The 60029-nt window shown below is 37.1% G+C and overlaps 1 protein-coding gene across 1 annotated transcript; it reads left to right on the forward strand.

Moving 5' to 3' along the window:
• The first annotated feature begins 8925 nt into the window (after window positions 1-8925).
• Window positions 8926-45085, forward strand: LYPLAL1 (lysophospholipase like 1). The gene is made up of 5 exons (XM_032318759.1): window positions 8926-9086; window positions 14066-14165; window positions 32194-32363; window positions 43847-43962; window positions 44745-45085. Exons 1-5 carry the CDS (start codon window positions 8993-8995, stop codon window positions 44982-44984), a joined length of 720 nt encoding a protein of 239 aa, XP_032174650.1. The 5' UTR covers window positions 8926-8992; the 3' UTR covers window positions 44985-45085.
• The last annotated feature ends 14944 nt before the right edge of the window (window positions 45086-60029 follow it).

Genomic DNA, 60029 nt, shown 5'->3' on the forward strand with positions numbered 1-60029 from the left:
TAGAAAAGGATATACATTCTTACAGTTCGTTAAGCTACAGCAAGCCCTTTTCATGTTTTATAAACTTCTAAGTAAAAATTTGCTGTTAAATTGTTCTCAGCTAAATTTGAACACTGATGCACTTTACATTTCTTTTGGCTGAAGGAAAATAAATAATTCACACTTTTGCATGTGAAGTATGTACTTTTTCTGGCTTTCTTGAAATTATATTGTTATTAGAAGCAAGTGCCAGCAGGCTTCATGGGTGGCATTTCTCACTGAGAAGCAAGACATGAATCAATATTTTTATTAGAGTCAACCCACTTGTCTTCATAAACAAAATATTGTTAATGTTTTTCCATTTAGACTTCAATGCTAGTAAGAAGAATATACAAATTGTTAGAAGAGAGAAGTAAACTACCCTGATAAACAGTTTTTCAAAGAACATCACTGGTGCAAACTGAAGCAAAAGTTGAGATTGTCATTTTAAAAGGTTTGAAAGCTGATGTTTAATTTAATGTTTTTTTTAATATAAATTGAGTAGATTGCTCATTCATCCCGTAGGTTCCCTATTAACACAGCTGTAGTTAATGAGATTTGTGAACATCCTCTACTATGCATTCTATAATAACCACATAAATATAAACTTGTAGAGAATATGGGGGAAAATTAAGTGAAAACTCTTTCTACACACACACACACACACACGCATCACTACAGCCAGCCTTCAAGTGAGAGAATCAGGGCAAAGAAAGAAACCTAGTGGCAACGTTAAACGGAAGCTCTTTGTTTTTGTTAATACTATTTTTTAGGGCCACAGTTTAGGAGTGGGAAGTTGGCAAAATAGAAAAGAAAAGGGTCATATGTGCAAATGCTGGGTTAATGGTGGCTGAGCTTACTCTAGGAGCTGGGATAAAGGGCACTTGCGCTCAATGAAGACAGTCAAAGGAAGTGAAGATAGTGGTGACTTGGCTACTTGGCCTTCAGTTTTGAAAAACAAGTAGCCAAGAAAAAGCACAGGGGAGAGCTGCTCTTTGCCAAGAGATCAGAATGGCCAAAGGCATAGGGACAAGAGGCAGCACCGCTGATCTGAAGAATCCTTCAAGTTCAACACGATGAAAGAATAGAATAGGACTAACGAACAAACAAACACAGAAACAAACATTAAAAACCAGACTCTTAAATACAGAAAAACAGGCTCGTGCTTGCCAGGGGGCAATGGGTGAAATAGAGACAGGGGATTGAGAATGCCCTGTCTTGATGAACACTGAAAAAGTCTAGAATTGTTGAATCATTATATCATATACCTAAAACTAATATAACACTATATGTTTATTATACTTCAATAAAAAAAAATTTTTTTAAAGCCCCCTTCCGCCCCCAAAAAGAGAACAGAATAGGAGACTGGCTGTCTCTGGAAATAGGAAACTTAAGAGTTTTTTTTTTTAAAACTAGTTTTGTAAGATCAGCCTTTTATTAGGTATTACAAAAAAATCTTTAAAAAAAAAAAACAACTCTGTGAAGAATCCTTTTATATAGTCTAGGTACAGGGAATATAAAGATGAAAAAAATCCAGTTGGCCTTCAAGAAGTTCAAAGAAATAGACACTCGGTGAAATAGAAATTATATCATATTTAGTTTATCTTGTAAATTTAGATTTTGACATGTGTATCATACTTTCTTAAAATGAGGCACTACTATAAAAATAATCCCATTTGCTCCTTGTTTCCATGTGTGGATTTGCAAGAACAAAACTAAAGAACTAAAACTAAAGAACAGTGTTTTCTAAATAGGTTAACTTTACCTCAAGAGTGTGTAAGATAAGACAATCCTCCGGAATGTGGAAAGAAAATATTAAAACTTCTTGATATCTTATTTTTATCCCATGCTTTTAAACTTCTACTTTTATTTGTTTTGTATGTACAGAATATATCACTAAATAGGACATTCATAAAACTTACAAACAAATAAATATGCACATATAAGAAATCTGGTAGAAATGTGTGACTGATGAGGCATCTAGTGGAAAAATTTTGGAGACAATCGCTACAGAAGTTAATTATTTTTCTTCTACCAGCTAAACGGGATGACACATAGTAGCTAAACCAGCTAAATGGCCTTGCTTTGGTTTGGTTGAGGGTTTAAGACAAGGGGCCTTTAAAAGCCTTCCTTGTTGGGAATTGGAATGAACCTGTGCCAGTAACTGTATGTGTTGTTGCTTTCAAAAATATAGAAGCCTGAAGCAGGGTCATGCCTGAGATTTACACATTTCCAGAGAGTCCTTTGGTGGGTTCACGATACCTTTAAAGTGTGTGTGTGTGTGTGTGTGTGTGTGTGTGTGTGTGTGTCTATGTGCTGATAACTGTCCCTTTCTTTTAAGATGGTCCATAACTTTAAGCTGAATCTTAAAGCGCACCACAAACATGCCCTCACCATCCTCACTACCGTCAAATCAACAGACTTGCTATAGAACAACAGCCTCTTCTCATGGGCTGCTTGACTTCAGTGCTCCAATCACACACGTCACATTTTAAGCAACTGATCTTCCTGGATTAAGGCTCTTTCTTTTCCTTGTCCTTTTTGACCTAGTTCTTTTCACTCAGCATCATGTCCTAGTTTTGTCTGATTCCCACCACAAGATTTCTTGATAATAGGCTCTGTGTTTTACAAAGAATTCTGCTTCCCAATAAAGGTGGCATCCAGTCCCAATACTGTGATCCTGACCCTGGCCCTGTCTGGTTTTCTCCAAGTCTCGGCCTGCCTACCTCTAGCTCCTGCCAATATAGCCAATAACAATCAGGTGCCTGAAAGAGTGCAGAGTTTCACTCTTCATACACTCTCTTTCTTCAAGATATAACTCAATTAAAAGCATACTTTAATTTCCAACAAGTAATGGTTATAATTCTGTTGTAGGTATTTCAAGAGATTACAGAGATAAATAAAATAGTTCTTGCCCTTAAGAAAGTGCAACTTATGAGATCACAGGACCAGCAGAATAAGGATTCACACTTAGGTTCCCTGTCTCCAATCCACTGCACCTGTCCTCTCAGAACACTGACCATTTTGTCTATAATTAGTTCAGTATTGTTTGTGGGATTTCAGGTTTTCAACACAGTTTAATAAAGATCCTTATTCTCACTCACATTCCTTTACTCTGTTAACCTCTGTAAAGGCAAATGAAACAAATGTATACAAATGAAAATGTACAAAGAATACTAAATTAACGTTCTGAATAATCCACTGTTTGAAACTCTTATTTTGTCACTTTCATCCATTTATCTGCTGGGATAGAAAGCATTTAACAACAGGATTTACCATCCTTCATGAGTGTACCATTCCAGGGTTAAGTATAGTCCGATTGTTGTAAAACAGAACCTTTTCATCTCTTAAATATGAAACTCTATCTGAAACCCTGCACCCATTAAATAACTCCTCCCCTTTCCCCTGGTAACCACTCTTCTGCTTTCTCTTTCTATAAACTTTACTACTGTAGATATATCATACAAGCAGAAACATACAGTATCTGTCCTTTTATGACTGGCTTATTTTACTTGGCATAATGGTCTCAAGGTTCATTCATGTTTTAGCACGTGACAAAATTTTCTTGCCTTTTTTTTTTTTTTTAAAGATTTTATTTATTTGACAGAGATCACAAGTAGGGAGAGAAGCAGGCAGAGAGAGGGGCGGAGGCAGGCTCCCTGCTGAGCAGAGAGCCCGATGCAGGAGTCAATCCCAGGACCCTGGGATCATGACCTGAGTGGAAGGCAGAGGCTTTAACCCATGGAGCATCCCAGGCGCCCCTCCCCACTTTTTAAAGCTGGATAATATTCCATTGTATGTATATACCATACTTTGTCTATCTGTCCACTCATCTCTTGATGGAATTTGGGTTGCTTCTATTACTTGGCTATTGTAAATAACACTACTATAAACAGGGATGTACAAATCTCTCTTCAAGACCCTGCTTTCAATTATTTTGTATATATACACTTGCATCTATTTTTAACCTATATAATGAAAATTTGCTCTTAAAACCTGACATTTTGCCAGCATTTTATAAGAAAGTAAATTCTCAGAAAGTATAATAATACAAAGGAATGCTATTTACTTTTAGAAAGTAAATTAAGGAGAATTTTACAAAGCTCTTTTATTTTCTTAATAAAGTACAGATATGACAATAGAAAATCCACTGTTGGTCAATGATATAGATAAAGAGACAGACAGATAGACACACTTGTGTTTACACGTACAAAGAATCCACTTTGGAATAAATTACACTTACTTTTTAAATTGCAGAGACTGATTTCTATCATATAGTTATCTTTTTAAAGAGCCCTTTCAACTCTTTTGCAGCCACTGGCTTTGACTCACCGACCGGGAAAGAGTAAAAAGAGAGAGTGAGCATGCTGGAGGCGGTCACACAAGGAAGGAGCACAGTCACACCGGCTGCTCTGGCTGGACTACCAAATGGAGTTTGTGAAGAACAATTAACAGTGCTGAGCCATAATTTTATGAGGAGAGTTAAATATCAGAGGTACATTTACAAAAATACCAAGTTTCCATATTTAGACTTTCGTGGATCCTAGAATCATCAGATCTGGAACCTGTAAGCTTATCAAGCCCTACCCCCTTATTTCACAGGTGAAGAAACACATTCAAGAGACCAATGGCCAGTCTAACGCCAGCCTCTAATTCCTGAAGTTGGAACAGGAACTCCCTAGTATCATTTCAAAATTCTTCTTATTACATACTATTATTATAAAGTATATATTTCATCTCCTCTTCACTGCACGTAGCAAGATATAGATGCTCAGACTATATTGATAGGGAAATTACTCTTTTTGCTTTTCTTCCTTTTCTTTGTAACAGATGTATGGAATGCAACAGAGTCCCCTCAGCAAATGGGAGGATTTGAAGATGTCACCTTCACTGCCCTCAAGGAAACAGGATCTGGGTAGGAGTTGCCAATAGTTGCTGTGTGACTTTGAAGAGCACTCCAACAAGGCCTATGGTAGAAGAGCAAGGAATGGACTGTAGAGTACCCAGGCAATATTAAGGTCTCTAGATGGACCCCAAGACGACTACAAGGACTTAGAGAAAAGAGAATAAAAGAGTAGCTTGGGGATATAAGAACTGGTCATGGGAGATGCTCAATAGGGAGACAATCCTTTTCCTATAGAAAAGTCATGTGACAATGTGGAGAGCACGGGCAGGCATCCCCGTATTGATGCTGACCACCCAGCCTATGCTCAAAGAAGGAACTTCTGCAGTCTTCATCCAGGGCCTGCACACTGTACTGGTGTGAATCCCTTTGTTAACAGTGCAGCTGGAGTGATAAATACCCAGGCTCCAAAACTGTATGTGGTCATTATCTGAGTCTCGAGTGCCCACCTCCCCAGTGCTGCCTTAGTCCAGCTCACAATGTCCCAGGTAACCTATCTGCTCTAAAAAGACCCCAACTATGCCTTGCATATCTAGTAGAAGTAGGGGGACTCCTCTTATCTGTACCTAGAAGGGCTGTGCCTAGAATAACAAATACAAGTTTAAGCTCCCTAGAACTGAAGCAATGGCTATATTAAAGTTTATAAACTCATACAACTGTTCCTTTCTAAACAGTTGAGTTTTACTGTTTTGTAAGAATTCAGGACCTTTCAGTTTTTTCCTAGTTTTTCTTTCATAAATGGGTAAAGGGAAGATACAAAGGACCTTTCTTTGTTAATTTATAAAATTTTTTAAATTACCTAATGCTGAGACATTGTGTCTAACGTGCACCTGTTATTTCCATCCATGTGTTTCTCTGTATTTTTAAGTAATTCAACAGATAAAAACCAACCAATGGAAAGGATACTGTTTGACGCTCAAGAACCAGGAAAACAAGATGCATAACTGTGCATTGTCTGTATAATAAATGAAACTTCACTTAACTGAAATCATTTGAAAGTACCAAACATACTACTATTGTCAATGACTGGTCTTTCAATCTTTTTTTTTTTTTTTTAAGTCAACAAGTGTGCCCTAAAGAGTTTCTAAACACAGAGTGGAAGAGCAAACTAGGTTCTGATCTTGTCTTTGTATCTTTAGATTCCAGTAGATATTAAAACCCTACAAAATGGGAGGTTTTTTTAAACTTTTCTTTTGTTTGCTAGCTTTTCTTAGGCACTGAAGTTACCAAAAGTGGAGTACATCAATGATGGGCAAATGACTGTCTAAAAAGCAAATGAGTAACAACAAAAATATTAAGAGATACACAAAGAGTAAAAGAATGCATGAATAAAAATCTACCAGGAAGAATTTCCCCCAGCTCAATAGGGCAAAAGATCCACTATAAAAGAAGCAAACAACCATTCTGAAACTTAATTACATTTCAAAGTAATGTAGTTACATGAAAGGAACAAAACATTTTTGTTCAATAGTTTGCCTACCAGATGGCACTTCTAAATATAGTAATCTAAAACCTTCTGTTTGTTCTATAAATAAAGATGAAAGGAACAGCAATAATAGCTAAGCATTTAAATCACTGGAAATAAAAGAGCACTTTGATTAGGTTTGGGAAAATCTGGTTTATCCTAATAAGGATCCTGAATCTGGGAAGACTCAAGTTCTAGGTGAAACTCAGAATCCCAGACTTCCAGGACTGCTCTTCTATCTGCCCAAAATGGTTTTCATTCAGGTAGAGAAATAAACCAGGAACTAATACCAGGAGACTTGGGGGATATCTCAAGTAACGTAAGAACTCCTAATCAGTAGAGACTCTAAAGGGCTACAGTCCAAATCCCAGAAGTATTTGGGGGTTTGGGTTTTATTGTTGTTGTTGTTTTGCTTTTGAAATGAAATAGCTGGGGCACGCCCTGTCTTATTTTTGTGAGGTCACATGTAAATGTGTAACAGTTAGGGACCTGGACTTCGGAGTCAGACCTAATATGTGAGCCCAGGTTCCACAAATGACTGGCAGGATGCTCTTGGGCCAAGTTCCTTACCCTTTTGAGCTTCACTGGCAAGAACAGAAACCGATAGTACAGAATTTTATGGAAACTTACTTATGACAACACTTGGCACTTATTAAGTCCCAATGATTTTCAGCTATGTAGTATCAGTATTAACAGTATGTATTAGGTATAGTATATTAGCAAATAGTTATGTATCTGATTTTCTGCTGTTTTTCAAAGCATGAGATGATGCGCTGCCAGGTTCTCTGGCAGTAATGGAGTTCTAAGAGCAGAACTTCAAGCCTTACCTGGCATAGCTCCAAGTGGTTTCTCCTAGTATGACACTGCCCTCCTCTCACCTGGCTCTTATAAGTGATCCAGAATTCATGTGTGGAAGCCAGGCCTACAGATAGAAGTATTTTTTAAGAATTGCTTATCAGAGGTCAGTCCTCCCCAGTCTGTCCTCTAGAATGACTTCATTCTCAGCACTCTCAGCTGAAGATCTAGAGGCTTTAGTGAAATGACTCAGAGCTCTTTTTGGATCTGGTGAACTAACAGGGTGTAGGACCATTCCCATAGACAGCAGTGGTCCAACACTGTGATAGAATAGACCTTATCTTGGCAACTGAGCCATGATGTTAAGCAACTTAGTCACTTGGGAGTAGGGTGAGTACCATCAACAAAGAAAAGATAAGTTGGAGTTGCTTAAACATGATGCATACTACAATGAACAGAAGACTGGTGTTTAATGGCACTTAAAGTTCTCTTGGTTGTCTGATAAATTTTACATGAGGAAAGAGCCATCTCCTGGGTCTACAGTCCTTCCCATTAAAAGATGTCTATGGTGAGGTCTTTATGTAGAAGGTAATTCCATTCATTTTTGGTAGTTTAAAAATTGTGATAAATTTTACATAACATAAAATGTATCATTTTAACGAGTTTCTAGTGTAGAGTCCAGTAACACTAAGTACATTCGCAATGTTGTACAATCATCATCACTATTTCCAGAAATTTTTTGTTACCCCAAACAGAAACCCTATGCCCGCGAAACATCTCATTTCCCCTTCCGTTTACTTTTGATAATTGCTAACTTTACTCTCTGTCTTTAGGAATATGTCTATCCTACGTATCTCATGTAAGTGGAATCATACAATATCTATCCTTCTGTGTCTGGTTTATTCCACTTGGCATACTGTTTTCAAGGTTCATCTGTGTATGAAATGTATCAGCATTTCATTCCTTTTTGAGGCTGAATAATACTCCATTGTAGGTGTTTACATTTGTTTTCCATCCATCCATTGGTGGCTGGTTGGGCTGCTTCTACCTTTTGGCTCTTGTGAATAGTGAACACTGCTGTACAAATGTCTGTCCGAGTTCCTGCTTTCATTTCTTCATACATAACTGAAAGTAGAACTGCTAAATCATATGGTAATCATCTGACTTTCTGAGGAACAACTAAGCTGTTTCCACAGCTGCTGCCCTATTTTTCATTCCCATCAGCAATGCACAGGGGTTCCAATTTCTCCACATCATCACCAACATTTATTTTGTTTTTCTAATAACAATCAACTTAATGGGTGTGAAACGGTACCTTCTTAGATTTGCTGTGTAAACTATTTTTTAAAACTATTTTTTAAAACTACAGTTATTATATAGTCACATAATATAGTTATATTATATAGTCTTATTTTGCATATAAAAAGCTACAAATATCCTGTTCAAGGCCCGAAGTGGAAGGATTTTAGCTGTTAAACTGTGAACATAATAACACCAATATTTCTCCAAATAAAAAGGCAATCCTGAATTTCACGGTGGCAGTTAAAAATCCTGCAGCAAATAAATGTACCCACTAGCCTTATCGAAGCTGACACCTGCACAAAACAACCCGCTGCAAAACCAGACTCTCAGGGAAGCAAGAGATAGCTCAGACCTGACCCAAAGGCAGGACCGTACCAGCCCCGTCGCGCATGCGCGTCTCCAGGCGCGCCCCCTGCGTGCCGACGTGCGCGGGCCCGCGGGGCGGCGGAGGGGCGGGGCCCGCGGGGCGGCGGAGGGGCGGGGCCCACGGAACTCCTCGGGCCGCCGCGATGGCGTCTGTGTCGGGCTCAGTGCGGTTGCAGCGTTGCATCGTGTCGCCGGCTGGGAGGCACAGCGCCTCTCTGATCTTCCTGCACGGCTCAGGTGGATTACAGTTTTACATCCTAGTTTTCTGCTTGGGAATCGTCTTCCCCTGGGGTCCCCTCGTGTTGCCCTAGTGGAGGAGTCGCTGGGCCTCGATAGGGCTCAGTGGACTCGGGGAGGGCGACCCTCGCCTCGCTCACCCCGCGGCTAAGGACACAGGGCCTTCTCCACCTTGTATTCCCTTTTTCGATCATGGGCCCATCGTGCTCCCTGATGGCCCTTGCGTCCCACCACTGGTCCATCCCTCCATCCGCAACACTCTCTCCATTTGCAACCCTTGCTACCGCCCCTCCCCCTCCCTATTCTCCCTCAAGTTTAAGAAGCAAGTTAGCAAGGTAAGTTGTCTACTAGACACCAAGGATTTAGTACTTAACAGCGTCAGCTGTTAGTGATCGGGATTTTCAACCGCTTTAGATAATTTGCCACTTTATTTTTCCAGTCTCTCGTACCACTGTGGACAGTTGAGACAGTTAACTTAATATTTATGTCCTTTCCGCGAGGCGCTGTGCCAGGCCTGGAGTACTTTCTCCCTTTCCTCTCTTTCTTGCTACTCCTTCCTTCTTTCTCTTTCCCGTTCCTGTCCTGAAGCCCCCGAGATACTAGCACAGAGTCCACTCTCAGTCCCCAGGGCAGATACCTTCCTTCCCCTGCCCGCCCTTAGTGGTGTGTGTGCTTCATTCTGTATAGCTTTCCTTACACTCCTCTGTAATGACTTAAGCCTGTCTTTCCCCCTTCACTTTCCCTTCCTCAAGAGGAAGGACCCTTATTTTAATCTCTGCATCCCTAGTGCTTGGCCTAGGGTAAGTTCTTGGGAAATATTTTTTTAAAGAAATGAGATGCAGCCGGTGTCCTCAGAGCGCCTACCTAAAGTTAAAAACAAAAACAATTCAATTAGTTTGAGTCAGCAGTGGATGGGAGATCACAAGATGGTACATGATTTACTGCCAAGAGAATTGTAAGGAAAAAAACTGTGGTTAGGCATATTAAGGCATTTGGAAGATGAAGAGCTGAGATTTTACCGATTTGACTTAAGAACATGGACTTTGAGCTGAGACTTGTAGTTGGATAGTGGAGGGGATTGTAAAGGTACAAGGTGGAGACCTGGAAATGGGCAGTTAGCCCTGATAAGTTGAACAGCTTGCTCAAGGTCACTTGGCTGTTGCTGTGAGTGGTAGTGGAGTTAGGATTCGCACCCAGATCTCCCTGACTCCGGAAGGGTAAGGTGGAAAAACTCTGAGCTAGGCTGTTTCATTTTGGAAATAGGCAAGAAATGGGCCAAAGATGTTTAACGGGAAGGACTTCGCTAATGAAATATATTTAGAATGGTGAAGTGAGGTGTCTAGGAGGACACCAAAGCCTTACAACTAAGAGACTGTTCCTGGTACTATTTGGGGCTCCATGGGGTTCATTTATAAGCATCCAGAAATTCCCAGATACTGTAGCCTTTGTAATAAATAAGTGTTTTGTAATATTGTTAGGAAATACTTCTAGACTTTTCTTTTTTCCCGTGGGCCACTTTGCTTCAAGTATCATCCTTACTCTTCAATTTCAAATTACTTACATTTTTATAAATTGTAAACCCTAAATATATATTTTTCCTTTTGTACTTTGGAACAGAGTTTATCCAAAGAATTCTTCTGCTAATTATGCAAATGAAATGCAATTTCCATATAGTTAGAGCTCCACTGCAGTAAATTAAAACTTGTACTAGGAGTATAATTTTACGTTAGACTTACTATATGTGGTTATATTATAGGTGTTTGGGTTCTGCCTAATCTAAATACAGGCAACCCGTTTTAATAGTTGTTACATGCTCTTAGAATAAAGTGCAGGCTTTTTAAAAAAGTGGGCCTTGTGAATGGATGAGTGGGTGTTACTTTGTAGCACTAAGTTTTGCTTTTCAAGGTTGGAAAAGTATATTCAGAGGCAGGTTTTTTTGGTTGCTTTTTTTGTTGTTTTTTCATCCTAAAAGGCTGAAGTTCTCTCCTAGGCTATGATAGTCATAGAAGAAGGTATGAGAATGTGAGTAATACATAGCCAACTTAATTTGAGCCATTCCTACACCTAAAATACCAAACAGGTACCTTCTTTCAGGATGATAAAAGCAAGTAATAGTTTAATTAGCTTCGTTCAGCTTCCCAGCTTAGATTAATTCACTCTGTTGTATGTTCCTTTGGAACATTACGGCACTTCTTTTAATGGTATCCATTATTTGTAATTCCCAGAATTAATTTGTAGTTCCCAAACTGCGCTATAAGGTTCACACAGACCCAAATTATGCATATCTTGCTTTTTCCTCATGCAGTAAATCAAAGCGAACTGAGTTGGCGCTTAGTGAAGTTACTAGTAACTTTACTAGTAACCGCTGTGTTGCTAAATGTGGGGAACATTTTTCAGTCATCTTCTTATTTGAACCATCTGCAACATTCGATGTTCTTGAAAGACTTTCTTGGTACTTACTAACCTGTTTTCTCCATATAATTGATTTTCCAGTCTCATCCTGTTCTGTCTGTTAATGTTGGGGCTTCTCAGAATTTGGTTCTGTGGTCTCTTTTCATTCTGCATTTTTCTCTGCTGGCTAATGTGCACGTATGGCCTAGGATTCTATGTTTTCCTCTATATAGTAACATACATTTGTGTCTCTATTTTAATTTAACTTTGAGTTCTGGACATGTTTATCCAACTGCCTCATAGTCGTTCATTTATTAATCCATTCATTCAGGAAATATCGATTATATGGCCCCTGTGCAGTGCACTGTTCCAGGCTCCAGGCATATATTAATGAACGAAACAAACGAAAAGTTCCGGCTCTTGTGGACCTTACATTCCATTGGAGGAAATACTGTATAGTGGATAGTAGTGAGTTCTGTGGAAAAAAGAGAAAGCAAGACAAGGAGGATGGGGGGTATTGGAGTGATAGTTTAGCTAAGGTGGTCAGAGTAGGCCTCACTCTGAAGGTGGTACTTCAGCAGCTAGACCTGAGTAAGTGAATCATGTGGGTGTTGGGTTAGACTGTTGCAGACAAGGGAGAAGGCAGGACAGAGGCCCTGAGGCAGGTTCCCTGACATTCACGGGAACAACAAGTCAGGCGTTTTCCCTGGTGGGAGAGGAGTAGGCCAGGATATCCAGAGGATCCTGGCGCAGGTGATAGGAGGCAGGGTCAGCAAACTTCCTGTAAAGGGTCAGGTAGCAACCATTTCAGATTTTGCGAACCAGATATGGATTCTTTCACATTTTTCTTTTCTGCCTCCCTTCCTTTTTCTCCTTTTTCTTTATTTTTTTAGCAACTCTTGAAAGATGTAAACACCATTCATAGCGTACGGCTTTTGGCTTTTGCCTTCCAGCTGGCTGTAGTTTGCTCAACCCCAGGTAGAGGACCTTGTAGGCAGGGTAGCGAGTGTAGCCCTGCTGATTCATGTGTTTCCTGTCTCAGTGTGTAGTTCCATTGTGCATTCAGTTATCCTGGCCAGAAACCTCGCTGTCATCCTTGAAGCCTTCCACCATTGCCCTTATAACCGATCTATTACCAATACCCATTTATTTTCTCTCCTGAGGATCCTTGCACCTATCCCCGTGCATGCCAGTGCTAGACCCCTAATTGAAGCATGTCCTCTGGACCGTCACCTCCTAACTGATCTCCCCACACCTACTTTTGTCCCTTCTGTCATCACACAGTTTCCAGAGTGACCCTTAGAGGACAGCCCCCTTTCTGCCAAAAAGTAACTTCCTGCCGTTAGGATTGGCCGCATCCCTACTGTTTCTCCAGCCTCGTCTCGTGCCCGCTGCTCTTGCCGTCAGTCTTAGATGTCCTCCCCCTCCATCCTGGAAAGGATCTTAGCGTTTGCCCTATTCTGTCCAAAATGGTCTTTTCTCGTTGGCCTCAACTTTTCACCATCCGGTAGGTCTTGAAAACTGGGTCAGTTTGTGTCATGTGTGATCTACGCATTAAATAAACAACTAACTCAGTGGCTAAAATACAAACTGAACTTTGCTTTGCAGAGCTGGTCTTCTGATGTTATCCCCGAACTCCTTAGCTGGGTCAGTTCTGAATGTAGTAAACCGTGGCAGCACCCAGTGTCTCATCTTCGCAGTGGTTCTGTTTGTCTCTCATGTTCATGTGTGATTGTTTGACTTGTGTGTGTTTCTCGCAGTTTAAACTGTGTCCTCCGTGAGAGGAGGGACTCTTTCTTCCTTGCCATCACCGCCTCTCTAACAGTGAGCACAGTGCCTGACTCAGTGATAGGTATTCAGTAGATAGACTCTGAGTTGATGTCTAATGAGCTGATCTAAAAAAATTAAAAGTTGTTACCTTTAAAATTTTCTCTTCAGGACTATATAACATGGACCTAATTTCCTTCCATTTTTTAATAGAAATATCCATACATTAATTCTTGCATGGATTTTGGTTATTTTTTAGCTTTGGGATGTATAATCGTTATTTTACATCACATAAACGTGTTATCAAAATTAAATTTAGATTTCTTCAAGTTAAAAATAAAGTTTGCTAAATACCCCTTTTGAAAGATCTTGTTATTTTAACCAAGAAAATCGTTTTAGATCGTTCCATCTACAAAAGTTTATATTTGCTTCAGAAATTTACTATTTTTACAGGTAAGATAAGAAATGACAGTGTTTAAAATCAGATACAGAATATTTTTAGGAAAATAATTTACTTCATCTATTTGTGCCTGTTTTACCGTTTAAACAAACAAGGAAACTTGAAACTCAAACTTGAACAAGGTCTTGAAAGTGATCACTGGTGAAGTTAGGAGTAAAACTTTCTAAATAATTTTTGGTTATTAATGCCTGATCAACTAATTCATGTTGATAAACTGGCTTCTGTGGAGTTATTTTTACATATGGAGATTTTTTTGTATTCCTTGTTCCAGCCTCTGTGTGATATGAAAGTTATAGAATGCTTTTAAATACACTGTGTTGTCAAAATGTTTTGTCTTAATCGATATTTTGTGATCCATCAGGAGATTCTGGACCAAGATTGAGAAAATGGATCCAGCAGGTTTTAAATCAAGAGTTAACATTCCAACACATAAAAATTATTTATCCAACAGCCCCTCCCAGGTATGTAGTAATTTCTCTCACTGCTCAGCATAACTGTGGCATAGAATGTATATAAACAGATACACCAGCTAAATGTTCTTGAGACTTCATTCTGTATTTAAAGTATTTTGAATTGCGGTACCTTTTTTTCTAGAACTTTTTTTTTTCTCCCCAGTTCCACAGTGGAGCCAAGTTTTGTGAGACAAGTCATTTCTTTCCTCTTTGTAAAACATTCCCTGAAGCTCTGAAACTTTGTCCTAAGCACTCTGGCCCTGCACATTGCTCATCTTTCAAATTCTCTTTTTTTCCCTTCGTTTACCCCAAAAAGAAACTAATAGCTCCCAACAAGTATAAGCTTTCTAATAATTTAGTTATGCCAGAGTTCATAATTTCAGGCAAAGTGTTTTGGAGCATTCTTTCTACACTTAAAAAGATTTAAAAACAATGTTAAGTTTTTTGAATCTGTAAGCCATAATAGGAATATGGAATTGACTACTTAATAAATATTTAGATTATATAACCCATAAATGTGTTTAATAAAATGCACAGTCATGAGATTGGTATAGTTTTGAAGTCATACTGCTTTTTATAGTTATTAAGTTAGCATCTGCATAGGCTTTTATCCTGAGCACATACTTTAAACTGGGGTTTGCAAATCCTTTTTTGGGTAACCAAAATTATATGCTGAGCTCTGCATCCCTCTCTGATTTCCCATTATCTGTTCTTGATTTTCCTTATTAATTATTCTGTGTGCTTATACACAAGCATTTTGTTCTTATTTTTCTGTTAACTTAATGTTAAGGAGAATCAGAACCAGAACTTCAAGGACTTTTTTTTTTTTTTTAAGATTTTATTTATTTATTTGACAGACAGAGATCACAAGTAAGCAGAGAAGCAGGCAGAGAGAAAGGAGGAAGCAGGCTTCCTGCTGAGCAGAGAGCCTGATGCGGGGATCAATCCCAGGACCCTGGGATCATGACCTGAGCCAAAGTCAGAGGCTTTAACCCACTGAGCCACCCAGGCACCCCTTCAAGGACCTTTTTAATGTGCAATTAAGATTTTACTTACTTATTAAGTAAGTAAGTAAGTAAGATTTTACTTACTTAGTTGATAGAATTGAAAGAGGTAGAACAATAAATAAAATAATGTCATAAAATTTAAGATTTTTAAAAAAGTTAATATATTTTTAAAGGAGTTTAGTAGTTTGGTGGTGCAAATAAAAGACCTACTGACCAAGGGGTTATTTTTGTATTGTTTCAGTTGAATGCCTTTGAAATGTCAAAAGAGCTTGTCATTTGCTATTCATTTTAGTGAAGTTTGGGAGGAGAAGGACAGTGGTATTCCTATGGAGATGGGAGAGAGAAGTTCATTTCAGCCTGAATATAAACATAATTGTCTAAATTGAATGGAAGATCATTGGAAACAGATTCTAGAATTAATGCTTTCAGCTTATGAATTTGATATTATCAGCAGTATTGATACATGTTCCAGACCAGTGGATTTCAAACTTTAGGCCCAAAATATTTCTGAGAATCCAAAAATCTCCATGGATACTCGGTATCATCTGTGGGTGCTGTTGTGTTTAAGTAAAATATAAAATCACTGAAATATTTTACTGAATTCATGGTAACTTTGGGGTATTATATATTTTCATCATCAGTATGTATTTGAACAGACCATGAAACATTTTGGACCATGCGAACCAATGCAATGTAATATGAGCTAACATGTAAAGTTAAGTGTTCTGACACCGCATTAAAAAAAGGAAAAACCAACAAGTAAATTCATTTTAAAATATGTGTTACTTAACCAATTATATCCCAAATATTTTCATTTCAACATGTAGTCAATATAAAATTATTAAAGTGATAAATTACATTCTTTTATTCATTCTAAATCTTTGAAATCTGGTATATATTTTACCTTTGCAACACTTCTCCATTTGGATGCTGGTCGAGCAATTAAATTTATATTAAATAAATAATTACTTCTTAAAGAAAGCAGAAACTCTTAATTTGAAAAGATAGATGCACTCCTGTGTTTATTATTGCAGCATTATTTACAGTAGCCAAGATATGGAAGCAACCCATGTGCCATCAATAAATGAACAGATAAAGATGTGGTGCATGTATGTGTGTACACTCGCACACACTGGAATATTACTCAGCCATAAAAAAGAATGAAATCTTGCCATTTGCAACAAGATGGATGGAACTAGAGGTATTATGCTAAGTGAAATAAGTCAGAGAAAGACAAATACCACGTGATCTCACTTAATATGGAATGTAATAAAACCAGCAAACAAAGAAACAAACCAAAAAACATTCTTTTTTTTTTTTTTAAGATTTTTTAACTGACTTATTTGAGAGAGAGAGACAGAGATAGCGAGAGAGAGCACAAGTGGGGAGGAAGGGAGAAGCAGGCTCCCCGCTGAGCAGGGAGCCCGCAGCAGGGCTCCATCCCAGGATCATGACCTAAGCCAAAGGCAGACACCCAAATGACTGAGCCACCCAGGCACCCCCCAAAAACAGATTCTTAAATACAGAGAACAAACTGATGGTTGCCAGAGGGGAAGTGGGTGGGGGATAGGTAAAGCAGGTAAATGGGATTAAGAGGTACAAATTTCCAATTATAAAATAAATAAGTCACAGAGATGAATAGGGAATATAGTCAATAATGTGATAACATTTGACAGGTGGTGACTACATATATCGGGTGAGCTCTGAGTAATGTATAGAATTGTTGAAGCATGTTGTATACCTGAAACTAATAGAACACTGTATGTTACTTATACTTCAATTAAAAAATTACATAAAATAAAAGTAAAAGTTCAGTAACTGGTTAAATTAGCTACAGGTTGCAATGCTTTATAGCTCCATGTGACTAGGAGTTACCATTTTGGGCAATGTAATTTCAGACTTTAATAAAAGAAGGTCCCATACATTTATAATGTGTGAGGGAGACTCTCCTAGATCAAATAGTGCTTGAACTTGTAAGATTTCCTTTTTTTTAAATGAGATGATTTAAATTGTAGTTTTCAAGCAAGGATGATTCTCCCTCAGAACATTTGCACATCTGCAGTGTTTCAGAGACATTTTGGTTGTCACGGCTGGCAGGAGAGGCAGCCTGACAGGCTCCGGGCATCTACCGGCCAGAAGCCTGGGATGCCGCTAAATGTCCTATACCGCGTGGGACAGCCCCCACAACAGACAGTTCTCCAGCCCCAAATCACAGTGGTGCCCAGGCTGAGAAACCCTGCTTTAAATTACACATCTAGGGGCGCCTGGGTGGCTCAGTGGGTTGAAGCCTCTGCCTTCAGCTCGGGTCATGATCCCAGGGTCCTGGGATCGAGCCCCGCATCAGGCTCTCTGCTCGGCGGGGAGCCTGCTTCCCCCTCTCTCTCTGCCTACTTGTAATCTCTGTCTGTCAAATAAATAAGTAAACCTTAAAAAATAAAAAATAAAAAATAAATAAATTACACATCTATTCCTGCACGTACCAGGTGATTAGTATCTTGGTTCTCCATTAGGGGCGGATGTGGGGGGGAGGTTGCAGTGTGGTCAGCTGTTTATATTTTAGAAAAACAAATATCTGAGGTAATTAAAGTATGAATGGCATCATTGTCTTCGAATCAATACAAAAAGAAGTTGAGATTGCACCTAAGAACAGGTCTTTATGTACTAGGCTTTCTTTATTTTTAGATTTAATTACTTGAGGTCAGAAACATTAAATACAAAATTCCACTTGCCTTCAGAATTTACTCTTGAGAGCATGGGATTGTGAAGCTTTGCTTCCCTGTTTTCACTGGCTCTAAGATTCCTAAAATGAAGAAATAAAAACCTCACAATTGAATAAACTTTGCAGTTTCCCATTCAGGAATTCAAGAACTTTTCAAAAATTTTCAGAAAGAGTGTATATATATGTTTTTACTATAAGTAAGATCTATAGATCTGCATCATGGAATATTACATCTCAGACCTCTATCATTGATTAGAGGCATCAAATAAGAGAGTGAAATGGAACACATATGACTTTTTTTTTTTAATTTTAAAGATTTTTATTTATTTATTTGACAGAGATCACAAGTAGGCAGAGAGTCAGGCAGAGAGAGAGGGGGAAGCAGGCTCCCAGCTGAGCAGAGAGCCCGATGCGGGGCTCGATCCCAGGACCCTGAGATCAGGGCCTGAGCCGAAGGCAGAGACTTAACCCACTGAGCCACCCAGGCGCCCCTAATGAAACACATATGAATAAGGATAGTAATGCCAGTTAATTTGCTGTCAATATACAAATCAAGTGAGTTTGTAAATGTTTACTGTTTTCAAACGTAAATACCAGAACCCTCAATCGACCTAGCAAAGTTATTTTGTGTCAGATATTTAGTAAGTTGTACATTCTGTAGCTCTTCTGTATTTCTTTGGTCCTTTCACACATTGGAAATCAAATGGTACTGATCAAGGATTACCAATGGCTCTAGACCTTTCGATTTTATGATCTTCCAAATGTCAGGAGGGATCTTACAACAGGCAAGTATAACAAGCAAGAACTGGTTCAGTGTTTTATTATATTAGAAAATCTAATTCAACATTACTGTGAAATCATTTTTCTTTTGTCCTATGAATAGTGCAGAAATCAGCAAGTCTTGCTTACAGATGTTTCAGACTCAGAGCAATTAGAAACTGTATTTAATATGTAATTTAAAATTACAAGATTTGAACTATTTTCATTTTCAAATTTGAACCATATCTTTGGTGACTGAGGATTTTTCAGTTTTAGTTCATCTTACATCTCATGGTACTTTTGGCATATGCTATTTCCTTGCTGTTTTAATGTATTTCCAGATTATTTTTTACTTAAATACAGGGGCGTTAGCAGCATTGAAGGAGTAAAGACACTAGATAGTGTTTACCGTTCAATAATATTTTATTCTCTTGTCCTATTGAAATTGGTGACGATGTTTCCTTAATTTCATTGTGAATTAAATGTAATACATTTTAAGGGTTTTCATATTTTTAGGCCTAATTTTCTGTCCCACGGATGGTCGTTTCTTAGTTTTTTTTCCCATTAAATTATGTTTGGTGGGAAGGTATTACGACTCCTGTTCACCGTCTGGCCTCTTTTCGGTATTCCTTTCGAGGCTATTCAATCAGTCCGGCCCTAATGCCCTCAGGGTTTAGAACTGTTAGTGGTGATTTTATATAAATATAGTTCATAAAAATTTATCCTAGAGGAACAACATTTTGGAAACCTTTTACATTTTCCTAACTAAAAGTAAAAACTTGAGTAAACCACAAGTATTATAAAAAGTACATGGCTACTGTTAAGACTCTCATCCTCTCTTTAATATCTGTAATGTCTGGCTTATTTAGTTTTGCAAATGTGAGTTCATACTAAACATACAGTTATAAATTCTTCCTTTTTTTCACCTAATGCTGTATTTGATGATTTCTTCCTATGATGATTTTGTATTGAAATACAGAAAACTGTTTAATAGCTACAGAATATTCTTTAAAATTTATTCTGTTGTAGACTGTTTTAGTTTTTATCCTCAGTTTACCACTATGTATGTCTGTTTATCCTATTTCTGATTTTCCTTCAGGAAAAATTCCTAGAAAGTACTCAGAGGACTTACAGTCAGTTTCTTTTTTTCTAGGGGATTAACTCTTCTAAATCGTTTTCCAAGAATGGACAGTTTGCATTATTACCAGTAGTGTATCAGGATACCCATTTCACCAAACACTTAGTAGCATTAATTTATTTTAAAAACAGTTTCTAATTTTATTGCTGAGGCTTTCTAAGGGTTATCTATCAGTTATCAAATAAACTGCTTTCAGTATCACTAATTCAGCTTAGCAGTTTACTGATGTATTTAGGTAAAAATATATATAGATAGATATGTGATTTTTTTCTTTGTACACTCAAAATTCTTTAAGTATTTTTTCTTAATCACAAAATTGCTGCTTTTACAATGATATCTACTTTATAATTTGACAACCTCTAAGATATAACAGACTGAGAAGAAAAATACATAGAAGTATTAAAACAGGAACAGAGTACTAATTTGTTGATTATTTCTAAGCTTAGTGAATGGATATAAGGTTTATAAATATGTATAGTTACATTTATATTTTATTCATTTCATTCCATTTATATTTAAGTATTTTATATATTTATATCCATTTATATTTAAGTATTTTATATATTTATATATAGATATATAAAAATATATTTATATATAATATATTATATATATAAATATATTTTTTATATATTAGCAAAAGTTATGTGATACATATCCAGAGTGATAATATAGTTGATATGAGCAATGAATCACTTGTGATTCTTCTGATTACTTTGAATCAGCAATCTGATACTATACAATGTCGAGTCTTGGAGAGTACTTCAGTTAAGGAGGAAAAGTGAAGACTTTTAGAAATACGTCATCTAATTCTTACTTTAAATAAAATTGTGAAGGCTGTTAATGAAAAATTTATCAGTTCTGGATCTTAATTTTCACATGTCTAAAATGAACAATTTGGACTAGATATCCAAAATCCTTTAGTCATTAACTTTTTGAATTTTAGGTCCCTTCAGATTTTATGCACTGTAAGTAAGAACCAGTACTGTAATACTCCTCATTTTTGCCACAGTGTTAGACCAATAGGTAAGGGAAATATTCGAGATATAATATCGTTCAGTAGACTATTGAAGATACATAGAATTATCATGGTACAGTGGTTAAAAATATGATTGGATTAAGCAGGCTCTGGCTTCCATCTGGATTTCTCTCAAGTGCTATAAGATCTTGAGAGCAAGGTATTTTACCCTTACTGGTGTCCCATTTTCTTGAAGTGCAAAATGGAACTAATAATTGTATCCACCTCAAAGAGTTGTCCTGAGAATATGTGATGTTACTGAATATATGTGTAAATCCTTAGCATAATGTCTGACATAAAATAAGTATCAAATAAATGTTAGTTATTAATAGTAATCTGTGATATCCTTGTGGACAGGATGTAGAAATATTATCCAAAGAATTAATTGCTGATAATCCTTGAAGAAATTTTCCAAGCCTATGTGTGTGGGTTGTATTTTCAAGTAATATTTGGGCTAGCAGTTGTAAAGCTGAGAAAAATAATGAATATATTAAATAACAAAATGGAAATCTGAAATGATCTGATAGTCTAGAATAGGGTCAGCAAACTACAGCCTGTGGGTTAAATATGGCCAATCACCTATTCTTATAAATAAAGTTTTACTGGAATACAACCACACTCTCTCATTTGCATATTATCTGTGGTTGCCTTTGTGCTACAAAAGGGATTTCGGTAGTCACCAAAGAGACTGTATGGTTCACAGAGCCTAAAATATTTACTCTGGCTTTTCCAGGAAAAGTTTGCTGACCCTTGGTCTAAGGCAGTAGCTTTCAGAATTGTTAAACTCCAACTCACAATGGGTTATATATATATGGGTTGCTGATCATGTACATACATTTCAGTGATTGAAGTATTACAGATGCTAGAGTATAGGGTTGCCAGCTTTATTTAGCAAATAAAGAAATAATATCTGGGACATACTTACTATAATAGTATAAATATAAATATAAAATATAAATATAAAAATAGTATATTTTTTATAAAATAAAAAGTATTTATTGTTTATCTGAAATTAAAATTTAACTGGTGTCCTGTATTTTATCTGCGATTCCATCTGGTTGTTACCCCCAGAGAGTTTGATTTAATTGGCTTGAGATGTAGCCAAGGCAGAAAGATTTTTAAAAGCTTCATTTCTGATTCTTGTATGCAGCCAGAGGTGAGATCCACTGCTGTAACAATCATAAAAGTCTGAACTAGGTGACTGTGGTGGAAATGTAACACAAGCATTCAATTCAAGAGAGATTCACACAGCATAGGCTGGGAAAAATTGAAAATCTGGGAAAAGGAGAAGGTGGTGTGATGTTAAGGTAGGAATCTATGAGAATATTGAACATGCTATGTGTTTTATTTGGGGCATTTTAAACTTAGCATACTGGCCCCAATGTTCATGAGTCAGTACCCAATTGGAAGGATTTTTTTTTTTTTTTTAAGCTTTACAGTCAATGGGAAATTGAAATTTTTAAACTGAAAGATAATTGTTTTTAAAATATACTGTTCCCAGAAAGAATTATCTGGGATATTATTAAAATCTGGATTTTTTAGGTTACAATCTCCTAGATTGTGACTAACCAGGTATGAGATGGAGCTCATAATTTGCAATTTAAGGAGCACCACTTCTAATGTAAATAGATTATAGTGTCTACCAACCTTTTGTCCTCAAGTATACCAGCATAGTTATATTTTAAAAATTACAGAATTTCCTTCCCACCTCTGAAAACTGAAGCAGGTTTGGATGTCATCTGCCTACCTGTGTAGTTACTCTGCATCAAAATTTGAGAGCTCTTACTTTGGAAAATTAAGGTTAATTTAAAGTGGAATTTTAAAAAACATTTTTGCGAGAGAAACTTTTTATTTTTTAAATTTGCTTTTATTTAAATTCAGTTAATATATAATGTATTATTGGAAACAACTTTTTAAAGTCTTTATTATTAAATTCTTGAGATTATTTGAGATACTAATTTTAAGTTTGGAAAAAGACTAATCAAAACAAAGCAAAAAGAAAGGAAAAGATATGCTGTATAAACAGTAAACATAGGGGGCGCCTGGGTGGCTCAGTGGGTTAAAGCCTCTGCCTTCGGCTCAGGTCATGATCCCAGGGTCCTGGGATCGAGCCCCGCATCGGGCTCTCTGCTCCTTGGAGAGCCTGCTTCCTCCTGTCTCTCTGCCTGTCTCTCTGCCTGCCTCTCTGCCTACTTGTCATCTCTATCAAATAAATAAATAAAATCTTTAAAAAAAAAAAAAGAAAGAAAGCTCTTCTTTAAAAAAAACAAAAACAAAAACAAAAAAAACAGTAAACATAGGATAGCTGACCTACTGTATTTTTATTAAATAAAGTATACTTCAAGGTATTACCAGAGATAAAAGTGAACATTTGTAAGCTAAAAGTAAATATTAAGGAGGAAGACAATAATCCTTCATAGGCAGGTACTTAATTATATTGCTTTTAAACACATGCAAAGAAAACTGTCAGAACTAAAGAGTGAAGTGGACTAATCTATAATCATAATTGAAGCTTTTAATACTCATTCTTCAGGATCTAATAGAACAATTTAGAAAAAGAATATCTAGGCAGATATAAAATTTGATAAGTAATTGTACTAAAACTACCTTGAACATTAACATTTATAGAACTCTACTGAAAAAGCTTATAGGACAGTCACCAAGAGAGTATATCGAAGGAAGACCGTAATATAAGTACCAATGAGTAGCAGAAGACTGAGATTGTATAGAATATTTTCTGTGACAAGAATGGAATGAAATTGGAAATCAACAGCAATAAGATATCTGGAATGCTTCCAAATATTTGGAAATTAACAACATATTTCTAAATATGAAATTAAATAAAGGATATCAACACAAATCCTAAAGGCAATAAAGGGAACTCGCATGAACAACCTATGCTAATAAAGTTGAACAATTAGAGAAAAGATACAAATTCCGTGAGAAACACAAATGACAAAACTGACATGATCCCGGGGTCCTGGGATCGAGTCCCACATCAGGCTCCTTGCTCGGCCGGGAGCCTGCTTCTCCCTCTGCCTCTGCCTGCCATTCTGCCTGCCATTCTGTCTGCCTGTGCTCGCTCTCTCCCCCTCTCTCTCTCTGATAAATAAATAAAATCTTAAAAAAAAAAAGTAAAATAAAAATCAGAATACCTACATTATTATGAAAGAAATTGAATTCATTATCAGAACCTTCACACGAGAAACTTTCATGTCCAGCCAATTCCACTAGTAAATTTTACTGAACATGGAAGTAAGGATTAACACAATTCCGGAAACAGGAGCATTTTCTAACACATATTAAGAGACCAATATAACTCTGATAATGACAGATTTCGAATACATTCAAGAAAATTACAAATCAATACCCTCATGACCATATATGTAAAATTCCTTAACAAAACACTAGCAGATCAAATCCAGCTACATGTAAAATGGATAATACATTATGACCAGATGGGTTTATTCCAGGAACAAAAAGTTAGCTTAACATTTGAAAGTCCATCAGTGTAATCACTGTGTTAACAAAACAAAAGATTAAAAAATATGTTTATTTGAAAGGATACAGAAAAAGCATTTAACTAGTTCATCAAACTCAGCTAATTAGGTAAAGTGTGATATTTCTTCAACATAATAAAAGGTGCATAGCTAGAAACTTGTAACTAACACCATATTTAATGGTGAAATATTGAATGCTTCCCCTCAAAGATTACACAGAAGGAGATCTTTTAAAAAATAAAAAAAAGTTTGGTTTTTTTTTTTTTTTTTTTTTAATTTGAGAGACAGCTCAAGTGGGGTGAGGGTCAAAGAGAGAACCAGACTCCCTGCTGAGCAGGGAGCCCATATCCTGGGGCAGAAAGAGGTCCTTGATTCTGTTCAACAATGTATGGAAGTTCAGACAAGTGCAATAAGGCTAGACAATGAAATAAAGAGAATAACGTTGAAGAGGAGAAAGTAACAGTGCCATTATTCCCAGATGATATGACTGTTTACACAAAGAAAATAAGGAATCTACTAAATAACTACTAGAAATAAGTGACTTTAGGAAGATAGCAGAATGCAAGAACAAGATACTAAAATTAAATGCATTCTTACATACAACAAATAGTAGTATAGTATGTCTTTTTTTTATCTTTTTACTTTTAGCCAATCTATGTCATATTTAAAGTGGGTTTCTTACAGACATCATGTATCTGAGCTTTGTTTTTTTCACTTTAACTGATGTGTTAGTTTCTTTTAAGTGTTTTGTTTAGACCATTTACATTTAATGTAATTAGTGATAATGTTGTTTGACTTTAAGTCTACAGCTTTTTGTTCCTCTTTCTCCCTGTGCCATCTTTTTGTTAATATTCCATGGATAATTTGGATTTTGTTAATATTCCATTCACCTATCTTTTTTTTTTTCTTCTAGTTCTAGGGATTACAAGATACATATCAAACCTTTCACCTAGTTAGATTTTTACTTGACATGAAATGTAGGAAACATACAACCATATAGGTTCCTTTATCTCCTCCCCAACCCATTATGCTTGTCATATGTATTTCATTTACATACATTGAAAACTCTATCAAGACACAGTTATGATTTTTGTTTTCAATAGTCATACATATTTTAAAGAACTTAAAAGGAGAACAATAGTCTATTATATTTACCAAGTTGTGGTCTATTACAGCATGTCAGTATGTTTTGATTAAATTGTAAATTGCCATTTGACTATAAGGTATTCCTTTTCCTCAGCCCTATTTAATAGATGTTTTTAATCAGCTAAGTTGGGGCATATTAAGTAAAAGTCAGCAATAAACTTGCCGTGTTGATTTAAATGGAAAATATTGCCTCATTTTTTTCATTGTTAATTTGGACTATTTAATTGAAGTGCTCAATAAAAATTTCTGTTTCTAAAGCATACTTTAGTTGTATTTGTAATTAGAGGTTTTCTTGGTTTGGACTTACTATTAGAATTTCCATTTTAAAAATAATAGCAATTTTTTAACAAGCCAATTAATAACTTATATGATGATATAAATTGCTCTTGGTGTTTTGAAAAATTTAACAGTAATAAGATTTGCATAGTTCCTCTACTTTTTTATTACTATTTTTCCAGTGAAGTGTATGTTTATATTTTTTATTAAATGTATTCCAGAACAGGGTTAGGTATTTTTGATTTAGGTGCAGATAATAATGGATTCATTTTTGCTCTGTCACTTGAAATTTGAGTTCTATCTGAAGCACAATATTGGGAGATCGCTTTCCTGATACCAGTAGATCTGTATTTTAAGTACACTTCACTGGTAAGGAATCTATTAGAAACAGCTCTTTTGAAGAAATAGTTTTACTTCTTTGGTATTTATTTTAAAGAGCACACTTAAATGCCTATTAGTGTGTAAGAACTTATAAATATATTTTTTTAAGCAACAAAAGAAAAATTTGACCTTTTCCTAGAAATCACAATATGGATTTTATACAAAGTCAAAAGATAATCAGAGCAGAATAGACCAATATTAGATATTCTCTAATTTCCAGCTGACCCAAATTACTCCCAGTGACACAAATGATTATTGACATTGATCATTCAACAAATACTTTTTCTTGGCACTGAGTGTATTGCTGTGGAAAAGATAAGTGGAAAATATAAGAGCAACTAATACATTCATTTCAAATAGTAATAAATTCTGTTACGACAGGTAAATAGGATAACGGAATACACTTCTTTGAACCAACAATTTAAAGTGTATTTCCTCTACACACACACACACACACACACACACACACACACACTTAAATAGGATATTCCGTTACCCTATTTGAGCTGAGACCTAAATGATACCATGCAGAAGTGTGGCACAGAGCATTCCAGGTAGAGAGGGTATCAGATGCAAACCCCCTAGATCAATAATGAGACCGTCCTGTTTGAAGGAAAACAAGAGGGAAATGTGCCTGGACCTGGTGATTGCTGGGGAAGTTCTATGAAGTGACACAGAGGAAGACTGAAGCCATGTGATGCTATTGTAAAGGTTATGAATGACCTTTTGATTTTACAACTTTTAAAGAACACAGATCAAAACAGAACTTGGTATCAAACTGAATGTCAACTCTTTTTTTGTTTTTTAGCTTCGGACATTTTATTCCAGCTTAATATTTTACCAGTGTGTTTGATTGATTGATTGACTTAGGAGCCACACAGATGTTCTTTGCCAAGCATATTTATTTATTGTGGTAATGTCTGAGCTGTTTTATACTAGCTAATAAAGTGATTTATTTGAGGGAAAAGGTGAATGAATATAACATATGGGCCAGTTTGTTTAGCTGTTTTAAAAAACAGCCTTATTTTTATGCCTTCTTTAAAGGTTATTCTAACGTATTAAGAGAATTCTGCATTCTTGATTATATTTTCTTAACACAAAAGTTCTAATTTTCTTTGTCTTATTAAATTTTCCCAACTATCTCTTTTGAACAAAATGTAATTCTCTTAGAGGATTGAGAGAACAAAAAACTCCTATATTCGTGAAATTTACATCGGGAGTGCACCTCCGTGGAGCGTACGTGTCTGATTAAGTAAGGCACTGTCAAAGACAAAAAGTTAAGTGAGTGTCATTTTTTTCTATTAATGGCTGAGTTCCCAGAATGATTCAGATTTTAGCCTATGATATCATCCTTACTTAAGTGTTTAGACAGACAAATAAATACTTAGAGAAATAGCAAAATAAAATCAAGAGGAAAGTAGAAATAATTAAAAAGAGTAACAGTCTAATTCAGGCTTTAAAGTGAGTGTTATATATTCAGTTTTCATTCAGAACATTGTGATTCCAATGACCAATTGAATGTACTTTCGGATTTCATTTTGTCTGACACTGACATTAATACTAGTGGAAAGCACCTGCTTTCATTTTCAGAGTACTTTAAGAAAGTTAATCCTGAGAAAGGGATTCTGGGAGATGGGTGGCTTGAATGCTTTCTGTGTTCTCTCCCCTTCTGATTCCAATTTATTTACCTCTCTTGAGCCAAGCAGCTTCTGAGGTCAGAAGGCCTGCAGGAATGAGGGAGAAAGTGGGTTCTGTGGAGTCCTGGTAGAAATCTGATGCAGAATTTTATCATCTCTGCACTCCTTGAAAGCCTGGAAAATAATACAAGAGAAGCCCCAAAAGAGAATGTGGCAGATCTTAGGAAGAGCTCAGTCTGCAAAAATCTCTCCTCCTTACAATTTTTTGTCATAAAATGTTAATTTCCAGACAATTATTTATTAGTTAATTATTAGTTAAATTATTATTTATTTAATTTCTTAATTATTTATTAGTTAAATTAATCAATATTAATTAAAACTCCACAAGGACTTATAAGGAGAATTTTTCGAAATTATTTTTAAATATGCAGTTAATTTCTTAGATAAAAATGAGTGGATGCCTAAGAATAGGCAGGTCGAGTCTGAAAAAAAGACACTGGTCTTGATGACGGGCGGGAGAAAGAAACTAACATTACTCAACCTAACAGTACACTCTGAAGCTACTTCAATACAGTCTGTATGATCCTAACACAAGGATAGAGAAATACTTCAGTAGAACAAAATAGAACCTTTCTCAACCAGAGTTCTTCACTGAAGCACAGCTCAGGATGTGATTTCACTTACTGTTTTCTTGATTTCCACAAGGATAACATAGAACGAGTACCATTCTAGAGGCACTGGAAAGAAGTGCATTTATTGTAAGTAGTGTATGTGTTGGGCATCAGGGCTTCATTATTTCATAGAATCTAGGTTGAGAGAAACTAGATAATTCAGAACTATGAAATTAAATATACGGCAAAGATGGAATTTCACCTATGTGGAATATTTTTTTTTTCCTTTTAGTAGTAATAGTATGGACACAATTGAATATCCATATGGGAGAAAAAAGTTGAACCCTATGACACTTCATGTATGGAATAAATTCCAGGGAATTTCACAACTTTAATCTAAAAATGAAAACAAAAATCTTAGAAATTTTTGAGCTCCATGTGTGAAAATGAATGGATTAGGAAGAGCCTCTTAAATCAGAGACCTAGAAATTTTAGTTGCTTTTTAAGGAAAGATTCTATCAAATGCAGTGTCTTTTATCTGATTTTTTTTTTCAAAAGACACCGTAAATATGTAATGTCAGTATGTAAAAATGATGTTAAAAAATACTTGAAATACAAATGACAACTATTTAAGTGTCAGTTATAGACCAAGTGCTCTCCTAAACTAATAGGAAAAGCAAAACCGCAATAGACAAAAATAACAAATGATACAAATAGGTAATTCCATTTATGTAGAGTTCTAGAACAGGAAACACTCATCTGGAGTGATAGGAATCACTCCATGGTTGCCTGGGGCAGTACATGGGAATTGCTGGCAAAGGGGCAGGATGGAATTTTGTGAAGTAAAGGTAATGTTCCGTATCATTGTGGAGATGATTATATTGGCAGATCTTGGACCGATATAGTTAAGTGTTTACTTTTATGTATGTAAATTATACTTCCAGAAAGTTGACTTAAAACTATAGTTGATACCCTGAAATGCTAGTATTTTTTTTTTAAGATTTTATTTATTTATGTGACAGACAGAGATCACAAGTAGGCAGAGAGGCTGGCAGAGAGAGGAGGAAGCAGGCTCCCCATTGAGCATAGAACCCAATGTGGGGCTCGATCCCAGGACCCTGGGATCATGACCCGAGCCAAAGGCAGAGGCTTTAACCCACTGAGTCACCCAGCTACCCCTAAATGCTAGTATTTTAAGGGATGTTAGCACCTATTGCTCTAAGGGCTGTGGACAAAAGGATGTTCTCTTTTCTTGCACAAAAGTGATTTTTTTATAGTCTTAATGGTAACAACTTTAAAACATCTGCTAAGATAAAAATTAATATCTTTCAATCCAGTAGTCCTGTTTCTTGGACTGTTCATAGGACTCAAAGTCCCAGTACATAAAAACATGTATGCAAATGTGTTTAACGCAGAACTGTTCTTAGTGGTTCAAACCTGTGTACCAAATAAATGCCCATTATTTGGGGAATGGCTGATGAAACTGTGGAACATATTTATCTTACAGTATTATATAGTCATTTCAAAGGATGGGTTCAAACTATCAGGAAGGACACCCATAAGTTGGCATGAAGGGGGAAAAGCATGATGCACAAAGGGGAAACAAATAGGCGATCTCGTTTTTGAAAAGGAAATAGTGCTCTAAAAAAAATCCTATAAAGATGCATGTTCTAATGTATATGCAAAAAAAAAAAAAATTCCAGGATATATTCCAGATGGTAAACGTGGTTTACCTAGTGTGAAAGGCAGGATGGGGGGGCAGCGGGAGAGAGGAGCAATGGAGAGGAGTGGCGCGCAGAATCACGCTCCCCGGGAAACATCACGACAGCACACACATAGAATGTCCCGTCTTTGCGAAATACCGTAGATCTTCATAAGCCAGAAGAAAATTCGTTTTTATGTGCCATTTTATAGGGGATATTCAAATATGCATTCCGATTTTAGAAAGGTGCTGCAAAGTAATATTGATAACATTCTTCTATTTTAGTAAATAAACAAGATCCTCTGTAGATGAGCTCTGCTTTCCGTTTCTCCGAGAAACTGTCCAAATATAATCCTGTTGATTTCCAGGCACAAAAAGTCCATTTATTTTGGAGTGGTATGATCAGTACGGAAAAATTAGTTCTGCTCTCTCCTGTACCACCCATTTGGTCCCCTAGAGTGGATGCTGCTCAAGGACAGATCTGCACAGACTGTGGAGTCCCCTTTGATAACAGTGGTTGAGAAAGTAGGAATTGACTACTTCTAGCTCTTTGGGTTTGCAGAAGTTCCACTTAGTCTTTCCCCAGGAAACATGTTTCTCACTAGAGCATGTATAGGGAGGCACTCTGAGATCTCACTTGATGTTTTTCAGCCCTTTTTTCCCCTTCTATCTGTACATTTCATACTCCTATTTCACTGACTTTGGATGGTGAGAGAATACATCCAGCTCTGATTTGGTCAGAGTAGGAAATACAGGAGGTATTCTGCATCTGTGGTCATCATTGGTTTAGATTTCTTTGAAATTATGATAGGTGCTTTTAGCACTGGTTGTGTTTTCTAGGTCTTTTTTGCATTGGACGTAAATCCTGTTTTCACTGTCACGTAAGGGGAAAACACACTTTGCCACGTGGAAAGCAGTTTCTTTGATTGAACCCTCCTATCCCTCATCTTTGGAAAACCTTCGTTCTCCATGTTTATCTTCTGTGTCTTGCTGTACTTCTGTGTTTGCTTATGGGAAAGTCTAAGATTGTTTTTGTTCCCCTTCATTTACCTTTACTGACATAGGGTATAAACACAGGAACGCTTAAGCCCATTGTAATTGGTTAAAACAGAACATTTTGAATACCTTGCCACAGACACATACTTACTATCAGAGCTTTCCAGAGTAGGAACAGACAGCGAATGGGTTAAGAGTCACTGATACTATAACCATTTCACCTCATATGTAGATATAAAGCATCTTGTAAGATCAGTCTTGTTCAACATAGCACCCAGTTCAGAGCATCTGATCACATAAAATCTAAGTCCAATAAGGCACCCAGTTTGGGACCCCAGTGATGCAAACAGTATGGAAGAGCTGTTTGATGAGTGCTTCCAAAGATTATTTGTACCCCATTAAATTCTCATTTGAAGGTTCCTAAGAAGAGTGCTCGCTTCGGCAGCACATATACTAAAATTGGAAGGTTCCTAAGAAGACCAAAAAAAAAAAAAAAAATGTTCTTAAGAAAAAAAATTGAGGCCTCATTCTAAGGATGATCTGGATGTGATTAAGAAAGCTCTTAAATTATCAACTCATATTTCCATACTTAAGTGCTACAAATTAACCACCTTTTAAAAACATCGTGGTGAATCATTTTTTCCCACTTTTGAGATATTAAACATTATTCAGTTAGTTATGAATACTAAAATACTGATCTTACATTAAAGAGGGTGAAGGGACTAAAAAAATCAAAACAAATTAAAAAAAAAAAGGTAGACCTGATCAAATCGAGCAGGAAAAAAAAAATAAAACACATGCACCCTATATATATTAATTATATAATTATAATTATATGCTACATCTATAATTCCTTTTTTCATGGAAATTCTCTGGAGAATTTATGAATCCGAAAAGATGGGGTGAATAGGGAAGGATTCTGAGTTGGCATTAGGAAATGGTAATGGGATCAGTGTCAGTATAGGCAAGTTAATTCAGTATGCAAGAGGCTGCTTTCAGTATGAGCTCTTTAACTGATAGAACTTGGAGGAGATTGAAATCATTCAACGCATCAGTGTTTTAGAAATTGAAACATTCGTTTTAATAACATCCCCTTTCCCTTCATTTTCTTCTCCTTTTTTATTTTGTTCGTTTTGGTTTTCAACAGGCCATATACTCCTATGAAAGGAGGAATCTCCAATGTATGGTTTGACAGATTTAAAATATCTAATGACTGCCCAGAACACCTTGAGTCAATCAATGTAATGTGTCAAGTGCTTACAGATTTGATTGATGATGAAGTAAAAAGTGGCATCAAGAAGAGTAGAATATTAGTAGGTAAGACCGTTAAATGTTGGTAATTTAAATTTCTTTCAATTTGCTCTATTCTTATACATTAAACTTTACTTGAAATATTATTTAGAGACACTTGTATATCATTTGACCTGTTTATAGTTTCAAATAGAGTTTACATATTAAGGTTTTCAAAAATATTAAACGACAGCTCATGAAACTTTATTTTCTTTCTGATAATAACATAATTTGAGAATTCCATGCTTAATTTTCAATTAAGAGATTATTCATTTTGGTTTTCAAAATATTTTAGTTAGCTTAAGTTTTATAAATATGTTTAAACTATTGCCATGATTAAGGTAGCATATGCCGTCAAAATATCAAATTTATGAAAAGTAAACTCTTCAGGGTTAGTATCAGAGGAGTAGGGTGTTTGTAAATTCCTGTTAAACATACCTGCAGGGGCGCCCGGGTGGCGCAGTGGGTTAAAGCCTCTGCCTTCCGCTCTGGTCATGGATCCAGCCTGGCATCGCATCGGGCTCTCTGCTCAGTAGGGAGCCTGCTTCCTTCCTCTCTCTCTACCTGCCTTTCTGCCTACTTGTGATCTCTGTCTGTCAAATAAATAAAAAAATAAAATCTTTTTTAAAAAAACAAAAAACAAAACAAAAAAATACCTTCAGCAATTTCTGTTTCCAAGAAGATACAAAGTACCTTTACATAAATTGTTTATTCTACTTAATGCCCTTTACTTTTTCGGTAAAAGAAATATTAATATACAAATATTTTATAATAAATACAAATATAAAATAAAATACTAAATACATAAGCTATTAAAATCTCTATTTCTGTAATACATAGGAAAATGAGATTAGTTGGATAGGATGTAGATGGTACAGGACATATTTTGGTGAAGTTTTATTTTCAAATATAACTATTCAATTTATAGCGAGTTGTATTTAGTGATGAAAATATAAAGCAAATTAGCTATCTCTGTCATATTCTAAATAACATTAAAAGCACATTGGGATCTGGTATAGACAAGATTTGGGTAAATTATTAAACTTCCTTTGTAAATTACTGAAGTACTAAACTAGTCATTGAGTTGAGAGGCAGTATAAGACTTGTAATACATGTTGTCATATTCCTTTCACGAAAAAATTGTACGTATTAATACTTCTCCCACCCCTATTAGAATGTCCGTCGTATATCCTCATTGATAATATTGTCTTGAAAAAAAATTTGCTAAAAATAAGGCAATTAATTTGTGATTACTTTGTTATTTTCCTTCTAATTTTGTTTGTTATATTTTTACACAGGAAAGCTTTTCTTAGTTGTCTGTTACTCTTTGCTCTTATGATTTTTCTTTTCCAAATAAGGTCTCAGTTTAAGAAAATCTCTAGAACTTGGTAAATACTCAAATAAATTTTCTGCTGGTTTTCTATAATGTGATTTTTTTTTTACCTGTAATTCTTTGATTCATCTAGAATTTATTTTGCTTTCTTTTTACCATGTCATGGAAGTATTAGTTATTTTCTGAAGTACCAAGAGAACTTTATTAGAAAATAGTCTTGTTTATAAAGCGATCAGTAATATAGTCAGTATTTTCTCAGAACTCCATTGACTTTATAACAACAATATTTATTTTTGAAAGCTTTGTAGATGATTACATTATAAAATGATAAAACTTGAAATTTATGGTAAAGCCATATTAAAATATTTACACATTATTTTGTGAATATTACACATTTTATTTTTATTTTATAAAAAGCTGGGAAAGAAAAAATGATATATATTTTTTTTAATTTGTGAGTTGAGCTGATTACCTTTTATAAAAAAGCCTCTTTCCTACTTTGAGATGTGAAAGAGACACAAATGTGCAGATGCAAGACGGTTTGTTCTTGTTCCCTGTATTGTTTGTCATTTCACTAGTCAAAGAACATAAATCTTCAGGAACGGTTGCGGAGCATTAAACATGTCCCCCAAATTCACATGATCCTTGACCTCTTACACTATGACAAAACATTAGTTATGTTTATATTAGTTATTAATATAACTATATATGACATATAGTTATCTATATAAAACTTATGGTATATTATAACTATATATATATAACATGTTTATATTAGTTATTAACTCCTTTTTTGTGTCTAGGATTCTTTATGTGTGTTAACTCTTTTTTTTTTTTAAGATTTTATTTATTTATTTGACAGACAGAGATCACAAGTAGGCAGAGAGGCAGGGATGAGGGTGGGGGGAAGCAGGCTCCCTGCTGAGCAGAGAGCCCGATGCGGGGCTTGATCCCAGGACCCTGGGATCCTGACCTGAGCCGAAGGCAGAGGCTTTAAACCACTGAGCCACCCAGGCGCCCCACGTGGGTTAACTCTTAATGCAGAGAGGAAGTACCATTCTTTTTTTTTTTTTTTTTTTTTTTAATAAACATATATTTTTATCCCCAGGGGTACAGGTCTGTGAATCGCCAGGTAGGAAGTACCATTCTCATCCTATGGAGATCTTTTTGCTGTGGTTGTTATTTGCTTGTATTTGAAAATGGGGCACAAGAAGCGGTGTCACTGCTGTGTCCGAGTGTGTGTACGTGCATCCCTGCGTTGTGTGAATCATAATTGCCGCTGATGGCGGTATACCACGAGCAAGAGCTTGGGCTCTGGACTCGGCCTGCAGGTTTGCAGCCCTAGACTCAGGACTTTGTAGGTACAGAATCCCCTTAGCCTCTGTGCTTGGATGACAATAATAGTAGTTCTCTTACAGAATTGTGATGATTGAACTAGTCAACTCCTACCATCTTAGAAATGTGTCTGGCACATAATGTTGAGACAGGTTTCTTGCTGTTATTGAATAATCTTTTTACCCTCATGCCAGGGTCACTCCAAACAGCAGAAAGGCCCTACTGGGTTAGGCCTGCCCCCGGGAGACTCAGGGAGCTCACTGCTCCTTCCCCACCAGCTGTCTTCATTTTGCTCAGTGGTGGACACGCTGTGTTTCCCTTTCTTTTTCATAGATTACTTAAACAGAAGTTACTCCTTAATATTTTTCGACTGGTTTTTATACTTTTGTGTGTCTATTATGGTACATTTTAAGTGAAGTAAGATTTAAGTGCTATTCATGACATGTTAATGAAGGAGGGATTCAGTGGGAAGTCAAAGAAAAATGCGCTTGAGATTCTGAACAATTTTTATTACACACACACATATGCACCACAGTAAGGTTGGGTTATTTTTTTAAAAATTGTAAAAGGAGGGGCGCCTGGGTGGCTCAGTGGGTTAAAGCCTCTGCCTTCGGCTCAGGTCATGATCCGGGGTCCTGGGATCGAGTCCCGCATTGGGCTCTCTGCTCAGCAGGGACCCTGCTTCCTCCTCTCTCTCTGCCTGCCTCTCTGCCTACTTGTGATCTTTGTCAAATATATAAATAAAATTTTTTTTTAAATTGTAAAAGGAAAAACTAGAGAATTTTAGGATCAGAAAGGAAAAACATGGAGACAATAGGTACAAAAATTGTTATCCTTATTGATTTTGTTTAATGTGGGATAAAATTTCTGGTTTAATATCATACAGTATATGCTCATGGAACCCTTAACTTTAAGATTATATCTGCAACCGATGTAGCTTTGTAAAGCAACTATTTGAGTAGGTGGGAGCCTATCCATTGTCTGTGGTTTTATTTTGATGAGTGGTTTTTTTTTTATTATTATTTTAAAACTTAGTTTTAAAAACAATTGTTTTAATAATTTATGTTCGCCAAACTGCTTTTGGATAGTGTACCTAGCTTGATCAGGTCAAAGACGGTACTTCTCATACTAAATTTGATCTCCAAATTGTTAATAAAAATGTTAAGTCTTGGAATACCAAGAAAACTTCCAAAAATTGTACAGCCTAATGAGGGAGATGCAGAAGTAAGGTGTTCTAATACGATGTATTGTGAAAGTGTGTTACAAGGTGCATTGTGAGCAGTCAGGAAAAACAGATGATCTTTGGGAGAGTTAAGGACTGTTTCTTAGAAGAGAGGACTCACCAGCTGAGTTTTAAAGAATGCGTAAGAATACGACTGGTAAACAAAGAGGGAAGCACATTCATGGAAGAAAGGAAAGGCAGGAAATACTAGTTTAGTATGCACTCCAGTCCCCAAGGATTATTGAATTAGATGCAGAGAATGACGTGATGGAATGTGCATTTCAGAAAGCTTATGCTGGCAGCCGTGGTGGTGTGGTGGTGGGCAGGCCAGTCTGAAGCCTGGAGCATAGCTAGGAGGCAAATGCAGTAGGTCCAAGAGAATGACAGTGATTAACACACCCACTGTTTGCAGATTTAGGGAACCCAAAGATGAATAAGGTTTTTACTGAAGGACAGGATAGTCCACTGCAGGCATTACCTGTGAAAACAAATATTGATTTTCTAGTCATCAGTGGAACTATATTTCTTTCTTAATGGAAAAAATAAATTAACTTTGGTTAAATAGGAAGAACTAGACAAAAAGTTCACTAACTGTCCTAGTGCTGGGGTCAGAGAGAGGAGATGGTCAAGGAACACCAGTGTGTTCTTGGAGACATTAGTGAATCCTCACTCTGTACATTAAGACTATCGGGCATAAGAAAGCTTATTTATTTAATTTTATGTATTTGTACCACTCATGATTCTACAGAGGATGTGATAAAAGTTAGGGGAAATGAGCAGTAAAATAGTGACTTTAAATCAGTTTCTGATTGTTGGTAATATAGTTACTATAATAAATCAGTTGGTTCAAATCTTGTAGCCTGAGAAAATTATTAATAATGTTATTTTATTAATAATAATGTTATTTTATTCCGTCTTCTTGTTTTATTAACGTGGGGAGTGTCCATTGTGCAGAATGTAAGCAAATTCATGGTACTACATTCTGCCTCTCCGTTAATATCAGCGTTGAAACTCATTTCCTTCTTGGATGTTTCTGTATAATGTGAGAAATCAAAATGAAGAAAGGTGTATAATTTTTCCCATGTGTACTGCTGTGCTTTAAAAGTACATATAGTAGTAATAGTACTAAAATAGTTCACATTTATATTACACTTGACAGTTTTTAAATTGCCATTATTATACACATTGTTTTATTTTCAGATAGTGTTTAAATTATAAGGTTGTTTTCATGCACAGTATCTCTTTTGAGCCTTGTGACAGGTAAAACAGGAAATTATTATTCTCATTTCTGATATTTAAAAACAAAACAAAACAACAACAACAAAAAACCCTAAAATCCAAAGAGATTCTAGCTAACATAAAATCTAGTTGGGACTAGAACCCAGATCCTTTGACTTCATCAACTTTGTACCAGGATGGGATTCCCTTTTCGGCCACTAGGTGGTGACAATTTGTTAAGACAAAGCTGATAAAATTTAGGGTTTAACTTTGATCTAGGACATCTGGAATCTGACTAATGAAATAACCAGATTACAAGAATTTTGATAATATGAACATACTGTCAGAATTTTGAAGCAGGGAGAATCAAGTAATCCTGGAATTACACCTGAGTAATTTATGTGGATGTTCTAAATACCCATCATGAGAGAAATGGTTAAGGGAATTATGGTCTATTAATACAATTGAATATTATGTAATTATTAAATACCTTATGTACACATAGAATGAACATTATGAGTGTGTGTTCAAGGAATAAAGTTATGTTTTTTTTTAATTCTGTTGAAAGACTTAAGTCAGTATAATATGAAAGAAAAAGTAAGGTATAAAAATTATATATTGAGTGTTTAACTATTAAAATTAACTTTAAAAATATGTCAGAATTATGTATGAGTAGTGCAATTTTGGATGACTCATTTATTTCTGCCTGTATGGTGTAAACACTTTATACACTGGATATATATCAGTGTATTAATTTTATAATATTTAAAATAAAGATGAAGGGACAATTGCAGTGACCAAGATGATGATGAGCACCAAAATTTCCCGTCTCCCTTCGCCCTGACCTTACACAAGTTTCTTTTGAAACTTTTAGCTCTTTCTTGAGCTAAAACTTGAGAAATGATAGCAGACTCCTACTTTCTTTTCATATATATATATGTATATATATCTTCATTAAACAACTTGTGTTTCTTCAACAACAATTAGAACTTTAAAGTCTTGGAAGTCCTGTTTCAACAGCTTTTTTTGGAAGATGATAAGTATTTTGTTTACCCTGTAAATATCTGAGAAAATAGACAAATAGATATTCCCAAACCTTTTGAGACTTTCACACAGTTTAGTCTGAATAACTATAATATATAAGTTAAATGGAAGAATTGTTGAAATTTGAAGGGAGGGTAGATTTTATTACATGCTAAAAGTTCTGTTTAATTGATGGTAAACTTGAATTTGTAAGTATTTTTTTCCCTCTGGATTTTGTTTTCAGATAGATTAGTTTTCCCAGGATAGTTTTTTTTTTTAAAATACATTGTTTCTGTTTTATTTTATTTAAAGAGTTCATAAAAGCTAGGTTTATTATTTTTTAACATGTTTTATTCAGCTTGTTAATCTTAAATGTATGTTGAAATGTTAACTCTTGACATTTTAATACTTTGCCAGCAACTATAAATATACATTGTAACCATTACCTACAATGAGTTTACTATTTGGTATTTACTTATTGAACAGTATATTTTATATTGCATTTTAGACATTTAGATGGAAATTGAATTCAAATAACTAGTCTTTTGTGTTAAATTTCCTTCTATTAGAAAAAAATACACAAAGTCCCTTTTCATAATAAGTTGTGATGCTAAAGGTGATTGAATTGTCAAAGATGATTGGTGAGAAATAGCAGATTACCTCACAAGATTATAATTGGGTAAGGGGCTTAGAGTAAATCTTTAAATAATAAGATTTAGTGAGTACATTTATTTTCACTGTGAATTACGAGTATCGAACCTGAGGTTCAGTATCTGCAGGACGCACTCATATCTGTTCATAATGACGTCTCAAATGTGGGAAATGTTTTCTTACCTTTGGTCTTGTTCTTGTTAGACTGGTTTCATTCAAGGGGCTCTGAAACCACACAAAGTGATTAGGTTACCCTGGTCAGTAAGAATGAAATGGTGGAGGGGGAAATTTAATCTGTAAAATTTTCCCAGTATGGATGATTTTAAAATAACTGTAAGTTGTTTTTGCTTACTCATCTGTTTCATACACCTTTTATCTTGTGATTTTTAAATATCTGTCATATTAAAAGATCACATTTAATGATCCTACTCTCAACATCTCTTTATGAAATGTTTTCTTTTTGCTCCAATTATGAATTGTGAAGTTTTTTTCAATTATTGATGCAGCTTAGATTACCTGAAACTTCATCGTCCGCTATGATAGTCCTTAGCACATGTGACTATTTAGGCTTAAATTTGAACTCGCTGAAATTAAATAAAATTAAACATGTAGTTCCTTAGTCACACTGGTCATAGTTAATATATTCCTTAGGTACATTTGACAAAAATATAATTCAAGCTCTTGAATTTCTCCAAAAAATAAAAACTTGGTTCCTATAGCCTTAGAATCTATAACATACGGTTTCTTTTAAATCATGACCATATTTTCACTTTCTGTTCTTCCCCATTATACCTAATCCTGAATCGTCTGCCTTGCAGCCATTGGTATTTTTCTAAGACTCTGATTCTCCTGCATTTGATGTGTAGGTAGAAGAGCTTTTGTACTTTGAGATTGTGTTAGAGGGTCTGGCGCTGAGTCTAGGAACCTTTAATTTTAAGGAGCCAGATTTAGAAATCGGGCTGGGGGACACTAACCATTCACTCCTGCTTTTTTCTAAGCTTTACTTTTTTGCCAGTCAGATCGCCAAAGAGCCACATTCCCTGATGATACAAATTTGTCCCCTTTTAGATATAATTTTATAGAACCACAACCTATATTTATTCATTTATTTGATGAGATACTTACTAGATGCCTGCTATGTGCCAGGCACTTGTTCTAAGCATAGGGAGGGGACATCAGTGACTAAGACAAAAATCCCTCTTCACATGAACCTTGTAGACTACTAAATGCTAAGGCTTTATGTTCCAGACTTACATAAAAGTCAGGAGCAGAAGAGGCGGTCTCTACGATGTCTGATTTTGAGTTTGATGTTTAATAAAGATCTCCTTGATAAATTCCACCCAGGAATTCAATGCCAGTAGAAGTTTCTAGTAGGATTTGGCATGATTCCTTCTGTTAAAGAATGTGGCCTTGCTCCAAGGAAGCAGTTGGAAGACCAGAAGCACCCTTCATCGCTGCTGCCTCCCCATGTTATGTCTCTGTCTCCTTCGGTCTTTACCTCTCATTCTACCAGGAACCCCATCTCTCCCTCCCTCCCATTTTCCCCTCATGTTAAAGCTGTAGTTTTATTGTGAACAGTGTGTTTGCTTATAAGCAACCTGGAATTCATTGTGTAAGTAACTTGGAAAAAGAGGGGAGACCTGAAGCGATGAAGGAGGTAATCGTTTGCTAGGATTGGTTCTGTGAGCTTGAGGAAGTCGGCGGCCATATCCTGGGAGATACAGATTCTTCACCTTAAACTGAAAGTAGACTTCTGTCTTTGCAATAGCTCTAAACTTTGAAAGTCCTTGCTGTTTGACATTGACAAGTGATTGTTAAGCATTTGTATATAATAGGTTTAAAAAACTTTGTGGAAACCCTGGGGCACCTGGGTGGCTCAGTGGGTTAAGCCTCTGCCTTCGGCTCAGGTCCTGATCCCAGGGTCCTTGGATTGAGCCCCGCTTCAGGCTCTCTGCGCAGTGGGGTGTCTGCTTCTCCCTCTGCCTCTCCCTCCCCCCCAAATTGTGCTCGCTGTTGCTCTCTCTTGCTCTTCCATTCTCTCTCTCTCAAATAAATAAATAAAATCATCTTTAGAAAAATAACAACTTGGTGGAAACCCTAAAGATCATCTAGTCCAACCATCTGATCTTACTGGAAATGAGATTCTGGGTCTTAAATAGTATACCCCAAGGCAACACCTAGAGTGTCACGGGTAGGATTAAAACTCAGTTTCTCTTTATTGTCCTGGGGTCCTCTTTCCACCAGACTTTACATTATATTAGAAAATGTTTCATGTGCCTGTAAATATGATAAATTTAAGAGACGTTCATAAACTCTTTGTTACTTTCATCCTATAATATATGGTTTCTAAGAATTCAGCTAAACAGACTTTTGCTGAGTTACCACTGTGTACCAGGAAGTGTGCACACGACTGGGCACAGGAGATGAGGAAGCCAGCTCCGGGCACATGCGCACCAGGGGGCGAGGACACTCCGCTGAGCTCCTCATAAGCTCGCAACACAGTGTGATCATGGGAGGCAGAACGGTTCTTATCCTCAAGGATTTCAAAATCTAGAGAACTAACTTAAAGTTGCTAAATTAAAACTTGGCCAAAATTCTCTTTCACAGTGTTTGCTTTATAACCCACATACTGTATCACATAGAAAAACTTGAGAAGGAAAAGAACAGTCTATAACTAGAACTGTAGCAAAACCCAGTAAGTTTTGCATTCTCTCTGCTTACTTACAGTGAGGGTTTACTGAAAACACTCATCTTGTCTGCAGCAAGCTCTGCATATCCAAATAGGGCCTGTCCTGTTGATCGGTGCACACACCCACAGGTAATGCAGTCTGGTGGTTTTTAACCTTTTTGGGAATCTGATGCATATATGCAACTTTCACACTCAATTTTAAGGTGTGTGTGCTGCCTTGTCCCCTGCCAAGCCCATTCATGATCTCTCAGACGTATCTGCATCTGTGGCTGGTGTGAGGGGTTATTTTGAAAGAGCCTTTCAGGTGGTTCTCATCCATGGTGAACTTCTGCTGTTGAGGCCCTATTATTTCTTTCTGGTATGTTGAAAACCACAGATGTAATATTTATCGTACATTGTCATTATTTACATATTATGTACTTCTTAAAAATCCAAACTTCGCAAGCCTTAGTAATCTTCACTCATACGTTGTATCCTGGGTCCAAAATAATATTATTGCCCTGCCCAATAATATTATTAGATGTTATTAAATAAATAAAATATAAAAACAAAATTTAAAAGCAGTTCTATTTGAGTAAATACTAGAGGATAGTGGAAAGTACATTAAGGTCTGTTACAAACAATCTGGATTCCAAAAGTCCTAGCTTAACAGCCAGAATTAGGGACGCTATCCTTAAACAGGTCACCCAATCTTGGGCCTTGGTTCACTTCATCTGTAAAAAGAAATTGTAGTAAATTTAAATTTATAGTCTCTTTAAGCATTCAGCTTTACACTTTGTTAAGTGAAATAAAGCAGGAGGCTGGAAATGAGGAGATCTGGATTCCACACCAGTGTATATTTTTATATTTCCGTAAGTGTGTAGCTTGTGATTTACTTACTATATTTATTTCTCACAAAATGTAAATAAGACATCTTTTAGCTCTCACTCAAGCAGGGGAGTAGCATTCCAGGTCTCGAGCCTGAAGTTGGGCCCCCACATCTTATACTTACCTCCGCATTCTGTGATGTCCCTGGTGCCCCATCGAGGACAAGGGTCTGTGTATTGAGTACGTGTGCTGCCGAGGGGAGCACAGGACTGTCTATCTTCGGTGGCTAGCACAGTGTTCGGACACATGAAAGACAGTAACAGTTTGTTAAATGAATAATTTTTTTTTTAAATCTTTTGAAAAAGTTTGTATAGGTACATGTTTTAATTATACCATCATAAGTCAGTTTCCAAAACAATATTGTAAATCAGAGATGTTTTAACTAGCTCACCGAATTTTTTTTTAAGATCATGACCCAAGCCAAAGGCAGAGGCTTTAGCACACTGAGCAACCCAGGCACCCCTCACCAAATTTTTGATTATCTTCTCTAAAAGATCCCTAAACATCTCTTATAAGGCAGGCACGAGCAATGTAACTCTTCATGGTGCTTGGAGCTTGGCAAGTAAGAGAGGTGCATGTTATTAATTCTGGTGGCAGTGGGAGGACTCCTATAATACAAGTATAAGCAAAACATAAGTGGACATTAGAAGTTTAAATAACACTTGTGCTGACTCGTATTTTGAATTATGATAAATATGTTCAGTCAATGAGCATGATTTCTTTGTTTAATTCCAACTCTTTTTTTTTAAGATTTTATTTATTTATTTGACAGAGATCACAAGTAGGCAGAGAGGCGGGTAGAGAGAGAGGAAAGGAAGCAGGCTCCCCGCTGAGCAGAGAGCCTGATGCGGGGCTCGATCCCAGGACCCTGAGATCATGACCTGAGCCAAAGGCAGAGGCTTTAACTCACCGAGCCACCCAGGTGCCCCCCAACTCTTTTAACAAGTCTCCTTACCAGTGATGACCTAGATGAACCAGTGTTACTCATTATTAATAAGTATTTTTTTAATGAGCTCGAAAGTAGACTATACTTCTTTTTAGCACTGTATCTCTGTAAAGGTCTCCAAATATTTTACAATATGCATGGAAGCCTGACACAGATGTATCTTGTTTTAAATTATTGTCGCATTTATTCAACTTCTTCTGATAAGTGAATTTTTTGCTTCCTTTAGGAGGATTTTCTATGGGAGGGTGCATGGCAATGCACTTAGCATATAGAAATCATCAAGATGTGGCAGGAGTATTTGCTCTTTCTAGTTTTCTGAATAAAACATCTGCTGTTTACCAGGTAAGTTCCAGATTTTAAAAACAAAAAAACAAACAAGCATGAAATATTCACATGTTGAAACTAAAACGAAATTGATAATTAGGCAGTAACCATCAGTGCACAAAGCACTGTTGGGACTCCATCCCCGATTATATTATTTAATATAGTTATATTAAATAGTAATTCCAGCTGGTCATTAATGTTCAGGAAATGCCATAGAAAGACTATTGTTAAGCTCAGCATCAAAGGCTAAAGAATCTGTATGTATGATACCTATGTATCCCTTACACCATGATAAAAATATGGGTGATTATAGCAAGGTTTGTTTAGGTCATGAATGTAATCAAAACAGAATCTCTCACATTCCCGATGCCGGTTTCATAGCAACAGGCTAATACAGGGATGCAGTACATAGCGCTGTAACTTCATACCTACTGTAGAAACGGCAGACACAGGAATGAAACCTACAATGTAATTTTTCCCTTAATTGTCCCTGTCTTCCTCCGGCCTGCCCCTCTGTGTGAAGAGTGTGTCTGCTCGAGTTACACGGTTTCTTCAGGAAATACTCTGCCCACGTTTGAGACAGTCCTCTGTGGGGTCACTGCTGGTCACATAGGACTACCGGTAGCTCCCGTGGTACCTGCGGCCAGCTGGATGCCCCAGACGGCACCACGCCCGCCTCTTTTCTCCCTTGGAATAGTGAAGCTTGGGTAGAGTGGCCCTTTGTCTGCTCGTCTGATTTCGCAAAATCATGTCCTTTAGGGAATTTCTTAAACATTTCCATTTCCGTATCCTGTTCTCAGGCTCTTCGGGACAGCGACGGTGTGCTCCCTGAATTATTTCAGTGCCACGGGGCCGCAGACGAGTTAGTTCTTCATTCTTGGGGTGAGGAGACAAACTCGATGTTAAGGTCCCTCGGAGTGAACGCGAAGTTTCACAGTTTCCCGGGTGTTTACCATGAGCTAAGCAGAGCCGAGCTCGAAAAACTAAAGTCATGGATTCTTACAAAGCTTCCGGGAGAAGTGGAAAGGCAAAGTGAATGAGTCAGGGTAGATTTGCTCATCTACATGTCATGTCTCCACGAAGAGTGGTTTTTACTGCCAAATTACAGTTTGACAAATGATAATTAAAGTATTAATAAATATCACGTGTACTGATTTATTTACTAGTCACTGAAATGCTTAGCTACAGAGAGTAGCATCATCTTATCAATGGCAAACATTAATTTAGACAAACATCTGTGGATTGTTTTTCAGATACATTTGTAAATAATTGGAGACTTTTAAAAAAATTTTTATTTACTTTTTTGATTTCTTTTCAGTGTTCCAGAGTTCATTGTTTATGCACCACACCCAGTGCTCCACGCAATCCGTGCCCTCCACAATACCTACCACCAGGCTCCCCCAACCTCCCACGGCCACCCCTCCAAAACCCTCAGTTAGTTCCTCAGAGTCCACAGTCTCTCAAGGTCCATCTCCCCCTCCGATTGGAGACCTTCTGAGTAATAAATATGGTCCTCCGAGCTCTGCATGAAGTGTTTTCTCTCCGCTCTGTGGCCTAGGAGATCTCTGAAGGCAGTAAGCTGGGGCATAGGGCTCGCCTTGTTCCCTGCTCCTTCCGTCAGAGACCACTGTCCTTCACTGGCCGATGTCCAGGACTTTTAAAAACTTTGTTTTCAGTATTTTGCCTTTTTTTGTTGTTGTTCTTTCGGATGAAAGAATAGATTCATTTCCTATGTTACGTCAATGGCTGGAAGCGACACTGAATTATCCTTTAAAGTTTAATATTTTAACATTATTTTATATCTGCTTTTCCAGGGCTCTTCATTCCTTAAGGTAGTGCCAGATTTCCATCTGATATCATTTTCCTTCTGCCTGAAATACTTTAACATTTAGGATAATGCAGGTCCGCAGCTATTAAATTCTTTCAACTTTTGTATGTCTGAAAAAGTCTTATTTTGCCTTCATTTTTAATGATATATAGAATTCTAGGTTCACAGGGTATTTTTTCCTTTCATTACTATAAAGATCTTACATTATCATCTTCTAGTTTGCATTTTTTCTGTTTTTTTTTTTTTCTTCTATGACTATTTACAATTTTTTCTGTCTTTAGTTTTAAGCAATTTGGTTATGATTTGCTTTGGTGGTGTTTTCCCCTTTTTTTTTTTTTTTTTTTTTGGTGCCAGGTGTTTGTTGAGTTTCTGCTTTTGAAATCTGTGGATTTATAGTTTTCATCAAATTTAGAGACATTTTGGGGCACCTGGGAGGCTCAGTGGGTTAAGCCGCTGCCTTCAGCTCAGGTCATGATCTCAGGGTCCTGGGATCGAGTCCCGCATCGGGCTCTCTGCTCAGCAGGGAGCCTGCTTCCTCCTCTCTCTCTCTCTGCCTGCCTCTCTGCCTACTTGTTATCTCTCTCTGTCAAATAAATAATAAAAAAATCTTAAAAAAAAAAATTTAGAGACATTTTGGCCACTGCATTTTCTAATATTTGTCTGCCTCTTCCTCTTTTCTTTTCTTAGGGGACTTCAGGCTTTGGTACTTATTCCTTCCCCCCCCCCCCTTTTCCCTTGGTTTTTTTTTTTTGGTCTTCCACTCTGCATTTCATTTCGGATAGTTTCTATTTCTGTGTATCAAGTTCATTGATCTTCTGCAATGTTTAATTAATCATTAATGCTACCTACTTTATTTTTTATCCAAGGTACTGTGCATCTGAGATTTAAAAAAAAGAGAAGTTCTGTGTTTAATTTGTTGCATTTTATATTTAATATCTTTATTCTCCTAGGATATATGGGATATAAATAGCAATGTTTCTATTCTTTATTGAGTCTGTCATCTCGGTCATTTGTTAGTTTGTTTCTATTGATTGATCTCTTTTTCCACGAAGGATGATATTTTCTTGCCTCCTTCCTAGGCCTCATGATTTTTTATTAGATCCCAAGCATTGTAAGTTCTGCCTCATTAAGCAGTGGGCTATTTGCATTTCTATAAATAGGAGCTTTGTCACTGAGTGCAATTAAATTACTTGGAAAGTACTTAGAAACAGTTTTATCCTTTCAGGCTTCAAGCTTTCTTAGAAGGTTCCAGAGCCCTGTTTTTCCAGGACCCACTTTGCCCCGCCCTTCAAGCAGTGCATTGTGGGTACTCCAGCTGACCCTTGCTGGACTGTGAGGTTTCACAGCGTGGTTCGTAGAACACACATGTCCCAGGCCTCCTAAGCCCTAGGGGTTGTTTCCTCTGTTCCCAGTGGGTCGCCCTCCCCTCCCACACCTCTCTCTGATGGTTAGTGCTGGAGTTGGGCTGAACCTCTGCAGATCTGTGGCTCTCTCACACTCTGCTCTGTGAACTCTAAGCTCCGGGCTCTCCTGGCTCCCTCCGGGTCTCCCTCCTCACACTGCAGCCCAGAAGCTCCCTGCGCACAGTAGGCTGAGCATCTGTAGACCTCACCTCACCTGTGCTTCATGAGAACCGTCCTGTGCTGCCGGTGTCCGGGATCTGGAAGCCTACACGTGGTTTAGCTGTTGAGCTGTTTCAGGTTGAAGAGTAAATCTGGTCCTTGTATATCTCCAGCTTGGTCATAAGCAGAAAGTCCCTTTACTCCTCTTGTATTTAAAGTTATCAACTCTAAATGTGAAGAGGGAGGGTGGGCGAGAGAAAGAGACTGATATAATTTAATAAAATCCAAAATCCTGTACAGAAGACTGTGCAGGGTTTTAATTATCCCATGCTTTTAATGACCTTCACCCCTTGAACTTCTAAATGCCTCAGCTTGAATATACACAGTATGACTCACACAAAAACCCCTTATGGCTGCGTTTACGCCGGGAGTACCACATATACCTGGCATAAAGAAAGGTGTCAAGTGTATACATCCCAGATAGAGTGCAAGGAAAGAAATCCAGATTTTCTTTTTTTTTTTTTTAAATACTTAGACTGTTACTTACTAATCATGTACTCTGGCATAAACCTCAGCCTCTGCCACAATATACTCTTCTTTGAGATTATTGCCTGAAGATCAAGCTATATAGTCTATGTAAAAGTCTTTAATATAAGTTAAACAGAGGCGCCTGGGTGGCTCAGTCGGTTAAGTGTGTGCCTTCAGCTTAGGGCATGATCGCAGGGTCCTGCTCATTGGAAAGCCTGCTTTTCCCCCCTCCCTCTCCCACTGTTTGTGTACTCTCTCTTGCTGCGTCTCTTTCTGTCAAATAAATAAAATTATAATAAATTAAATAAATAAAATTATATATATATATTATGTACATATATATTAAATTATATTATATTAAATATAATATATTTTATACTATATATTTTTTTTCTTGAAATACCTGCATGCTTTTGGAATTGAAATGTTTGCATGGCTTTGGTAATTCTGTCCTCATATCAAGAAATCCCTTTTATATGATAAAGACTTTTTGCCTAAACACATTCTGGCTAAATGATATATATATATATATATATATATATATATGCATATATACACATATATATAATTTATATATATGCATATATACACACATATATAATTTATATATATATGCATATATACACATATATATAATTTATATGTTATATAATTTATATTAAATATATATTAAATATAATATATATTAAATTATATATATATTAAATTCAAGGCATTACTAGTACTGGTTAGTATGGTTATAAATGCAGCTCCACAAATAGATCTATGCATGGAGGATATATCTAAAATTTTATGTGGCTATAACTTTCAGTCCAATTCTGGCCCCCTCCCCATTGGGCCAGTAAGATACCCATTGTGTTATCCTGAGCAGTATGTTCAGGGGAGGTCCTCCAGGCTCCAGTTCTCACTCACTAATCTTGAGGTCCCTGTTGTCCATATCCAAGTGGTCTCTTAAAGCCCGGTTTTTGAGCCTGAGAAAAATACGCTAAGGCTGGAAACACCAGGGTTTAAGGTGTCCTCCTAAAGAAACCACTCAGTCATTCCTTTCCTGTCCCCTCCCAAACCTTGCTGTTGCGTTACCTGCAGAAACATTTTGAAGGCAAAGGAATTGAAATAGCTGTGGTCCTTTCTTAGATGGGAGAAGAAAAATGGCCAGAAGAAGAAAATGTAAATCAGCATCACACTAAATCATAGACCTTCATGTTGGAGACTGGAATTTTGCAAGGAAGGAGAGAGAAAGCTAGGATACGAGTGAAGGGAAACGTGCACTTTTTACTCTTTCTTCTGTTTGAATTTTTGTAGTGTGCTTTATTACTTTTATGATCTGTAAGTGAAGCCGAATGTTTATTGGTAGTATTTTTTCTCAACTGAAATTGGAATAAGAAAGATCATCATCAGGGGTAAGGAGCTTAAATGTATTTTTTATAGGAAGTTGAGTATTTCAATTGAAGTATAAAAAAATGAACTGAGAGCAAAATATAAAGCAGAATGACAGTTTGGCTGTGGATAATGTGTGGTACTTTGATACGTAAAAAAGAATGTCCACATATCGTTTAGCCAGAATGTATTTAGGCAAAAAGTCTTTATCATATAAAAGGGATTTCTTGATAGGAGGACTGAATTACCAAAGCCATGCAAACATTTCAGTGCCAAAAACATGCAGATATTTCAAGAAAATTCAGATTATATGGTACATAAAGTCAGTTAGTTCATAAGACTGACTTGGAGTAATTTCAACACATGAAAAGTTAGAACTGTATTTACAGAGAAGAAATGTGCTGTCATACATATTTTAATTTTCCGTCCCAGTTTGCTCCTTTAAAATAGGTTTCTGTGGGTGTACGTGTGTAAACTCTTCTGAAGTAAGCTTAGCATATTCCTACACTGAGGGTAACATGCATGAGCTGTCTCTTGTCATATTTGTTAAATTCTGCCATTTGGCTGTAACCAAATTTGTTCCGTACAACACTGAATTAAGACTGCTATGAACAGGACTCTACAAACTTGAATGAGGCCCCCCTGTAGCACTGACCTCAGCTGTGCCCACCAGGTTCTGGTCTCATCCAATTGAACAAATCTCATGACCATTTAGAGTTTTCCTTGGGAGGCCAGCTGTCCTTCTCCTTAAGTTTCTATATTGCCCTTCCCACTTGTCATTAGCATTAATCCAGGCATCACAGGATATATAAGCAAAATTACACGGACTCCATCTTGGTCTACAAGGAGATCATCTAGGACAGCGTGTCCTCTACAACCCCATAGCCATGATTTGAATTGGCGCTGAATGTTTCCCGAAACAAGAGGAGTAATCTTTGAGCATTTTAGCTAAAGACAGGAACAAATTTCTTGCCAAATTTTTTAATTAGATGAGTAGATCCCATTGTAGAGATTAGATCCCTTAGGCTATACATAAATAGAAAATTGGTTATCCTCTCTAGAAAGCTTTCACGAATAACAGGGGTAACTTCATTTTGGAGCAATCTCTACAGTCATGTGGGATCTGTATGAGCTACTCATGAAAACACTTGAAAATGTCTTTCATAGATGAAAGTCACTTATGTGTTCCAGAGAGAAGAGTTAACACCTACTTTACAACTGTTAGCCCTCCTAAAATGGGACCTCCATCAGTCAAGGGCACAGGCGACAGTGTCTCCAATGTGAATTCCTGTCTAGCTGTCTAGCCTTACAGTTTCAAGTTCTGTTCAATAACTGAGTCTAGTTTTTGCCTTTATAGAGCATGCCTAGGGGGCAGTCACTCTGTGCTGTTTGTGCACCTCACCAGCTTGGTGGCATTTGTCCACACCATAGACAGCTGTGGGAATGGGTGTGGGAAATAAGAAAGGTGTGTTGATAGATGTTTTTTATTTTTTGTAAGGGAAGGACTTAGAACCCAGGCCATCCTTTACTGTTTCCAGAGTCGTCTTAGTAATGTTAAGAAGAATGGCAATCAAATTTTGAGTCCTCTGTTGAGAAATGGCAGGCCCAGCAGTCAGTTAAATTTTAAGGTGCTTGTAACAGTTTGTTCTCCATCTTCAGGAAAGCTCCAGCTGTTCTGAAGGACAGTGCTCAAAATCTTTTTTTCCCCAGAAGCTTCTGGGGTCAGGTATTATCAGTTTCCAGAATTGCTGTTTTCCATCCATTTACATGTAACTATGTCCTATTCCAGTAGCTGTAATTCCACTACTTGCCGGTTGTTCCCTCCTTATACCCAGATCTTTCATCTGGAAGAGCTGGGTACAAAAAGGACAAGGGCTTTTTCATAAAACTTACAGAGACCCCCAATTTGGCCCCACATGGACCGCTGTAGCAAGGCTTGGTCAGCACTTGTACCCAAAGAGTTAGTGATTATCTTTTTGATCTAAGACCATATCAATGCAACTAATAAATTCCTGTGAGCCAAAATCCATTTGAATCCCTTGCCTCCTTTTGTTTAAGCAGCCTCCTAGAGAGTGGACCAAACAAGTCCACCTCAGGTTGTCTTTAGGGAAAAGAAGAAGAATGAATCATACTCGGGAATGATCAGGAGGAATCCTGAATTTTCAAAACTGTTCTATGCAATCTCCCAACACTTTCATTTTGACTCTAATTCAGAAAACAGCAGAGAAGAGATTATCCCTTTTTGAGGACTGTTGCATTCATCGACCAAACTGCCTTACTAAGGTGTGTGGACCAGAAGAAAGTGACAGAAGTAGAGCCAGACATTTTTGAGTCAGTTCTTGAGAAGGTCCCAATGCTCAGGAAGACCAGATCCCAGTGAATTGCAGGGAATGTGAAAAGTCCATCAACTACTTACCTTTCAGCCCATTGTTGACTTGTTTTGTGATAAAAGGCACACCATTGTCAGGTTGGAAGTGGTCCAGAAATCTAAACCAAAAATATCACTCAGATTACTTTCACAAGCCACAATAGTACAGCCAGTATCGGCTTATCAGACTGGAACAGGAACACAACCTGAAAAAGGCTTGATAGCAGTAAGGCACCACTTACCCCAAGAACAGGTCAAAGATCAGTTGTAATTTGTGTGTTGGGAGCAAGTTCAGGCAATGCTCCCTGCTGTGTGGTTTACGTGCCCTGAGAGGCAACCGGATCAAATTTTGTTAGGACTCGGAACTGAGCACGTAATGGTAGCCTCTGCTTTTCAAACAGAAACTTTCACTCTGTACCCAGTAGAATGGTTGATGGGTTACCATGTCTGGTATGATGATGGTTCGGGTAAGCAACGGTGGCAGTCCGGGTAGGGCAGACTCAACCAGCAGTTCGATTCCAGTCGGTGTCAACAGGTCCATCTACACGAGCGACCCAGAGCATCCAATCAGCAGTCACTATGTGTTTCCTCAGTGAGCAGTGCCAAAGAGGGTGTCATTAATCTTCCAGTCTATACTTTTCCAAGTGATAGTCCAAATAGGCCATGGCAACAACCTCAGAGTCAGTAAAAATATAATGAGGTTTACCAAGGGTCGGATTTGTCAGAGCTGTAAGAACAGACTTGAGTTCTGCCCACTGAATGGAATGACTGTGGCCATTTTCAGGTCTGAACTGTTGGCCCTGAGGCTGAATGGTTGGAGCTGCCCAGTGGACACCCTCCGATTTCAGTTTAGCCAAACTGTCAGTGAAGCAAGCCCCAGCACTGTAGGGAGACGTTGGGAACCCAGGGCCTCACTGAGCCAGTGATTTTGCTTCAGGTGGTGGAGCAGAACAACTGCCATTTGCTCATGTGGAGCCAAGATGCCTCGGAGGCCAGGCCGGCTGCGTTCTCGAATGTACCATTTCCATTACTGGATCCTTTTGACTCTGTTAGTCATTGAGGTTGAGTCAGTCCACCCCAAAATAGAAATGTCAGGTTATAGTCACAGTTCTTTCAGGGGTCAGGCACTCGGCTTCAACAAAAGCCCCTTCTCAAACTAAGACCTGCTTCTCAAAAGGGGCAAAACTGGTAGCTATGTTGAGGAGGCAATGGGTCCAAACCCCCAGGGGCATCACCAAGTGGGAGGTTACCCCCCTTTGCCAGAAGCTTCAGTTGGCAACATAGTCAGTCATGGAGACTTGTGGCTCAAAGCAATCGCTGAAGATGGAGGGCCCCAGAAGTATTAGTATTCTCTATACCTGGCTCTTCCCAATCTGGAGAAGACCCTTTCGTACTTAGGAGTATTGCATATAAGCATTAAAACACCATTACCAATTCTACTTTCAGCACTGGAACCCAGAACAGCAATGCATTAACATGGAGTCTCCACCCCCAAGTTCATACTAACTTCCTTCCCCCCTGTGAGCTTGCCCCAATCCCATCAGTTGAATTTGGGCATCTCATCACCACAGGGGACCCAGTAAAATGGTAATTCAGAGGTTGGTACCCACCAGAGCCTCATTAGTGTGAATCCCTTTCCTTCCCAACATTCCCCAACACACTCGGTAGAATGTAGCCTCTCATCCCTTTTGGGAACAAGGAGATGTCTCCCTAGCCTCCTTTCTCCTTAAACCAGCTGAGGTCAGTGAAAGGAGACAGGATGGATCCCTGCGGTGCAGAGAGGAAGAGGACGCCACACAGCAAATCACGTCTCCGTTTTGAGAGGCATGACAGTTGCTTGCAAAAAATTATTTCGTTTTCAGGTTCTCACTCTTCATGGAATCAACCTCATCATCATGGTGAGCCAAATCCAGGACAATAAGAGCTTTAATACCAGTCAATGCCCTCTCTGTGGTTTCCCATGGGAAATTATTTCAGGAAAATTTTCAGAGAGGCCCAAAGCTTCCTTAAAGCCGGTAGAACCCGGTGCAGAAAAAAAAAACAAAACAAAACTCTGAGACCTTTTACCACCATCTTCAAATGGATCTAGGTTGGCATGAGAGACTGAAGGAGAGGCTGAGCCATAAGACGGCCCCATTGTTCTGTTCCTCCTTAATGACCATCCTGTCCAATGCCCTCCATGTTCCAGGCGAATCGGCCATAGTTCTAAAGATTGGCCTGGTCTCTGCAGGTAGGGATGGTGAATTTCCCTGCTTTCATACTCAACGCAAGTGTCTGTCTCTCTGTTTCTGAAAAAGGACAGAACCTTCCGCCCCTTCAGAACACTTGTTAGCGCTTGTTATTCTGAAGGGGTAGGCCCAAGGCTGTCCTCCCACTTGGAGGAGAATTAGCAACAAAGAGGGCAGCATTTGGGTCGTTGTTGACCCCTCTCTTTAGCCTATAATCCCTTCCCTAAATTCTCCTCATTAAGAGGAAAAGAGACGGAAGACCATTTATTGCCCAACTGACCACAGGATTTGGCCGATATGTTTGCAACCACTTTCCATGGACCTGTTTAACCACCCTGCAACGCCTTCATTCCTTTCTACCCCTCCAGTATTTCAGAAAATGAGTGAAATTTCATTGGAAATATTGAGTGGACTTTTACAAAAATGTAAAATATCATTTTAGAGTCTATTTTCTTTGTGACGCCCTCACGCTGTTACGTGCGTTACCTTTGTGAGTTTATATAGACCTTTGTTTTGGATTGGTTGTGAAAGCCATGTAAGATTTTTATATGGAGACTAGAATTGACTAGGTTCTATGATAAATAGTGCACATCCTGTTTTGAAGAAATATTTTGGGAAAAATGCCCATAAGAGACATGTTTTTGCCAATAATTTAGTTCCCAGCATCTGGAATATTTTTTCCTTCCCCCTTCCTTCCTTCTTTCTTTCTTTCTTCTCTCTGTCTTAAAAAGTGATGAGCAAATTTCAACGCCTTCGCATTTTATTTTAAATTCATTTTAACGGTGATATCAACATAGCTTGTGACTTCATTTTTTGCTATAACTAATTTATAACTGGGGTTTTGGTTGGGTTTGGTTTGGTATTTCACTACCTACTCTGATGGGCGTAGTGTTACCTGAGTTAACAATCACTCGGTTTTCATTTCCTATTTCCCTCTTTTCTTCCCACCCTACTTTCTTCCAGTGAGTTGTTGGCTTGTCCAATTGTAGCTAGAGATACACTTGGCATATTAGTTACTTGACATAGTAATTTTGGCCATTTCTGGTACGCTTTCTTTTGCCAATGAAATTATTGAAATTGAAAAATTGGGTGGGGGTATCTATGAGAGACGGAAGTCCTTCCCCTGGGCATTAAGCATGAAGCCAGTTTCTCTATCACGTAACAACAGAGAAGTGTTAAAACCAAAGTTCACGGCATGCGACTGGCAGAAGCAAATAAATGCTTCCCTTTAAAAATTTCATTTCAATAGCAATAAATCTCTAGTTAAGTCTAAAAACAGGGTTTTAAAATGGCAAATGAAAAATACAGCGATTTCAAATAGTAGATGAAATGTGTTTTTGTTTTGTTTTGTTTCGTTTTAAGGTTTCTTAATTATCCTGTGAAACGTGAAGTGTGCCTGAGGGCAGCTGCTGAACATGGTCTTAGTTCTCTGATAGAATCAAAAAGTCCTTACTGCTGGAGGGAATTCAGAGATTATCATTTTACACCTACAGGAACTGAGACGGCTCAAATGTGATTCCTCTTTCTGATGCCCTTTTCACCACGCCAGGACGCTACAGCCTTGGCGTTCAGAAAGTATAGCTACAAATACACATAAATTTCAAATGTCTTAGATCCAGAGCCATTTCCTTTCCTTTGTAGATATTTCATACGCCTGCTGCTTTGGGTTCCAGTTTTCCCGTTTTGCTAGAAGAATGCAACGGTCTCTCCCTCTGCCCCAATGTAATAGCAAGTCCAAACTAATTTTTAAGCCATTGTATAGATTTAAGAGTTTTTTTTTTTTTCAGATTATTAACTGTTTTTATCAGAGTTCTAATTTCTGAATCTTATAGCCTGGTTCAGTCCTTATCTTGCTTGATATCTTCATAGGACTATACCTTGAATACATTCAAAACCATGCAAAATGTTCACGTTGATCAAATGTATGATTTGGGTTAAAAAAGAGACATCATCTCTCCAATTTCTGTTCTCCCAGCTGTAAAATGGGGTTGTTATAAAATTTAATGTGAAGAACCCAACACAGCCGTTGAGAAGTATTGCTTTGTTGCCCATTCCTGAACCGCTTCTCCTGTTGTGATCTCTTTTAAAGGACTTTCCTCTATGTAATAATGTCCTCGGTTGTACTTCACTGGTCCCCACCTCTCAACTATCCATCGTGTCAATTCACAAATGCTCTCATGTTCTATCGAAGAAGCATCTTTCCACTTTGGCCTTAAACCATCCTCAATGTCTCTGTCTTAGTTCTGCTCCTATCATGCCTTTGGATGGGTCTCCTTGCCTCTGGTTTCTTCTGTTTTTCTCCAGCATGGCATCAGAGTTATTGGTCTGCCCCACTACCTCACAACATCCTGCTGGCTTCCCAGAGTCTTCAGAATTAAATGATAATAATTTTCTAACTATGCAGTTAACCCCTTCATAGTCTGGTCCCTACCTCCTATTTCAGCTTCATCTTTTGCCCGTCTTTTCTCTCATGTCACAGTGCACATAAATAGACACACACACACACACACACACACACGCACGCACGCTCATACACACACACACACACACACAAACTCCCAATGCTTCTGCTGCACCCAAATTCCCTTGACATGCCCTTTGTCAAGACTTTGCCTTCAGTATGTTATTCCCACCATTTGGAAAGCTCTCTCCTCCCTCAACTGACAAGCTCCTAACATTTAAGACACAGGTTTTGGGCAACTCAATGCCTTATCAAATTATCTTCGGCAGAAGAAGTTTCTCTGTTCCCATGTTTCTGTATGGATCCTTTACATGTTGGTCCTCTACCCATTCCAAATTTTGATCTCAAAGGCAAGGGCTATATATTTGTTTTCCTCTTCAATACCTAGTACCGTGATTGGTACGCAATAGACATGTAATAAATTAGACAACATAATTATCACTTCCTGATGACTTCTTAACTAAGATTTCTTTGGTGTTCTTTGCGATTTATTTTATAAGACTTAGGAATGTGGCCCTGTCTTCTATGTTAGCTTCCCTTGAGGTTACATTTAATGCTTAGGAAGACAACATTTTGCAGCAAAATGTGGGGAAAAGGTAGCAAACAAACAACAACAAAACCCAACAGTATGCATTCTGCTTCCCACCCAGCCTCCGGCAGATGTATCAAGCAAGGCATTCTTCTCTGAGAAGTCAGCTAGTCTTCCTTCTCAATGCAGGACTCCAAGAGCCACTATGGACTGAATGAAGTTGGTGGCCAATGCGGAATCCCACAAGGATAACAGGTCATTAGAAAAGACAGGGTGGATCTTAGATGACCTGAAATTCTGGTCCAGCTTTATTGTTGACAGCTCTGAAATACATGTGATGGCACTTTATGTGGTGTCTTCCATGACATAAATACTCAGCAATTAATTATCTATTAGTGAATGATGATTACCGAGCTCTTTGCCTCATTTTCTCTACCCAAACATTAGGGAAGGTAATTTCCAAGCTACTTTTGATGGTTGGCATAAGAATAAATGTAATAAGGGATGTGAATTAACTAGGAGAAAGTTTAGAATCATATAGAAATAATAGTTTCATTGAGTTGAAGTAATATGTACAATGAAGTAGTTAACTTGTAAAACTAATTTAGGACTTACTGGTGAGTTATAATGACTAGAAAGGTAGGATATACTGGTATATACTTTTTAAAGTTCCAAATATATATTAAAGTTGTAAGCATAGTATTAAGAACTTTCTTTTCTGAACAATTTGCAAAAAAATTGCTAACAAAATGCCTCATCATGCTATAATACTTTGGTGTGTATTTCCTACAAACAAGAACATTCTAAAGTTCTGTGGTACAACTATAATAATCAAGAAATTCAAAATAATGCATTACTGCTATCTAATCCTATTAGATTAGATCCCCATTCAACTTTCACCAAATGTTTGATTATATCCTTTACAGCAAAGAGTCCATGCCAGATTGTACACTGTATTAAGTTGTTGTTTCTTTAGTTGCCCTTGGTCTGGAGCAATTCTTCAGTCTTTCTTGGAGTTGTATTACCTTAACACTCAAAGGCCAGTTATTTTTGTAAACTGGATTTTTCTGATATTTCCTTATGATTATATTAAATTCCTCTCATGCAGAAATATAGAAGTGATGATATATACTTTTTATTGTGTCTTACCAAGTGAGTCATGGTTTCAATTTATCTCATTGCTAAAAATATTCACTTTGACCATTTTATCAGTATGGTGACTTCACTATAAAGGATTATTCATTATAAAGTTATCCTTTTCCTTTTTGCAATTAATGAGTAAGTATTTTGTGATGACTATGGCAGTATTTGATTCTTTTTTAATTAATTTTTTGAAGAACAATGTCAGCATTATTTTATAAAGTTAATATACATCATCTTTTTAAATGTGATGTATATTAAATTAACATATAATGTATTGTTGGTTTCAGAGGTAGAGGTCAGTGATTCATCAGTCTTATGTAACACCCAGTGCTCATTATATCATATGCCCTCCTTAATGTCCATCACCCAGTTAACCCATCCCCCAGTTCCCCCTCCAGGAATCCTCAGGGATTTTTTCCTATGATTAAGAGTCTCCTATGGTTCTAATTCTTCATGAAAGTTTATTTTATTTACTTATATCAGAATCAACTCATGGCTTCATATTTTATTCAGTGGGTTGTAATATATCACAGAAATATGTTGTAAATTTTTTTGATACTGACATGATCCCAGAATTGACTATTTAGAGCCTCTTTGAGTTGGCTTTGGTGTCATTTTTACATGTCCTTTTCATTCTTTGAAAATTGCATTATTTTATAGCTCAAAAAAATTATCAGGCTTATCTTTTGTTGCCCAATCCCTAAATCAATCATTTCTCCAAGGACTTCTGACCCCAATTAACGAAGCACTAGGTAGACTTACTCTTTTGAGGTATTGTAGTTCCCAGGCCATCAGTGGAAAAAAATGAAGATAAATGTGTGAATATTCATATACATAACTTTACAAGCATATTTATGTATATGTATATTTATGTATACTATTACATATTGTTACACATATACGCTGTTATATATTATCCCTATATTGTCTATATTGTGTCCATATATTTATATTGTTTGAATCCATATATACATACATAAATTTTGGAATATATATGGAATATATAAATATATAATAGAGAATATATACATACATATATACATATATATATATATATATACATAATGAGTTTATACTTGTACCTCTAATAGTGATTGTTCTACTCCTGAGTTGTTTTAGAGCCAGCTTTTACTGACTCCCAACTGTAACATTTTTCAGAAATTTTGCAAATTGGTTGTTAAACCACTAGCTTGAAATGGCCATGGTGGGACTCTTTACACCATGGAAATTGTCAAACTCTCCCATCTATGTGTCTGATTCACATATTTACAACTGTGACACCCAATCTTATTTTTGAAAACCAGACCAAATCTTCCAGTAACTTGCTGGATGTCTTCTCACTGATACTGTTGATATGATCCCATGAACACCAACTCCAGGCCAGATAACCTGATCATCATTTCCCCTAACTCTGCTCTTATTCCTAATGTTCATCTTCCTACAGCTAAGAGGGCAGCTTTCCTCCCAGTCCCACAACCAAGGAATAATAGAATCATTTTTTTATTTCCCCTTCACCTTAATCTTCCTAAATCTAGCCCCCAGGTTCTGTTGAGTGCATCTCTGACCTGCTTCTTATGACCCCTTCTTTTATAATCCCATTATTCATTTAGCTTTTGTTTTTGCTTGTCTGCTCAATTGAATGTTTATCTTTCATTAGTTTCTTACCTTGAAGGAGAAATAGGTATGATAATGAAATAGCTTCTCACTTGTCGGAAACATATTCAAAATAGAAGTTGTCAGGACAGAGTGATACGTTTGCAGGAAACCTGAGCAACTATGACTTAAAGGGTAAGAACAGTGGCTAACCTCACAGAGGAGAGTTGGAGGAGAAGTATTCTCAGGTTTGGTATAGCTGTCCAATGCTATCATTAAAGACCCAGCCTTTTTTGTCATGCCCAGAGTACTGCCCAGAGTATTGCCCTTTTTCCTGACATTTTCATTCTGTGGTCACAAAATGGCTGCCCGAACACGTGCATCCTCACACCGCAGAGAAACCACGGCACAAGAAAGTATCCTCATTTGTCCATCTTTTTTCGAGCAACATAGTCTTTCACGGAGGCC

The sequence above is a fragment of the Mustela erminea genome, chromosome 17 (genome assembly GCF_009829155.1).
Source record: "Mustela erminea isolate mMusErm1 chromosome 17, mMusErm1.Pri, whole genome shotgun sequence".
NCBI lineage: Eukaryota > Metazoa > Chordata > Mammalia > Carnivora > Mustelidae > Mustela > Mustela erminea.

Coding starts and splice junctions, on each gene's coding strand:
- LYPLAL1 (XM_032318759.1), top strand. CDS start 8,993: ATGGCGTCTGTGTCGGGCTCAGTGCGGTTGCAGCGTTGCATCGTGTCG. Junction 9,087..14,065: donor GATCTTCCTGCACGGCTCAG/GTGGATTACAGT, acceptor GTGATCCATCAG/GAGATTCTGGACCAAGATTG. Junction 32,364..43,846: donor GAAGAGTAGAATATTAGTAG/GTAAGACCGTTA, acceptor TGCTTCCTTTAG/GAGGATTTTCTATGGGAGGG.